We start from the raw sequence: 68,304 nt of genomic DNA on the forward strand, positions 1-68,304 counted from the left end.
TTTTTCCATTTCTGAAGAAGCAAATCCAAAGAAACCCACAACTAGGAACATCTGCTAGCTTTAAAAAAATTGTAATGATTAACAAATTCTAATAAATTGCCAAGCTGATGAAAATCACACATACTGGCCTACTGTAGGAAGTCTTACAGCTTGCGGCTACCCACCTACTAGGGCATGACCCGCCTACTGGGGCATGGCCTCTTATACTATATATGCTGATGCAGAGCCTGCGTCCACCCTCTTTTCCAGCTGCTCTTTCTGGTTGTTGGATTCGGTTTCTGTTCTCCATTCAAGCAGAAGATTCTGATTTGTGAGTTTACCCCTAAATAAACAACCATCTGTTTCTCAAAAAAAAAAAAAAAAAAAAAGCCATCAAGTCACCCATTCCCATGGGACTCAGTAGCGCTCATGGAGTTTTGTTTCTCTACACTACAGCTATACTACATATGAGAAAGAAGATAGTTTGGCTTTGCTCTGTGTCAAGGTCTGATAATATGATCGTTTTTTTCAATTGCTTCAATGTGTCTTGGCTTGGTAGAAGAAATCAAAGTCACCAGTCTGGAACACTGTTAGCTTTCTTGATTTGATGCTGAATGGAAGGAGGGAGGGTTCCTGCTTTAACCTCTATAATCAGGTTTATTTCCCCCATACCAAAAACATGCTGGACTTAAAAAATCAGCATATGTCTATTTGGATGCACACCTTCCTAGGCCTGAATGAGAGGGGAGGGCTTAGACTTCCCACAGGGCAGGCAGGGTACCCTGCCCTCTCTTAGGACTGGAGGGCAAGGGGAGAAGGGTGAGTAGGGGAGCAGGAGGGAAGTGGGTGGAGGGGAGGAAGTGGAAATTTTGATTCCTAGTATTAAGAAAGTAATAATAATAATAATAAGAAGAAGAAATCAGCATATAGAATGTTTGTGTAGATAAGAAACAAGATAAATGTCCAAGGACGATTGCAGTTCTGTTTTTATGAGTGGTCAGTATTCACAGCAAATGCTGCACCTGAGTTAAGCAAAACATCAAATGCACCACTGTGGACACTAAGTGGGCACTGTAAGATTATGATGGTGAAATTGGTAATTGTAAAATACTGTTTTTTGCTAATGTACATTAGGTTTATAGCATAGTGATCCAGAGAGTGTTCTGAAATAAAGTGACCAAAGAGGGCGGTTTACAAACCTGGAAGAAATTTCATGTTTTAAAATCTTCCTTAGATCATGCAATTCTAGGATAAGTAAATTATTTTTTAAACTTAGAATGCATATATTTCTTATCTGTAAGATTTACAAAGATATGTATGATGTGCCAATTTAGTTTGTTGGAAATCTCCAAAGAGTAATAGTGAAGAAATATAATGAGATTTAATTATTTGCATGGTAAAGTAGCAAAAGGAATGGAAGGCAATGGGGCTAGGGAGATGGTTCAGTGGTTTAAGAGCATTTGTTTCTCTTGCAGGGACTAGGATTGTATTCTCAGCGAGCACAGGGCAGTCCACAACCATCTCCAGTTCTAGAGATCTGACACCCTTTTTGTACTCCATAGGCACTGCATGCATGTGGTGTACTCACATAATGCAGCCAAAACATTCCCATATAAAATTAATCTAAAAATAGTTTAGAAAAAAGAAGAAAAAACAAGTGTCAAGATCACTACAGAAACCTCAGCCTGAGTTGCTTTGTAGCTCAATAACCTGGGCAGGACTGAGGGCTGAATGCTGATAAGAGCTATCATTTCACTGACTATAACTTCATCATGAAAAGAATTTCCTTTTCCTGTTTTTGTTGTTTAATTTGCTCTGAGACAGAATTATACTTCCAGGCTCTGGGCCTGGAAGTTGCTATGTAGACCAGGAAGAACTTAAACTCAGAGATCCTCCTGCCTCTGCTTCAGGAGTGCTGGAATTAAAAGATTGAGCACCATGTCTGACCCTGATGTTTTTAAAACAAATGCAAAAGTAATTTGATATGACATGATGATCTATTATTTAACTTATGAACATTCTGGCAGAGTAGACAATAATCTTACATTTAAGTATGGTTATATTTTCATTAAGCAAAGTAACTTTTGTTTTAAGGGCTGATAACCCAACATGAATAATGAATACATTATTACAAAATGAGTAACAAACAGCTTTCTATAAAGATGAGATTTGCTGTGGGAGCTCATTCTGGTCCTTCAGCCAATATCCTTTAAGATACCAGCCCACTTGGGTGTGGGCTCTTTTGCTTTTGCTTTAAAAAGCAGTGGTAGCCCTGCTCTCTCTCTCTCTCTCTCTCTCTCTCTCTCTCTCTCTCTCTCTGTCTCTCTCTCTCTTAATTCTGGCTCCCACTTCTGGCTGCTAGACTCTGTTCCTGTTCACTCAGAGGTCTGTTGTCTAGGACACTGATCTGTAAGTTTTCCCTTTAAATAAATAACCATTTTATTAATCATAATTTCAAACTGGTGTGGGATTGTTTTATGATTTATGCCTTCATCTGGCGCCCAATGAACATTTGGTTTTAGAACCTCCCGGCTCTACTAACCACTGCCAGCTCAGAGGGCTCCTGGGTAGGCCCTCCTTCATCCAACCATGGCCTGTGTGTGGAGCCAGCTGTTCATTTGGATATAGAATTCTCACAAAGCAGTGGCTTTTCTTGATGCAGATTGGCCACAGTTCTTTATATTATCTCATTACTCACCTCAGAGCAGCTTCCAGTCCTTCCATCACAGCACACTGTGTAGAAATTCAGATGTGATATGGGCTTTACTGGGTACCTGCTGTTATCTTGTTATCCCTGTGCTCTTGTGGCTGTTGACTGAACATGGCCTACCGCGATTCACACAGTTTGTAATTTCTATTAATAAATATTTTTTGATCTAAGCATATCTTTTAGCATTTCACACTAAAATCAGATTCATATGAGTCACGTGATTCCAACTGTGTCATCAGGTCCAGCTGGGTTAGTTTTGTAGGTGGCCTGTGACACCTACTGGCAGGTTATGATTATTGCACCTAATCCAGCTAATTAAACCACAGGTAAGATTTAAATAGAGATCATAAATTGCTAATTTAAAAGAGCAGTATGTTAGGCAACCTAACTGGGCAAGTTTTCAATAGCCTCTTATAGCATGTATGAGGTTTTACAAGACTTATATGATGTCCCTTCTACATCATTAATCTTAATTTTGGAGATTAGTTTTGTCCTCAATTATTTTTTTCTGGTTTGACAATAGGGCTAAGAATGAGGTGTTTTTAGAAATAGTGTAGTCTTTGCAGGCTGAAACCACGTTTCTCAAGAAAGAGTTTGGAAATCTGAAGAAGGATATGACTTCATTTAATGGAAGATTAATCACTCTGGAGAAGGAAACAGATGATTTGGCACATAAAACCCAATAAATGACAGTGGGTACTGAAACATTATTTGAGATAATTCACACTATTGAATGTATTAATCAGACATTGTCAAAGGGTTATGACAAATTGACTGATAGAATGTCTCTATAGGAAGGTAATATATATGCTATAAAAATTATGTCCAAGGATGAGACATTATCTCTACTGGACAGACTTCATACTTCGGAATCATCAATCAGGGCATTAGAGCAGAACACTGGACAGAGATCCAGACATTACAAAAGGCAATGGTAAGCAGATATAAAAAAATTGAGGAAATTATTAAATTTGATGACCAGTAACAAAAGATACAATGGCAAAATTTAACCTTGTCAGTACATAAAAATCTCCAGGATAGCTTCCCCAGAGTTCTGCCTGCCTTTCCAGTAATAATAACAGAAAATTATCTGGCCCCAAGTATCCTAAGGTTGTCAAAGAATGTACATTGGGAGCCCATACATCTGACTGAGCTAAGGAAAATTAAAAAAGCAATTGTAGCTTATGGACTACATTTGCCCTTTGTTAGGGAGATGGTCAAAACCTGGGCTTTCAATCACAAAGCAAAGCCTCAAGATTGGGCTCAGTTAATCTCAGAAGTCCTAGAATGTGGACAGCAATTACTTTGGAGATGTCTTTTTAAAGATGAGGTGAGCAGTTTAGAGCAACAAGAAAAAAGCAAATAGACTTGAGATTTCCCTAGATCAAATTCTAGGCGAAAGACCTTATTCTGATCCTAATGATCAAGCTCTTTATGATGACCACACCTTGTCCCGATGTAGCACAGCATCTTTAAAGGCTTTGCATTAAGAGAACATAACCCCCATGACAGCAGGAAGCAATTCTGGAAGACAATGCCCCTTATCCAGAAAAAGTTTGTCCATAGGGTTGGAAACACTATTTAGGGGTTGTTGATTATTACTTGCACTAGATAGAAGGTTGGGGAGAAAACTATGTTTGTTTAAAAAAGAGGTGGGAGATAGTAATAGTGGGATATAGAGTGAAAACTTGTGAGCTATTATTTATGGATAATTTACATTGGTATAGGTTTTTATAGTGGTACAAATTCAAATTACATCCGTTATGTTTGTTTACATTTGTACACCTATGCAGTTATTTTGTCAGATTGTATATATGCTTGTTTCTACCTCAGTTTAGGACATTTTGCATATTGATATAACTTTTAGTATATATTTTAATATTGCCCTATATAATACTCCTACTTCTAATCAAAATACTTATAGATTATTTATATTTTGAGGTCACTGTCCTCATTTGTTGCACATTTATTTACAGATTATTTAATATTCTAACATGAAGTCTAAGTCTTTAAGTTATACAGGTATTATTATCGGTCAATAGTTGTTCATGTTTGTTGTACATACAGTCAGATCAATACCAGTCCATTTGTGTTGGTCTCTTTTGCTCTAAAAAGTAGAGGTAGCACTGCTCTCTTTCTCTCTTACTTCCGGCTCCTGCTTCCAGGTGCTAGACTCTTTTCCTGTTTGCTCAGAAGGCTGTTGTCTAGGACAGTGATCTGTAAGTTTTTCCCTTAAATAAATAACCCTTTTATTAATCATAATTACAAACTGGTATGAGATTGTTTTGTGACTTACACCTTCAGAGATTTTTTTCCATGTATTTTCATGATTTGATGTAGAAAAGAACTCAGTATCTCCTAGGACTTTTCACTGGGGGAAGACTCATAATGCTGCACTGAATTTGTATCTCTTCTCTGTTTCATTCCAAACACCTTTCTCCTGTGTTCATTGTACTTGTGAACCCACTACATTATAACAGGACTATTTCTATATGCTCAGTTCTGTAAGCATTTCCAGAATAATCACTGAATTTGAGGTCCATTTTGAGGTCCTCTGGTGCAAATTATTGACCATTATTGCATGGATATAAAGAAGTTATGGGATGTGAAATTCTCATTATTATCTAGGAACAACCCAGTGAAAGTAAGTTAAAACTTATTACTTCAAAAGTCCAACTATCCTAAGATGTAGGGGAAAGACTCCTGAAATCACCTCTGTGTCTGTGATCTCCACAGTTACTGTTTGTGGATACTGTTAAGTTTTACAGGAGGTGAAATTTTAGTGGCCAGGAAACCAGTCTCTTGTTATGTAGTAAAGTGACAAAAGAATTAAATTCTGCTTTTAGTTCCTCTTTCAGTTTCTAAAAATAAGCCACTGGAGGCTAGAAATTTAGCTATAGAAGCTGGGTTCTGCCCCATCGTTACTGCTTATGTGTGTCAAACAGAAAAGGATGCAGGGAATATGAATAATTGTAGATATAAATTTTATGTTTTGAGAAATTTTCGAAGCTAGATTGCACCTGGCATTGTGACGAAAGAAGACATATTCCTCACTGCAAAGGTATTGTGTATGTAGTGCTCAGCTTTACAGACTAATTGAAGTGTGATATAAGCAAGTAAACACTTATGTGATTGGATGATTCATTAACTGATAAAATGTACATACTGGTACACTTTTATTTACATGTAATTCATAGAGGAGTTCATGAAAAGCAGAAAAAGATTATGATTTTCCATTGCCTTCAAATGTATCACTCTAAAGTCCTTTTCTTTTCTGAGACTCAGTTCTAAGAAGTGTATTTTAACAAAATCTGTGAATTCAGGTAAAACTATGAAGTTATGACTTTCTCTATCACTTTGTTAGCATTGTAAAATCTATTGTATTTCAAATACTAATTTTTACCTTTAAATATTGAAGAGCAGTAAAAGAGAACTTTGATGTTAAAGTACATGTATTAATGCTTGTCACACATTAAAATGTTATCTGTTTCTTCTGTTCAATGATGTAAACAAAGGGATGTTAATTCTTTGTTATTTTAAATATAATTAGATTAATAATTGCTTTTGATCTCTGTGAGATAAAATTCAGACACTGAATATGAATAATTGTAGACATAAATTTTATGTTTTGAGAAATTTTCTTTTATTTTTAAAAAGGGTTGAAAACAAACATAATCATAATCATGTTCATATGTGCAATTCAGATTAGTGGTACAGAACAAAGGGAGTTTTATGTCTCATGATTATAAGCCTCTATATAGTACAAATATGTCAGTATTAGGCAAAATGAAGCCTCCACATTTGAATTATTTACTAATCTAGGATTACTTCCTTTCTTTCATGTAAATAGCTTTGGTGCACTTTCTTTAGACTAAAACTTGCTTGATCTTACTTGGAAAATCATTGAAAAACCTTCAACTAGACTATGTTAATCTCTATATTATTCTTTACCCAGTGCCAATGAAGGTAAACAATTTGAATGAACAGAATTAATCCACTTTGACAAGGGCATAGTTATTTTACTGGATGAGTCAGATAAATTTTTCTAATATTTTCTGCAAACTCAAATTCTGTGTTGTGTAGTCTACTCAGAATAGATTATATAAATGGCTATAAATTTGGAAGCCAAACCAATTGCTAAATTACCGATTCAAAAATAATCTTCAAAAATGTCACTATTTATGTATTTCTTATATTACATTAGTAGGTATTTGGGTTTTATTCCAGCATTTTTTTTTGTTTCATTGAGACAGTTCAAGCTTCCTGGTTATTACCTCCTTATAGCATCACTGAGTTTTCTACCATCAAAATTACCATTGACCATCTTTAATGGACTTGGTTTTCTTTTGCCCAGATATATTCAGGTATAAAAAGAACACTGATTGTTTGGCTTGAGTCAGGATTGAAACTATTATTACTTGAAGTCAAGGTTTTATATCTACTGAATTTCTCAGTGAAAGAGAAATATATCACCAGAAACATGAATAAGAAGTAATGGACATCAGTTAGGAGACTACAGGTAGATCTATGAGAATAATATAATAATATCAACGGTAATAATTAATATGTATTAAAAATGTATATATTTAGTTTATATAAGAGACTAGTTCAAGCATCTAAGAATATTTCTTATAATTCCACACACAAATCACCTTGTAAATGTAAGTACGTAGAATGATGCTCCACCTAATACACATTTAGTGTTCTATTTCTTCTTTATTAAGTTTTAATTGTTTTTATTGAGCTATATATTTTTCTCTGTTTTCTCCCTTCCTCCTCCCTCTCCTCCTCCTCTCTCCTATGGTTCCCATATTCCCAATTTACTCAGGAGATCTTGTCTTTTTCTACTTCCCATGTAGATTAGATCCATGTATGTCTTTCTTAGGGTCCTCATTGTTGTCTAGGTACTTTAGGATTATGAACTGTAAGCAGATTATTCTTTGTTTTATGTCTAAAAGTCACTTATGAATGAACATATATTATATTTGTCTTTCAGGGTCTGGGTTACTTCACTCATATGATGCTTTCTAGATCCATCCATTTGCCCTCAAATTGCAAGATGTCATTATTTTTTTCACTCTGTAGTACTCCATTGTTGGTTGGCATGCAAACTGGTACAGCTGTTTTGGATCTCAGTATGGCAAAATCTCAGAAAATTAGGCGACAACATACCTCAAGATCCAGCAATACTACATTTGAGTATATACTCAAAGGATATTCAATCATATCACAAAGACATGTGCTCAAATATGTTCATAGCAGCATTATTTGTCATAAACAGAACCTGGAAACAACCTAAATGCCTTTCAGCTGAAGAATAGTTAAGAAAAATATGGTGTATTTACATAATGGAGTATTAGAGTTCCATTTCTAGCTATTACTATGATTATACTTGTATTTAGTGAGATCATTGTGAAGACTGTTTATGCTCTAGTCAGGAGAGGATCTGTTTCCAGAAGATGAACATGGGAATACATTATTGGACACAGTGGATATCTGTGCCACGTGGGAGGTGAGTAGTTGGAAGAGGGACAGTGGAGGAGCTGAGAGAGGGAAACAGGGTCAGGCTTTAAAAAATGAGGTATATGCCTTTGGGTGTATAAATTCACTCTGTGTTACCAGAGTGAAGGGGAGGCATGCATTACTACAGTGTAATGAAGGGCAATGAATAGGTCCTCAGGACAACAGGAATGAATGAGACTTGCCAGAATATGTATTGTGAAAATCTCTGGTTCTTAGTAAGAACAAAGAAATTCCTTCATGACTGTCACTTTCTTCCCCTATTATCTTTACTCTTTTGATTTTTTTACATTCAGTTTCAGTGATCATCTGGGCAGTGTCTCCCTAGTGCACTTTCTCAATGTTAGTGTGATAATGATCAAACTCAGGGTCTATCACAACTATCAAGTGCTCTGCCACTGAACTGTATGTCTAGAGCAAAATGGTGTACTCTGAACTGCTCCACCTTGTATTTATTTCAATGTAAATATGACTCTTCACAGCTCCTTTGTTTCTAGGCAGTAGATAAGTGTAAGGTTTCAGGATTGGTCAAATCCAACTTTAATAGCAGACAGCTGGAGAAAATCTTGAAGAAGCCTGGTCTCAAGCACCAGCCTGTCTGCAACCAGGTGAGAAACTTCACACTCCTCTTAGTCTCATATACTTTTTCTTATCTCTGTTCTGATGTCTCCAGTCCATTTGTCACTTCCTCAATTCATCATGAACTTTGCTGTTATTAGCAGCCTTCCCCCCACAGAAAATACAGTTCTGGATCATTATGTTTTTTTCATAATAACATGAAATTGCGACTTTCCAATATAAATATTAAATATATATGTGTATTTCATATTTTTTCAAAAAATTCTATCATAATTTTCAGGAAACATTCTATATAATTTATAGACCAATGAAGAATATTTCTGTTTCCTAACTTATCTCAAAATAGTGTCAGTTTGTCACATGGACAAATATAACCAGACAGTGTATATCTCCATATACTTGTTTTCTTTATATTTCCCAATATTTTCTCCAATATTTTCTTTAATTTTTAGAATTACATTTGTTTGTGTGCATGTGCTGTGTATATGCATTAGTGTGTATACTTGTGTGTGTGTGTGTGTGTGTGTGTGTGTGTGTGTGTGTGTTGCATATGTGGAGGAGGACAGGAGATGACTTGTCAGTTTCACAGAACAAACTCAGGTCTGGCTTGTCAGCAAACCTCTTAACCCACTGAGCTGTCTCACTGGCCCTATTTATGAAACTTTCTTATGAACTTCTTCAAAGTTAGTTTCTCTACGTGTTCACTTTCAGAGAGTTACAAAAATATTTCCCAAGAATGAAGATGTGATCAGACATTGTTAGACTTATATTGAGAGAAATTAGCAATAATTCTTTTACATAATATGAACCTGTTTATATTTACATTTCTGGAAATGTCTTCAAGTTGTAATGCAAAATGGAATTTTAACTTCAATATCTGATTCATAACATATTAGATCTATTTGTAAAATGTCTTGTATCATTATGCTCCCTGCACACACACATATCTATGAAAATCCTTTTGGAATCCAATTTAGAGTCCACAATTGATAACCCCTTGATGTAAAAATTTTGGGGTAGAACATTTTGTAAACCTGTTTTATAATCTAAATAATTAATAGAATGTCCTCTTTGTAATTTTTCAGGAACAATTTACCCAAAAGGGCAAAACGTTCTTTACTTCTTCAAATATTTTCTTTAAGTATCTATGTTTGAATCATGTAGTAAGATATTGTCAAAATAATTCTAAATAACAGACTGAGGAAACTGTAAACAAATCAATTCCAATGGCTGTCACATAATCTATTGGAAAAGGAATGTTAATCTGGGCATTCGATTACTGTAATATGTTATGTCCCTGTAAATTCAATGCTATATTAGTCACATAAGGCTTTAATTTCCTCTTTGTCCATCTGGCCTATATATTTGACCTATCTCTTGTTTTGTTTTACCTGAGATATAATTTGTACATTTGCCTCCTGAAGAGTTCAATTTGAATGCCAAGATTCTGGTGGCATTACTGTTACATCTTCCCCTATGTCTACAAGTCCATTAATATTTATTCTTATTTTAAACTTTGGTCTTTGTTCCTTTATAGAAGCTTGCCAACATATTTTCTTTATGGCATTTTCTAAACTTTTTGTTTTCATCTTTTAAAGCATCCATAGCAGTAGGTTTTTTTCTATACTAGGCATTAGGTTTCTGCATAGGAGTTTCCCCCATAGTGAGATGGAATGACTGAACCAAATTTGACATGGTATCTGCAAAGGGTTACCTTGACTGTCCTTTGTTGATCTTCACTCATTGGTATAATGTTTCACCTTCTGGATACTCCAGAGGTCAAGAGTCTTCATTTGGATAATTCCTCAAAGAAATATTTTCCCAGGAATACCCTGTCTACAAGGTAACCAGGTTTGCACTAATTAAACACCAAACATTTTGATTTTGTTTTAAGTCTCTGGAAATTATCCTAGCCAATTATCATCATGGTTATGAGATTTACAATTGACTGTATGTTATATCCATTCTCCTATGGGTGGTAATCTTGCCTTTCATGAATTAATTATTCCTTTTCATTTTAAATTAACATTTTCAAAAACCAAAGATTCAGTTAGTATTGTCTAGCTTCTAAGTTTGGTATCATTCTATTTACAGATGAAGTCAACTTTTGTAAAAGAAATTAGTGACAGTTTCTTTTGAGTGCTGTATAACTTTAGTAAATATCTGTGGGAGTCTTCTGTTTTGTGTTGATTTGGTTAAATAAAGAAACTGCCTTGGCTTTTTGATAAGACAGAAAATTAGGTAGGCGGAGAAAACAGAACAGAATGCTGGGAGACAGAAGCCGAGTCAGACAGACTCCATGCCTCTCCTCTCTGAGACAGAAGCAGGTTAAGAATCTCCCTGATAAGCCACCAGCTCGTGGTGCTACACAGATTATTAGAAATGGGTTGATCTAGATGTGAGAGCTAGCTGGTGGGAGGCTGGAGCTGATGGGCTAAGCAGTGTTTGAAAGAATACAGTTTCCGTGTAATTATTTCTGGTAAAACTAGCCAGGTGGTGGGACGCAAATATCTCTGTTCTCTTTCCAATTCTTTTATTCTGTCCCAAACTTTCAAAGCTGCTGCATAGCATAGAGTCAAGGTGCTGTCATCATATATAGACTGCCTTTGTTCTTCAGCATAATCCCCTTCTCAAAGAAGTTGATCTTGGGAAATTTCAATACCTCTAAGCCTACTTCACTGTTCAATTGTCCTAGCTCCATCTTTCCACAAGCATGACTGCAATTGAGGACCAGACTCTGATACTGCTGTGACCAATTCTTCCAGTCATATAGGATAATTCTGCTATAAGTTGACCTTGATTTTAACATCTGCCTCACAAAAGGTGAATTTGTACCATATGATATTATCATTTCCTTAAATTTCCTCAAATCTAACATCTCCACAAGAATCCAGTTAGCTCTTTTACAGCATTCTATGTAACTGTCATTTGACACTTGTTTCTGTAGGGTGACTAGATAAATTAATGATGTTGTTTGATAGCCTTGACCATTCCTCTCTAATTTTATAATATAATGGTGGGGTAGCTTATCCTATAAATTCTTCTCCCTATATCTGAATATCTCTTAAGGCTTGTAACTTATTAGTCAAAATGGCATTATTTTCTCTATCTTGACACTCATATCTACCAAATTTTTAGGAATTACCAAATCACTATTTTTGAGAATTTCCAAAGTGAAAATGCTTATTATTAACATCACATAAATCCCAGTTAAGTTACATATCCCCTTATTTAATTGCTCCATTCATAAAATATTCATTATGGAATCATACAGTGACCTAACTCCCTCCATTGTAATGCTGTTTCCCATTCTTAGCATAGGGGAATTCTCTCCTTTTTGTAAAACCAATTTCCTCCAAAAGTCCCATCAAATCTGCTGAGGATGACAGTAAAGTGTGAGACTGACTACTACGGTTTAGCACATCTGAACAGAGAACACAGGTGGTGCACAACCTGACTGATTACAACTGCAACTGTTTGTATGCAGCTATGAGCTGAGAGTGTGTGACAGTTGCAACAACAGTAGAAGCTCAAACAGGTACCAAGCCAGCTATCTAGCTTGGCAGAAAATCGAGAAGAGCCCAGAGGAAGCCAATATACCACGGGTAATAGTGAGCTGGCTATATGAAAAATGCACACAAGTGATCATGTAGAAGAAGCCCTTCTGGTGAGAGCTGCCTGAAGGGACTAACTACAGGGCATTTGGAGTCTAAGAGCCTGTGGAGATTGCTATATAATAGCAGCCACAGAAAAATCCCAGACCCACTCAGAGGAATGGGGCAAGAGTGGAAAGCCAGCTGACTCTGTGGCTCTGGTTGCAGCTGTGTTCATTTGTCATAGCTGAGTTGCTGAAAAGCCAGGGATGAGCAGCTATCCCATGCTTTTGTGCCCCAAGTTGGATGCTAGGTACAGTGTAAGTCTAACTAATATTATCAATAAAATCAAAATCAGATATCAAGGTAAAAATCTGAAAAATCAGAAAAGCAGAGGAGCAGCCACAGTGACTTTTTACCTTTTCCATTCTTCCATCCAAAAGGCTTGAGATCTTGTCCCTGCCCCACCTATTCACTTACTCACTCCTTGTCTCCTTTCTGCACATTCCTCCAGATATCTAATATTAACTAGTCCCTAGCTCCATACTCCAATTCCAAGCAAGTTTCATTTTTCAGAACAAAAACAAAACATCATATAACACCCATCATTTTACTCTAAGGAGTGTCTTAGTGTTTCTATTGCTGTGAAAAGACTCCATGGCCACAGTATCTCCTATAAAGGAAAACATTTAATTGAGGTGATGGCTTACAGTTCAGAAGTTCAGTCCATTATCATCATGGTGAGGAGCATGGTGGCAAGCAGGCAGACATGGTATTGTCTACATCTTGATCAGAAAGCAACAGGAAGTGGACTGTAACACTAGGTGGAATATTGAGCATAGAAGAATTCAAAGCACATGCCCACAATGAAACATTAGCTTTAATGAGGCAATACCTACTCCAAAGTCATATCCCTTAGTGGTGACACTTCCTTTAGGAGCCATTTTCTTTCAAACCACTATATTCCATTCCCTGGTCCCCAAAATTCTAGCCATATCATAATGCAAAAAATGTTATCAGTCCAACTTCAAAATTCCCCATAGTCTATAGCAGTCTCAAACTTGTTTCAAAATCCAAAATATCTTCTGAGACTCATCTCAATCTCTTACCTATAATCTGTAAACCTGTAAAATTATCTTGGATTTTTATGCTACTGTGTTTTGTCCTGAAACTTGTAACGTTAGGAATTCAATTTTTGTGCTTTGTTTTTGTGGGGTTTTTATTTTTTTGGTATTTTTTTAAAAGTCTTCTTTGACAACAGGATCCTATTGCTAAGGACAACATCTATATAGCTCACCGAATGTAGAAAGATTGAGTTTGTACCTTCACGGAGCCTTCACTTCTAAATCTAATCTCTATAATATGAAACAATACTCTACATAATATGAATAAAAACATGGACTTCAGCTTTATCATAAAACCCTCAACCTACACTCTCTCCTGCCTGTAAGAGGTGTTATGGTAATCAATGTTGGCACAGAACTTGTAGGAGTAGCCAACCAATTTCTGTTTTAACAACAGGACCACATACAAGAGGGAGGCCATGCCCTACACTGCCTGGATAGAGACCCAGGGAAAAACCAAACACTATCGTACTCTAATTGGCCTGTACAACTTGATTCACTTCATAGCAAGCTGTGATTTCAGGTCTCTGGCTTTTGGTAGAAGTCTAAGTATGTAGTGAGAGAAAACAAAGGTTTCTGTGAGACACAGAGGATGGACTGCGATTGGGATCACAGTTCTCTGACCTCAGATAGAACTGGTTTGAGTTCATAAAGGCTCAAATTTCAGTGAATTGCTATAGGTGCTGCAAGAGTTTGTTTATTTCCCTTGCTGATTCTTTCATTGCTTTGGACACAGCTTCTTAAAAGAGCCTGAATAATGTTAATTAGCAAATATCAAATACACTCTTGCTGTATCTGAGTTTGAATTTAGAACCTCATAGGCTAAGATTTTATTAATCTCATTCTGTAACTTTAATTTATAGTGGGCACATTGGATTCTACTCCACTATGATGTCATAAATGTTACAAGTATTTTCAAACAGAAATATTCCACTACTCATTTTCAGGATTTAGTGAGTTGATAGAAGGTCTTGTTGGTTACTCTTCTTAGGAATGCCTTTTTGATCTAAAATAAAAAATTTATTCTGTATAGTCTACTTTCTTGTTAACCTATGGGCTAGAAACACTGACTTCTTAGCACCATCTAAAGTCACTTTTCTTGAGTTAAAAGACCCTACTCTCTTCCATCCATCAGTTTTCTAATAGGCTATATTGTCTCTTCCTCTTGCCCACTGACTTTATCCAAATCAATTTTTATACAAGAAAAATGGAACCAGGCAAAATTCTTTAGGGAAAAGAACATTATATTTATTACAACAAGTGGTAAATGTTGGTAAATGTGGCTTCAATAGCCTGTGAGTTGCTAAGTGGTATAGATCAACCAGCCATGGTGTGTCTCATTAGCATCACCTCAATCAGCAGCAGCAGCATGATTATCCACACTTAGTAGCTTGATGTAGAAGTCATGACAAAGGCTATCATGCTAATAGTCATCCGAAAATGGAAAATTGAGATGGCCAGCAGCACTAAAATATGAAAGAAAAATAACCACTGTGGTCTTAATGAATCTTGTTCAAACAAAATGTGTAATGACCGTTATTAAAAATTTTTATTATTTCTTGCTGGCTCTGGAACTAGAATGAATTTTAATTGTTTTATTTTTTGGTTGCAGAATCTTCCCTTCATACTTTCATAAATGTAGTTTCATAAAAATATTTTTAAAAACCATAAATAAATTATTTAGATTACATTCCCTGGTCTAGAACAGAAAACAAAGAAAAAAGTTTTCACATATATACTTCTTAACTACATCTGTCAATCAGCACAGCACAGAAAACTCCAGAATCTTCAGCAGTTTAAATAGCCTAAGGAAAATAGGTGCTGATTGTGCTTGTTTAGTACAAAGACAAGTCCCAATATTTACCAATACAAAAATTAAGAGTTCCTGACTTGCGATTTCTAATTTCAATTCTGCTTAATATGCACTAGTTATTTTTATCATTCTGCATCTCACACAATTTGTTGTATTTAAATCAGAGATATAATGTCTTTAAAATGTATTTCATATCCATGGAATTTGCCATGTATGTTTGTGGATTTATTTATAAAAATACAAACATAATTTATAAAGTTATAATAATTACTAATCATTTGATTGTTTCTCTTTTTGTAGTAATTCCATACTTTATCAATCATTTGCTCTATACTAACATAATTAGTAATAAGTATACTAGTTTTTGAACTCAGATAATTGTGGATTATCCAATGCCATTTCTTATTTTTTATGAATATTATTTTATATAACAAAAGGATAATAGATTTTCTTATCAACAAACAATACCACCAGACAAAGAACTACAGGCAGCTATTGACTACAGAGAGAAGAATTAGTATCTTCTGAAGATGAGTCCTTTGATTGGTTATTCAATAAAAAGGGGTAAGTCTTGGAATCATATACACATAAGCAACACTAAAGAGTCTTTTAAGACTATATTTATATATGTGCACACACGTGTCACAACACTAAAGATAAAGAGCCTATAAAATTGACAAAATATAAGAGGGAGCATGGGGTGATAAGAAAGCAGGGGCATGAGAGAGGCTAGAGAGAGTAAAATAAAGGGAGTAAATAATTTGTTTTAAGTTTATACGTAAAATTTTATATTTTAATTTAAGGTAATTTTAAAACAATGCTTATGGTTTTCTTATTTGCTCACACTTGTAAAATACAGTTAGGATCTTCTTCTAAAGAAGAGAATGAAAGAAGAGAATCTTTTTAAATGTTATAAAAATCTCTTTAGTGACTGTACTTCTGCATAAATATTCTTTCTTCGCTTTTGAATTCCTCAGCAAAGCTTCTCTTAGCTTGTTCATGAAAACCTTTTTATCTCTGAAACTCACCAAAAGTTCCATTGTGGACTCCTGAACAAATTTGCACCAAAGAAAGTGAGAGGTTTAAATAAATTTAGGCAAATTGATACAACATGTTTGTTATATACCCCTATAGCATTTGTGTTACTTACACAGTCGCAGGAAAATATCTGAAATTTCTGTGCAGGCCATCTATGACTTCCATATCCTCTGGAGGCAACTGGAATTCAAGTACCTATTACACAAGAAAAAAATGTTTTCACCAATTTACTCTGTAAAATTGCCAATCTTAAAAACCCAAGTTAATTAGATTGGTTCAGATACAATATATAGAATATCTGATAAATTTGCAAAAAATAATAAAAGAGATCAAAAACTGCACAAGTTATCAGGGATTTTAAGTTAAATGAAAAAAAACTTCTTTCTTGTGTGTACTGTTTAAATTAATACTTTCATAATATTACATAATTTTAAATAATTTACATAATATAGCATATCCATTCTACATATCCTTCCCTTATCATTTTCTCTACTCTCTCATTCTTTCTCATCTAACTGTGAAATTGCTTTTTATTTTCATCTTTTCCATTGAGTCCATTTTATGCTGCCCACTTACTTTTGGTATTGTCATAGCAATAGTCTGTGATTAGCTTTCAGTAGTGACATCATTAAAGAAAAGTGACTCCTCTCAATAGCTGTCAAATATAGCAATAACTTCTCAGCTAAAGGTGTTATTACATGTACACCTTATCCCTTCTTGCTAGAATTTTGTATAGCTAAAGTTTGCAAATATTTTGGGCATACTGTCACAATCACTTTGAGTTCAAATGTACAAATGCTTTGTTTTATCTGGAAAATTCTATTTCCTTCATGTTATCAATAACTCCCAGATGATATTATCTTTCTTCCTCTCGTTCTACAAAGATACCTTAGCTTTGGGGCGAGATATATTGAAACTGTATTACATGAGGAAAATCAAGCATGACTGGAGAAGACACAAAGATGGCATCACTGAATGACTACATTGCCATGTACTTAAAAGGTTCAAAAAAAAAGAAAATAGTTTTAAGTATACAAATTAATCTACCAATTTTCATGGTGATAATTATACTTGAAAAATATACCTACAAATAAAATTTAAGCCAGGAGTTGTCTGAATATTAATGATATCTTAGGATAAAAGAACTGGCTTGAAAAAATGCCTCATTCTCTAAATATGTGACATTTTTAAACCTCAAAGTGACTTTCAAGAAAAGAACAAAAATGTCTCATGTAAATGTATAAAGATGAGCCAGGGAGTGGTGGGACAAACCTTCAATCACAATACTCAGGGAACCAGAGGCTAGTGTATCTTTATGAGTTCAAGAACAGACTGGCCTACAGAGTGAGTTCCAGGACAGCCAGAGATACACAAAGAAACCTTTTCTCTAAAAACCAAAGAAAGAAAGAAAAAGAAAATGAAAAATGAAAAAAAGAATATTTGAAGATCATCAGTCAATTAAAAGACTTTACTGGCATTCTTTCAAAATCAATAAGTACATGAGCACTAAATAATATGAAAATTTGGAGGACCATAAAGGATAACCATAATAATTTATAGAATAAAATTTTCTCAACAAGGATGCCCCATTTCAGAAGATAAAGATGTCATTTGTACAAGTCTGACTTAGTAATGAAAACCAAATTTCTATATTTTCTATCAAATGATGCTTTTTCTATTATTTTGGAGGGGTTGGAGGAGGAAGAAGTATGCCAAAAATTTATTTCATAAAAAATTAATAAAACTAATTTTTAAAAATAAGGACCATTCTATTAAAGTATAGAAAGTTTCAAAATTTACTATGAAGTATAAAGATCAACGCAATTATTGCCTTGCACCTAGATTTATGCCTTCTGAAAGTATTTTCTTATTTTTTGGCATTCCTAGGAATGACCCAGGATATAAGCATTCACTTTTGCATTATGTTAGTTATTCTTGAAAATCATAACATTTGAAATCTCATATGCACAGGAAATTCTACAGACAATGATTTGGCAAGAGATTTCCAAAGAAATTAATGGGTGAAGAAGAATACCCAAAGTTCCAAATACCCATAGCTCCCTACATCACCTGTATGTTCTCTTTCATCTCATTCTCTTCATAACTATGAGCCAGGGCAACGACCCCACGCTGCACCTGGTAGCAAAGAGCAATCTGAGCTGGACTTCGATTGTGTTTTTTGGCCATGGTACAAAGAACTGGATCATTCAAAAGAAATGGGGCATTCTGGTCTACCCTAAAAAGAAAAAGTACAAATACTGAAACTCAGAAGCTGTGTGTTTGGTTTCTTAGGGTATTTACAAACATATTCAAGTATTGCTTTAGACAAGAAATCATTATAATTATTTCCTAGACAAGAATATCAATACTCTGAGGAGCCTTTCTAAGATGCAAATTATCTGTCTTACTGAATCAGTTCAGAGTGAAGTTCTTTAAGTGGAAGATTTTAGAAATAAAAACTTGTGTGCTTATATGCCACCTATAAACTGCATCAATGACCAGGGTGAGACAGTAACCTTAAGAGTGCTGCAGTGGCACACATTCCTTGGTGGTAATACAGAACTCTCTAATTAGACTTAAGATTTATCAAGTGTGAAACCATGCCTGGTACTTGAAACCTAACCCATTATTCTGTAATAATGAAGTCATGGTGTTGGAGAATGGGCCGCTTGTTCATCCTGGCATCCCAGAACCACAATAATCACACAGAAACTGTATTAATTAAAACACTGCTTGGCCCAGTAGCTCTAAGTTCTTATTGCCCAACTCTTACATATTACTATAACCCATTCCTATTAATCTGTTTATCATCATGAGGTCATGGCCTACCAACAAATTTTCAGCACGTCTATATCCGATGGCAGCTCCATGATGTCTCTCTCTCTCCACCTTCCTTCTCCCATAATTCAGTCCAGTTTTCCCCATCTATGTAAGTTCTGCCCTATTAACATGCTAAGGCAGTTTCTTTCTTTATTAACCAATAAAAACAACACATAGGCAGAAGGACCTCCCACACCATCATGGAAGTTGGGGAATAACTTATAACTACTACTTAACTAAAACTGCATAGTCCTTAACAACACTCTAAACATTTGTCCTAATTCCCACAAAATAGTGTAGTCTTCAGTTGGAGACCACTACAAAAAAAAAAACCACAGCCATAATCAAGAATTGTGGAGTGCAGTCTCTGTGGGTACATCTGCAAAACACTTACTAATCTAAAGCATAGGAAGCATTGCAGAAGAGGAGGCAGAATATTGTAAGAGCCAGATCAGGAAATTTGTTGTAAAATTATGTCTCCTAATAACGTCAGAAGTTACATCAATGAAGTCTCATGAACATGACTGCCCCAACATAAACTAAATAAGGATAACACCAATGAATATGTCAAAGTAGTTGAAGAAAAGTCCATGAGGCCTCAACCCTACATAAAGAACTGCTGGAAAGGGTGTGGGATAAAGGGAACACTCTTTTGTTGCTAGTGGGAGGGCAAACTGGTACAGACACTTTGGAACTCAGTACGGTGAGTTCTCAGAAACCTACCTCAAGACCCAGCAATACCATTTTGGGGTATAGACCCAGAGAATGCTCAATCATACCACAAGGACATGTGCTCAACTATGTTCATAGCAGCATGTTGTAGTAGGAGCAGCTGCCCATGTTCCTGGCACCCAGCCGCCTGCACGGCTAGCTTTACCCAAAATAATTACACAGAAACTGTATTCTTTTAAACACTGCCTGGCCCATTAGTTCCAGCCTCTTATTGGCTAGCTCTTACATATTGATCTAACCCATTTCTAATATTCTGTGTAGCACCATGAGCTGGCTTACCAGGAAAGATCTTAACCTGTGTCTGTCTGGAGTGGTAGAATCATGGTGACTGACTGACTCGGCTTCTTTCTCCCAGCATTCTGTTCTGTCTACTCCACCTACCTAATTTTCTGTCCTATCAGGCCAAGCAGTTTTCTTTATTAGTTAACCAATAAAAGCAACAGATAAGATACAAGATCCACCTCCATCATTTCCCCTTTTTCTGTTTAAACAAAAAAGAAAGGCTTTAACTTTAACATAGTAAAATTACACATAACAAAACAGTTATCAAGCAAGAATTACAGTTACAATATTTATATCTACTTTATCTTTTATCATAACTAAGGAAAACTATAATTATAACTATCCATTCTTCAACTCCATCAAAGACTCAAGAAGGATATAATAGCCAAATTAACATTTCGGCTACTTCTAGAGCCTATATTTCTGAGAATAATATTAAAAGATATTACAAATGGAGAAAACTGGCCATTTGGGCTGTACAAGAACACAAAACAATTGATGTCCTTTCAGAGATACCAATAGCCTTGCCTCTAAAATGGTTGACTAAGAAACCAATATGGACAAAGCAATGGCCTTTAGCTGAGGAAAAGTTACAGGCTTTAGAACAGCTGGTACAAGAACAATTAGATGCTGGACATATAGAAGAATCTACCAGCCCTTGGAATTCTTCTGTATTTGTGGTTAAGAAAAAAATCAGGTAAATGGAGAATGGTGATAGATCTCAGGGCTATCAACAAGGTTATTCAACCTATGGGCCCTCTGCAATCTGGAATTCCTTTGCCCTCTTTATTATCAAAAAGATGGCCTCTCATAGCTATTGATTTAAAGGATTGTTTCTTCATTATACCTTTACAAGAACAAGATAGAGAAAAGTTTGCCTTCACAGTACCTACTTATAATAATTCTCAACCTTCGAGGAGATACCAGTGGGCCGTTCTCCCACAGGCATGTAAAATAGCCCCTCCTGTTGCCAATATTTTATAAATCAACCATTGCAAATGATACGCAAGAAATTTCCTAAGTCGATAGTATATCATTACATGGACAACATTTTGTTATCCGATTCAAACATGGATACCTTGGAAAGACTGCTTGAAGAAATAAAGATAGTTTTACCTAAATGGAGATTGCAGATTGCTCCTGAAAAGATTCAGAGGGGAGATTATGTTAATTATTTAGGTTATAAAATAGGTTTGCAAAAATATTACGACACAAAAGGCACAAATTAGGAGAGATCGCCTACGGAATCTTAATGACTTTCAAAGACTATTAGGAGACATTTCCAGTCTACGACCAGCTATTGGGATAACACCTGATCTAATAATTCATTTGAACAAAACCTTGGATGGTGATAAAGATTTGAACAGTCCCAGAGAATTAACGGTTGAAGCAGAAAAGGAACTGACAATGATTGAGGAAAAATTACAACAGGCACATGTGGACAGAGTGAATCCAGAACTCGATTGCATTCTCATCATACTACCATCAAAAATTTCTCCTACAGGAATTTTAATGCAGAGAGATGATATTATCTTGGAATGGATCTTTTTACCACATAAACCAAGTAAGAAACTGAAAACTTATGTGGAAAAAGTCTCTGAGTTAATTATAAAAGGCAAGTTGAGACTTCATCAACTAGCAGGCATAGACCCAGCAGAAATTATAGTGCCTTTCACTGCTGATGAACTAAAGAAATTATGGGAAGATAATGAACCATGGCAAAGAGCTTGTTCTATTTTTTTGGGAGACATTAATAACAACTATCCAAAAAGCAAGAGGCTTAACTTCATAGAGAGAACTTCTTGGATCCTTCCTCGAATTGTCTGTGATGCTCCAATAACCGGAGCCTGTACATTTTATACTGATGCCAATAAATCAGAGAAGGCAGGTTACAAATCAGAAGACTTGGGTAAGGTGAAACAAAGTCCTTATGATTCTGTCCAGAAGGCAGAATTATATGCCATTCTTATGGTGGTAAGGGATTTTAAAGAACCTATTAATATAGTTACTGATTCACAATACACAGAAAGAGTTACTTTACATATTGAAACTGCTGAATTTATACCTGATGATACAGAACTAACCTCATTGTTTATCCAGGTATAAGATATGGTCAGGAACAGGCTTTGCCCTATGTATATAACACACATCCGATCCGATACGGGTCTGCCAGGTCCTCTAGCGCAAGGTAATGCAGAAATTGATCAATTATTGGTTGGTAGTGTGCTACAGGCCTCTGAATTTCATAAAAAACATCATGTCAATAGCAAAGACTTGAAGAAAGAGTTTTCTATTACATGGCAAAAAAAGCTAAGGAGATTGTAAAGAAATGCCCTACTTGCTTTTTCTATAACCAAACTCCACTGCCTGCAGGGGCTAATCCAAAGGGCATTCAAATGAATGAAATTTGGCAGATGGATGTGTTTCACTTTGCAGAATTTGGCAAATTAAAGTATGTTCATCACACCATTGACACTTATTCAGGCTTTCAATGGGCAACTGCTCTAAGTTCAGAAAAAGCTGATTCAGTAATCACTCATTTATTAGAAGTCATGGCTATCATGGGTATACCTACACAAATAAAGATGGATAATGGTCCTGCTTATGTCTCTAGGAAAATGAAATGGTTTTTTGATTATTACAATATCAAGCATGTTACAGGTATACCATACAATCCTACAGGTCAAGCAGTCATAGAAAGATCAAATCGAACTATAAAGGATATGTTGAACAAACAGAAAGGGGTGAAAAACACCCCCAGAAATAGGTTACATAATGCTTTGTTAACCTTGAATTTTCTCAACGCTAATGAGAAGGGAACAATGGCTGCAGAAAGACACTGGATAATGGAAAAGTCTACTGAACTAAATCAACCAATTTATTTCAAGGATGTGCTGACCTCACAATGGAAGCCAGGAGATGTGCTGCGTTGGGGAAGGGGTTTTGCTCTTGTCTCCACAGGTAAGGAAAAATTGTGGATACCATCAAAAATAATAAAGGTTCGGTTTGAAGAAGAGAAGCCACTTGGAAAGGATAAATAACAATTCATTCACAAGGATGGCGATCATACTGATGGTAAGAAATACAGATAGGTTGGGGGCAGGGTTCTTTTCTTATTTCCACAGGAAAACACTCATCTTCAAAGAATTGAAGAGACCCTAAATATTTAATTACTGATGGATGGAAACTAGTTACGACTCACTAAGGATCAGCAATAAAACTAAATTTGTGCTGTATTAATTTTTTATATGTCTTATTATTAAACATTTCTTTATAAATATGTAGAGCTGGTTTTGGAATTGGACTATGGCTCAGTCCCTCTTCAATCTCAAGCCTGTTGATAAGAGATATCTCAGAGTTTCTGTCTCAGGTCTGGAGCCATGAAATGGGACAGAATAAGAATAATTATATACTTGATAAACTTTCTTTGCCTTTCCTCATATCTGTGTATTTCTTTGTATGTCAGTATATGTCTTTGTTGTTAATGTTTAAATTTCCCATAACAAGCAACAAATTTTCCTACAGTAATCTTCGAAGTTTCCAGGATGAAGTTGGGACCCCACAACATTAACTCAATCTGGTTATTATGACATCATGAATTTTTTTTTTTAGCGCTAAAATTAGACCTGTTTTTTGGTACCAACTGAACGAGACAATTTAGAATGGTGCACATTTTTGACAACACTGTGGCCGGACTGTCTCAAAACACTCAGAGACCTGTTAGAATTTTCTTAGGTCAAAAGTTAATTTGGGAATTTTACCAACATTTGCTTTCACAGGACCCCCTAAAAAGAACGTCACCCTCATGTGAGCTGGAAGCAATATTAGAGGATGATGTCCCCTCTCCCAACAGAGTTTGCCCTCGGGGTTAGGGACATCATTTAGTGGTTGGTATAGGGTTGAGGGGATGGGGGAGATATTTTATGGAATTAGGGGTATTTTCAAAAAAGGGGGTATTAACTGGTTTGATCGGATAATTGATATTTGTGAATTACTGTTTTTAGAAAATTGTATTGGTACTGTTTCTTGTATATTGATATATTTATTATTGAATGTGAGTGTTCCTACCTCTATTTTTGTATAAGAGTATGCTTATAACTTTGTCTATACTGTATTGATACATTTACCATATTACAATGTACATTTCTACCTCTGATATTATTTATAAATAACATAACATTGTTTACATTTGATATGTAATGACATTGTTTACAGATGAAGGTCATTGTCTTCATATATTGCACAGTTGTTTATTCTCTTAGTCTTCAAGTTAGATAGGTATTGAGAATTATATGTTTGTCATATTTATTTTTAGGTTAATCAGGTTTTTTTAGATACATAGAGATTATCTTTAGTATAGATAGTATAATATTCAGCCTCTTCAAAGAGCTGTAGAAAATGGCCTTTAACCTAACCTACAATTCTGTGCCAATGAAACACAATCACTCCTGGCAACACCACTCTACTCCCGAGAGAATGTTGAGCACCAAAGCCACTCCACTGGGAGCTTGTCTTCTTGGCAGAAGTGGCCTTTGGGTTAAGAAAAGCCCATATCTCAACTACTGATGAAAATACAGAATATCCATAAGTGGATGAAACAGGATTGTCTTATCTTGCCAAGACAGGGTAGGATAGTTCTAAGAAAGTTCCTTGCCTTTAATAATGGTAAGTCAGTTATGTTAGGCCTTAGCCAAAGTTGGTTGACTCAACATTGCAAATGAGACTTTGGGTGATTGCCCAGGTAGTCATTTGTTGCACATTTTGGATATCACTCGTTTGTTAACTAATATTAATTCCCTTCTTAGATCTTTGACAAAGTTGAAGATTAGATAATTGTAGTTACTCTCTACATTATTTAGACTCCTTGGAATAAAATGTTTAGTGTATTTATTATTTGTTCCTACTGTATATAGTTGTATTTTGTTTGGCTCTATCTTATTTAGACAAAAGGGGGAGATGTAGAAGTAGCCCCAGCCAATCACCTTGCTTGAAGGGCAGGGTTGCCTGAGGATATTTTTTGCTAATAAATATTGCTCGTGTGCTCTCCCCCGCCCCTTCTGCTTTCCTGTTCTCTGCTGGAACCAAGGTTCTGTGAGTCTTTCCCTAATTAAAGCTGAATATATTATTATAATTTCTGTCTGCCTTCATTTACGTCACTACAGCAGCATTGTTTGTCATAGCCAGAACCTGGAAACAACCTAAATGACTCTTCACCAAAGAAAGTATAAGGAAAATGTGGTACATTTATACAATGAAGTACTACAAGCAGAAAAAAATAATGACATCTTGTAATTTGCCAGCAAATGGATGGGTCTAGAAAACATCATATTGCATGAGGTAACCCAGACCCAGAAAGATAAATATCATATGTACTCACTCATAAATAGCTTTAGGACAAAAGCAAAGAAAACCAGCCTACAATTCACAATCCCAGAGATCCTAGAAAACAAAGAGGACCCTAAGAGAGACATACTTGTATCTAATCTTCATGACAAGTAGAAAAAGACAATATCTCCTGAGTAAATTGGGAGCATGGGATTATGGGAGAGGGTGTAAGGGGAGGGGAGAGAAAGGGAAGGGAGTGGAGAAAATATATAGCTCAATAAAAATAATTTTTAAAAAATGAGGAAGACTGGGAATTGGAGAGGTTACCTTACCCAGGAAAGAGCACAGTAATTTGTTTTCCAGGGTCAAACACTCAGTTCTGAAAACATACAGTCAACATTATAGACTAATCAGGTTACAGTTACATATATGTATATAAATGCACACAATAATGATTAGTGAAAAAACTGAAGAAAAGCAGGGTAGGGGATATACAGAAGAATTTGAAGGAAGAAAAAGAAAAATATTGAAGTGTAATTATAATTACAAGTATTAGTTGGGTTTATTACCAGGGTTTTGGACGTTGAGAACCTAGGGCTGCATAAGCAACCAAAACAATATCTTTTGACTTACAGAAATCCAACAGCTTGCTCTGGTTCAGATAAGGATGGCATTCTACCTATAGATGGACAATATAGAAATACGTTGTAGTATAAGAAATTTCACTTCATAAAATAACTTTTAGTGTGTCAGTATGTTTGTATATGTACATGTATTGTATACATGTGTGTTTGTGTGTACATGTGTGTATTGGTATCCTTTCAGAGGAGATGTTAGATACATCAATGTTTTAGAAGAACAACAAGCACTTACAACAATGAGGACCCTAAGAGAGATGTACATGAATCTAATCTACATGGGAAGTAGAAAAAGACAAGATATCTGAGTATATTGGGAGCATGGGGACTATGAGAGAGGGTTGAAGGAGAGGGGAGATAAAGAGGAGAGCAGAAAAAAGTGTATAGCTCAATAAAATCAATAAAAGAGAAGAACAACATGTTCCATCTTTGCAACCTCAGAAGTGTCAGTATTAATATTAACAATATGAAAATTAAATAAAACCTAAAAAGGAATGTATGCATATAAAAAATAAAATGATTTAAAGCTATTGAGAAATAATTAAAACAGAAGACAAAAGTGTTTAAAATGTTGATTTGATTGTAGAAGACACAAAGGAGATGATGACTAATATGTGCTCAGGATCAAGATCAGCTAGTGTTCTGTGAGTGAACTTTATCTACCATTAAAACTACTGTCATGAGGTAACTTGTCTGTCTAGCCTGGATCCTTTTATAACACTCCTCCATTCAGGTACTATGCCTATGGCTCTGAGGTCACATTCATATCCACAGATTTTTGTACTCATTAAGCATTAATATCACCTTGCCATCTTTACTAAGACACCATCCATCAGGAAAAGATACAATTGAGAATTTGTGATGTATTCCAAGACAAGAAATGGCTGTGAGATACTTGTATTCTATAATTCTAAAATGAATGTGAAGTACGAAGGAAAGGTTACCCACTATATGACAGAAAGAAGGCAATGATGAACAGAAAAAGAGTCTTGAGAGCTGTCACCTGGTTGCACACAGGCTTGTACTTCAGCCCTGGCTTATTAAGAATCATCTCCAGCTGCCTGCGGTTAAAGTTGGACACCCCAATGGACTTGACCAGTCCTGCATCCTTACACTTCTCCATGGCCTAGAGAAAGAGAAATTGTATAAGGGCATGTATACATTCATAAAATGTGTTGGAGTCGGGCGGTGGTGGCGCCCGCCTTTAATCCCAGCACTCGGGAGGCAGAGGCAGGCGGATCTCTATGAGTTCGAGGCCAGCCTGGTCTACAAGAGCTAGTTCCAGGACAGGCTCCAAAGCCACAGAGAAACCCTGTCTCGAAAAACAAAAACAAAAAACAAAACAAAACAAAAACATAAAATGTGGTGGCAAGTTTTATATTACATTGACACAAATTAGAGTAGTTTGGGAAGAAGAGCCCTCAATTGAGAAAAGGATTTGCATGTATGTGAATGTGTAGGACATTTTCTTTTTTAGTGATTGATGTGGGAGTACTCAGCCAATGATGAGTGGTGTCATTTTTTGACAGGTATTCCTGGATGGTGCAAGAAGGCAAGCCAGCCAGTAAGCAGCACTCTTCCATGATCTCTGCTTCAGTTCCTGCCACTAGGTTCCTATCCTGTTTGAGTTTTCCTGATTTCACTCAGTGATTGACTGCAATGTGGAAGTGTAAGTTGAAATAAACCTTTCCATCTTCAAGTTGCTTTTTGCTACTGTGTTTTATCACAATAGAAATCCTAACAAAGATATTCATGTTAATATAAATGAAGAATAGAACTTTTAAGAGAATTGACTAGAATTTTGTAGAAACATAAACAAAATAACAACAACAATAACAAACCAACAAAACTATAAATATGAAATACTACAAAGTACTTGATAAAACTAAACTCAAAGAAAACAAACAATCCAATTTAAAAATGTGTTATGGGATAAACCTATGTTCCCTCCTTATCTTGTCACTGAATCCTGGACCACATCTCTGATGGAAGCCTCCCACTCTACCAGAATCCTGGAAAGCATCTTAACTCTGGGTAAGCCACCCCACCCTGACCATGCTTGCCTAACATAACCCCAACCACCCCTCTAGTTCTTGCTGAAACATTCGTATTAACTGAATATATGGAAATATTTGCAAAACCCACATCCAAATATTAGACCTAGCTCATGAAATCCTGCTGAAGAAAGGGTGGAAGGGTTGTAGGAACCAGAATGGTCAAGAACATCACAATAAAATGTACAGAATCAATAGATCACAGAGATGGAATAGTTAACCAGGGAGCCTTTTTGTGACTGACCTAGGTCTTCTGCATATATGTTAAGTTATGTAACTTGATCTTCTTGTGGGACTCTTAACAGTGGTATTAGGGACTGTCTCTGATTTTGCTGATGTTTGGAACTTTATTCCTTATACTGGGTTTCTTTGCTCAGCCTTAATATAATGGTAGGTGCTTAGTCTTACTGCAACTTGATATGCCATGCTTTGTTGATGTCTATGGGAGGCCTGCCATAGTGGATTGAGGAAGGTCAGAGAAGAGTTGGGGGGAGAAATTGGGTAGAAAATAATGATGAGAAACTAGGTCAGAATGTAAATAAATAAATATGAAAAGATAAAAGAAAAATGTGTTATAGAACTGAAAAGGAAGTTGAGGGAGCTCATGTGTGACTCAGTTTCCTTTTGGAGTCAACTCAGACTTAAAAGTCATTTGAGTTCAAGATCTCCTGTTTTGCCTGCATCCTTGAGGGCTGTGAGAAAGTTCTAATTAAGCCCATGGGAAAAAGCATTTTGCCCCTGAGAACACATTATTTAAGTAGTCAGGCTAGAGAATTCCAGTCAAAGGCACATAAAAGTAGAAAAAAAACTGCTTGTTGCTAGCAGAATTGATATGAAAGATACACAAACCTGCTTGCCCTTTCTCTCAAGGACAATGTGTAGTGACATTTAATTTTATAATTGTATTTCAATAAATAAAGTTTGCTTGAAGTTCAGAGAGTAAAACAGCTACACCAGTCAGCCATACAGACCAGGTCATTGTGTATGCCATTAATCCCAGCACTAGAGGGGAATATAAAATAGGAGGAGAAACCTCTCACACAGAGGCTGGCTGGTTTGCTTTTCTGACCTTCAGGTCAAACACCAAGTTCTATCTTTGCGTATTTATTAATTGTGCTACATTTGGTGACCAATATTTGCTGTATGAATTCATGATAAAAGCCATTTGCTTGAGGGTTTTCTTGCCACTGGCACAGGCAAGATCTGGACCCAAACCTAGCCATCCACATTCAGGAGAAAAACTAGTACTCCCAGCTCCCATCTGCCCTTTAAAAAAAAGTGCTTCTAGACCCAGAAAAAGGGGAATCAATTGCAGCTTCCTGGTAGCGGTCTTTTCTTCCAGTAGGCTCTGTTTGCTGGCAGCTAACAGAGGCATGGCACCTTGAAGAGAGGCTTTCTGAGTCAGCATGAGCAGCAAAAACTTCACATCTCTTTTAAGAGGCTCTGCCATCAAGCACTTCGATGGCGCTCATTAACAGTTAACATCAGAAATCTTGGTGGTGGCGTGGACCTTGAAACTCTACAGAGTTGTGGCAATAAATCTGACTCCTGTCAGTAACTCTGCCATAAAGCTAGACCTCGGGAAGCCAAGTAATGGGACAGAACAAGCTGGCAAAGCCTCAAGTTTAATCCTACCTATGTCTTCATAGACTAGTGTGCCCAGAAAAAAAAGATAGAGATATACAGTAAAGACATATTCAGATAAAAAAAAAACACCTCTAAATGTTTACAGTGTGTTTAAAATATGTATAGGCTTGGGAGAGAAAAGAAAAAGGATAGAGAAAGTCCTGAAAAAAGAGATAGGGTAGCCAGGTGTGGTAACACACACCTTTAGTCCCAGCACTTGGGAGATAGAGACAGGTGGACCTCAATGAGTTCAAGGCCAGCCTGGTCTATAGAGTGAGTTCCAGAACAGTCAATGATATACAGAGAAACCATGTCTCAAATAAACCAAAAATTAAAAAAAAAATAAAAATAATAGAAATAGAGTTTTAAAAGGCAATGTAAAGATGGAAAATACACAAGAGATTCTGGATACTGTATGTGATTGTGTTGTCTTTGAATTGTTTGACTGCTGAGAAAGAAATAACAGCTCCTATAAAACACTTTATTATAAATACTGCTGGATTAACCCAATTTATACAGTTTGAAAATGTTTTGACTTCAAAACTTAAGTAGAAAGATATGTTATTTTGGAGATAAGTTTTGCTTTTGTTTCCACAGGAAATGAGAGGATGTGGATTCATTCTTGGTTAAGAAAAATAAAGTTTGATTGAAGAAGACTCCCTGAAAAATTTCCAGCGAGAATGGGTGGTCCATATGAGCCAATGTTTAAGACCATTTCTCTTGCAGTTTCCTGAGTTCTACATCCAGAACAGATTCAAGCCTGCTGGCTGAGATGATCCAACTTCACAGAATACTCCAGTCAGGACCTAACCATAATCCTAAATTTTCTTCGGGTTCCCATAAGATTATTAGCACCTCCAACCAGCAGAAAGTATCCTAGAAAACTGCACCCAAATTCTTAAGAGGTGGGGTGAGTGACTTTTTGTCATTCAATGGATTATGGATATTTGTCATTGTTTAGGGGGGCTAGTTACAAGTTATTATTGGTAATAGGAAAAAACTAAACAAAGAAAATTGAATTCAAGGTTCTTCTTGCTTTGAAAAGAAAAGTGGGATATAGATATGATAGGGTAAAAGTGTAGATTATTTAATCTACTTTTTAAAAGCAACTGCTAGTTTTAAATGCTTTACATGGGATTTCTCTTTTGTATATTTTGTATATTGGTACAATTTTGTATATTAATACGAGTTTGAGAATAATTTGTTAGACTATATGGTATATTTCTATCATTGTTCAAGGCATTTTACTTATATAATTTATTTAGCAATGTAATTAAAATTCCTAGCCCTTGAAAATTATTATTACTGAATCATTAGAATAATAAGGAAATACAGGGTTAATAATTAATTATATATTATAATTGAACTTGTAGTCACATTAGGCATGTTTTTAAGAAAAAGATATAGTTTAGATAGACAGGTCATCTTCAAACACTTCAGAGATCTATATAGTATGGCATTAATGATGTTTTAATAACATGGGCTCTTTTCTATAATGAAGAGACATGTCTGCTCCTAGTAGCACCAATCTACTTCAGATAAGATAATGGGCACTGAAGAAACTCCATATGAAGTTTACGTTCTTTGTGGTAAAAGTAAGTTGGTGTGCAAGAAAATATCTTTGCCTTGACTGTTGAGAGTATGTTGTCCTAATTGGACAAGCAGGACACAAAATAAAGTGACAGCCAAACATTTTCAAGACAAGGAGTAACACCCCTTTGGAATATAATATCCTGCTTCACAGAAAAGTTTATCAGATACTGTAGGCCTATAGGCCAAAGATAGATGCCCCAATGTTGCAGAGGAATTTGGGGTAACTCTCCAGGCACCCAGATATTTCTGTCATTTCTCATAATTTTTAGAAGTCACTTGCTAATACTTCTTGCTTACTCAGTTAATATTATTTCCTTCTCGGGTCTCTGAGGGAGTTGAAGATTGGATAGTAATAGCTTACTAGACAGAGAAAGCAAGTTGTGATTGAAAGTAAATTGTATATAAGACTTTGGACTTACAAAGATAGGACAGATATAGAGTATTTTCTCTAAATTTGCCAATGCAAATGGATTATACATTGTTGATGTACTTATTGCCTGTATATATTTTATATAGCCTTGTACTTCACATATATTTTTTCTTATATTAGTTACAGGCTTGCCCCTTTTTATTTTAGACAAAAGGGGAGATGCAGTGACATTTCATTTGTATTTGAATAAATAAAGCTTTCCTGAAGTTCAGAAAGTAAAACAGCTACACTGAACAGCCTTACAGACCAGGTAATGGTACACGCCTTTAATCCCAGCAGTAGAGAGGAATATAAGAAGGGTAGAGACAGCTCTCAGACACAATCTCATTCTAAGTTTCCTGGAGTCAGGATCATGATGTTGAACTGAATTAGATGTAAAACCCAGTGGTTGGCTGTTTTTGCTTTTCTGACCATCATGTTGAACCCCAATTTCTGTCTCTGGGATTTTATGAGCCATGCTACAGTAATGCAGAGAGGTAGTTAGTTGATTGTACTGCTCTTTGTTCTGCCTTTTGTCTTTCATCTGTATAAAAGCTTATTTCAGCTCATTCTGAAATAAGCTCTTGTTGGATGTTTAGCAGTTTTGACTTGACCAAACAGACCTCCCAAATCTATCTGTGCTTTCTGTCTCAGTTTCTTTCATCTGACATTTTCCTTAACCTTAACGTCCCTCAATCCAGGTTCCCTGGCTGATTTTGTTGGAGTAGGCTCACACAGGGAGTTAACAAAGAAATACAAATGATTAACAAACATGTTTTAGAATGTTCAACATCCACATCTATCAGAAAAATGCAAATTAAACCAATTTTGAAACAATCTTAATTCATCCAAAATGCGAAAACCATGAAAGGAAAACATACTAGACTAGATATGGGAAAATGGAACACTTATTTGCTGTTAGTACAAGTCAAAATTGGTGCAGAGGTGAATGAAATTGATTTGGAGGTTCTTTGTATGAGTCTTCCTGACCCACAGTCCATTGACCACCAGGCCACAGGGCAAAGGGGGCAGAAGTAGCAACTGGATCTTGTCCAGCTTGGGAGTATGACAAAGATAACCCTCTGATAGATAACATCAGTGAATTAGCTCGACTTTATTTCAAAGCATAGGGAATATATAAGACCAACGACAGTAGGTAGGGAGCCACCTAATTTGCATGAAGCACTACTGTCCTATCATTCAGCTCCTAGTACTATTCTTAGTTACCATCTGTAAAAGCATGGTCCTATTGTGTTATTTTAATGCTCCCAACACAATGTCTAGTTACCATAAGAGCAGCAGGGGGAAAGCTTCTGCATGGAAGTGCAACAAGGGTCACACTAGAGATAGTCAGACATTTGGGCCTATAAACATTATCTACATAAGTTCAAGAAGACAGCAACACTCATTCTTCCAGGGGGAAGGAGTCATTTATGTTGCTGAGCTCAAAAACAGCTACTAGGCTGTGATACACTGCAATCTCTTGACTTGTAGGTACTCCCAGAAATTCCTCATAAAGCTCAAATTTAGCTACTATTTGATATTGCTATACCACTAGGAATATATTTTCCTACCAAGACATTTGCTTATCTATATTCACTACTGCTCTATTCACAATATCTAGAATGTGGAAACACCTAGCCTCCATCAGGGAATGAAAGGACATGTAAATGTGGTCTAGATACATAATGCAATTTTATTAAGCTGTAAATACAAATGAAAATTTAAAGTTAGCAGTTAGCATTAAAATTCTATTGCATTGGTAAATGGATTGAGCTGGAAATAATCATTCTTAGTGAGGTAACCCAAAACAAGAAAGATAAATATCACATGTTCTCTTTTATATGTTAATCTTAGTTTTGAATTCTTAGGTATGTATTTAAATTAGAGTGCCTATAGAAGTCATAAAAGGAGAAAATAGCCATGGTGGGGTAGGTTTCTAGGGAGAGTAGAAGAATTCAGGTGGCGTGAAAGCAGAATGGGGCGTCATGGAGGAAGAAGTGTTAAAGTGGTGTAGGGACAGGAAAGCAGAGAAGAGGAAAGAGTAAGGGAGATAACTAACTCTGAAGTCTTATGAAAAAGCCAAATGGAAACGCACTACTGTAAAAGCTTCTGTATACATATATATGGAGATGAGAAAAGCTTAATGGAAAATATCTTTTCTAGATATCATAGACTATCAAATGAAAAGTCAGGTATTTGGGCTGGAGAGATGGCTCAGAGGTTATAGAGCACTGACTGCTCGTCCAGAGGTCCTGAGTTCAATTCCCAACAACTATATGGTGGCTCACAGCCATCTATAATGAGATCTGGTTCCCTCTTCTAGCATGCAAGCATGCATGCAAGGAATACTGTATACGTAATAAATAAATAAATCTTTTTTTAAAGCCAAATATTGTGTTTGTTATCACTTCAAATCAAATTGTTGGTCCTTGGAGGATCATAGACCCTTAAAACAATACAAGTTATTGTCTTTGCTCTTAGGTACTCTCCATAAATTGATGGTAAGATATTTTTGATGCAGATAACAGATTCTTGACTCACAGGATATGAAGAAAGACATCTGCTAGAGACCTGGAAGCTTTATCACTACTGAGTAGATTTTATAATGCTTGAAGTTGCTGTGTACACTAATAAGGGATGAAAATAGTCAACTCTCTTACTTAGCTATAAACTCTATGAGCCACAATAATGAGCAGCCTGGTAAGAAGTATCCATTGGTCCATGAATACCACAACTGCTAATGGAGTTATCATCTACTTTATTATTAGATGTGCAGGTGACCCCACAGGATACAATTCATATTTGGTACTATTAACTGAGCCAAGAATCTGAGCTAAGAATCTGCTCATAGCTGGGTCATAGGTCCTCATGGAGAGCCTACTATTATTCTGATAAATGGATACCACAAACTGCCCCCTAAATATTTACCTTTGTTTTACAGACTCCTGAACCTTACCAGAAAGCTTCTTTTGGCAGTACATGGCAATTTATGCAGGCTTAGAACTGATCAAAGTGTAGTACAATGAGAGACTGTGAATTGCTCAGCTCTAAATCATGAATCCTTACCAAAGTTTATTCCCTAAGGCTTAGGGATCATCACAGTAAGGGGGTAGACAGATCAAAACATCCCCCGGTAGTAGAGGATTGCCATGAGTCATTTTTCACATATGTCAGGGTTTTGTACACATGAACACACAGCCACTACACCTGAATGAACAGTCCGCACAAGTTTAAAGACAACCAAAATTCCAGCATGAATCAGATGGGGCTCAAAGACTCCTGCCCCTAGCTGAGGAACTCTTCTCAACCGGTGGGTGCTAGAGGAAGGAAGAGTTAGTTTTCATCATTTTCACTTTCTGATGGAGTACCTATCTGGGACTACATTACCCCTGCACATACAAGCAGTACTAAGTGAACTCATTGGGTCTAAAGAGGAGTATTTGAGTTGGGAGGAAAATGGCGGTGAGAAGGAGTAGGAGGATAGAGCATGGGGACAGACTTTATTAAAACATACCCATATGTGATATTTCAGAGAGTCCTCTCACAATTGTACTCCAGTGTTCACTTCTATTTCTCTCTATTTAGCCACATATTCTTTTCAATACTTCAGGAAAACAAAAGTAAACACACAATGCTTTCTAGACTTAAGGGTACATACTCCATTCTTATAACTGAAAGCAAGGCCTGACTCTCTTTTGGGTTTCTCTGATGTGTCACCTTCATGTACTCACCTCCCATGTAGCACAGAGATCTACTGTCTCAAATAATATTTCTCCATTTTCATCTTTTGTATATATCTCTTCTGATGGCTGTAATGAAAGCACTGGTTATAGAAATCACAGAAAATATATGCATTCTACCCATTGCAATGGTCTTATAAGTCAATTGGAAATAGAAAAGTAAACATCCATAAAAATAAGTGGAACACAACACCATCTATCGTTTATATAAATGATAAATGATAAATTATAAATCTATATATATAAATTTAATTAGGCTAAATAAAGTAAATGACATACCTTAATTGAAATTGGGTAATGAATAAGATAGAGATCAACGTAATCTAGCTGAAATTTTTTCAGTGACTTTTCTAAGCAAAGTTGGACCAGTTTTGGTCGATGGAACGTAGACCATAGCTGTAGGGTAAAAGAATGGATATTGTCTTAGGATAAAATAATCAGAATTGAAAAATGTTGTAATGATTAGGAAATTATGACCACAAGGAATACAATTTCTCTCATTTGGGCTATTTGATCTGATCTGTCTGTGTAAACTTTAAAATATTATTGGTTACAGTTAGTTAATTCAATTAATTTGGGAAAGGCACTACTAAAGGGGTAAAATTTACCAGTTTATAACTGCTTGCATCTCTGAATAATATATGGATCTTAAAAACCTAAATTTCTATAAGTATTCTACCCTGTCAGATCCTTGGAAATATGTTAGCAATTTTTATTAATATAAATCATGGGAAATGTGCTATGGACATTTGGTAACCACTGAGCACAAATTTTAGGAATTGGATAGATTGTGTTTACCATTCCATAAACTCTTATATTTTGTTATTTTCAGTAGGAAATAAAAAATATTATTATAAATGTCCAGATGCCACCCAAGTTATAAGGAAAACCCAAAATGGATCAAGGTTATTTCTGAGTTCACTGATCAGACTGAATCATGCTGTGTTGAGCCCAGGGTCAGGAAAGAAAAGAATTTGAAAGATATACATTTGTAAAAAAAAAAAAAAAAAAAAAGAAGCCTATGGTTCTCTCTGATTAAAACTAAGTCTTACATGGAATATATATGTGAATAAATATTATACCAACAAACACATTTCACCTGATGATAAGCTATTATTTTAGATTTTTTTCATCACATTTCAATAAATCATAAACTAGCTTACTATACACACAATACCTTTGTAGCGAGGAATATATCTTCTCTCTTCACAACACCATCTGCAATCTTACTTCGAATAGCCTGTCCTATCTCCTCTTCATTTTCGTATGCATAAGCAGCATCAATATGGCGAAACCCAACATCTATTGCTATTTTAGTCGACTTTAATATCTTACTCTTAGAAACCTAGATTGGGAAACAACATTATTATTTGGATCTAAATATCCTGAGAGATATGAAGTTAAACATCATCTTCCATCCTATTAATTAAATGACAAAGTATTAGTTCCTAGAATACTATTTCATGCTTCACTTCACAAAAGGCTTTACAGACCATCCAGTGAGCAACAGTGAATACATGAGCAGAAGCAATTACTGTTCCATTAGTGGACTTTAAACAGTTGTAGTGGTGGTATTCACCAGACAAGACTGCTCAGGCATGGCTTTAAGCCAAGAGAAGTCCTTTATTTGCTTGCCAGTGACTACATGGGGCATTCAAGATCCTAGTCTAGTGCTGATCTTTCTTCAGGGTGAGCTTTCAAACACAAAAATCATTTCCTGAGTTGACTTCAGTTAGCAAGAACAGTTATCCAGAGCAGAACTACAGAAGCCAAAAAGCAAGGTTAGTATATTTACTTTCCTAATGTTTATTTGATGGATTAAGTCTTTGTTTTAACGTTGACAGGTGGTGCTGTCTATGTGTTGAATTACACTTCCATCATGGGTCAGTTGTGCTAAGGCCTGGAGTCCTGTTACATTACTGATGACATTCATTGCTTCTGCATGTGGAGCCATAAACACATACAAATGTTTATGTTGGTCTCTTTTTTTAAATAAGAATTTGTTGTCTTAAGAATCTCTTCATACATGGGCAATGTTGGTTCATAATTGACTACCTAAAACAATAAGATCATTGATTTCCTAGACCTGCCAGGAAACTGCATGTGGTTATGATCACATATTAGACACACATATTCACTGCTAGTAGGAGTCAGTAAAGACACAGTTAATATTCTCAATAGTTCTAATATAGAAAACAAAAACAATGTTACTAAGAGTGAGTTTGATAATAGTATTTGAACTTATTCGGCTGTGATATTTTAAATTATGGAACTCAAAATTTTACTCTGTGTCATCAAACAAATTATAGATGGGAAGTTTATAATCTATGAACTCATGTTTTAAAATGTGAAATTACCCTCACCATGTCATGGTTGTTACTGCTTCTATAATCACTTAAAGCACAAATTCATTTTTTTTACAGAGACCTTTTTAAGGTAGAATTTTAAATTTTTGCTTTTTATTTATATTTGGGTAATATCTTGCAAGTTTACTTCTTAGGGGCAAAGCAAAAACTGCCCATACAGTTTAATGATTTCAGAATTTTTTTTCTCATTAAAATTACAATGCAGAGCTAGTGATTTACATATTCCTCTCCTGAGAGCAACCTGACTTTCTGAGCTTGACGAAGGATTCATTGAGGTGCAACTTAGGAGAACACTTCATACTGTTCTGCCATTTGCACTATGACTTCTTCAAATAACTAAGTTCTGCCATAATATTCATAATTATTCAAGGGATATGACTATGGATACAAAATTCAGTTAATTTGTTCAGCATTTCACAGTTGAGCAGTCTAAGGAATATTTTAGGCTATTGATTTGCTTCTGGGCTACTAAATTCTCTACTTTGTATAATTCAAGTCATAGTATCATTTTTATCACCTGAAGAGCAAGTAGTTCATAGAAGCTTCCATAAGTTTAATGTTTCCCTAGTTTTTACATTTATGTAAATATCCCACAGTTGTCAGTACTACATGGAAAATTCTACTTATGTCAATTTCACCACTTCCTGAGAGTTGTTGAAGGCTTCCCTGAAGATCTGAAGTACTCCTCTACCAATTATTCTATGCCCCACATTTCCAGGAACTTTTGACACATCTATTTTCTAGTGTTTTCCTTTACTGCAAGTAAGGAAGAAAGATGTCCTAAGTTGTGGAAATAAACAGAACAATGGCTCCCGATTTCATTATTATCAAGTCAAGAAGGCCGTGAGGCAGTTTGTAGACTAACAACTTTCATATTTAGAACTAAGCTGGCAAATGAATTAAAATAGGGAAAACACAGAACAGCCAATCATCAATAGCATAATCAGACTCTGTTAAGCTACATTCTAGCTATTTTCAGTCTTAACATGAAATATCCCCATCTAACAGAAACTGAAAACCAGGGATGAACAATGAGAGTTCGACTCCAACACATCATAGGTCAATTTTCTTTTGAGATCTTCCATTCCTAACCCTATATCTTTTGTTACCTGTGGATTTTGAGCAGTTCCATAGCCCAGCAGAGGCATGATGTGGCCATCATTTAGTCCCACACACCAGTGTTTGAAACTCATTATTCTTTACTTTTCTGTTAGGGCAGATGGTCTATAATTTTTTTTTTAGTCATACACTGTTTATAGGAAGGGCAGAGCCTAATTCCTAGCGTTTGTCCAATATTTAACCAATGGCCTGTGGGAGAAATGAGGTTGACCCAATCCAACTCATTGTTAGCATTCAGAATCAGTTTATCTTTTTATATGATTGTGGTTTTGCCACTGGGGGACCCAGTCCTCAGCAGGCTCTCCTAGGTCAGAAAAGCTGGAGAGGACATATGAATAGGTAAACTATTGGACATAGTGCAGTTACACATGGGAAAAAAGCTCCATTCTTCATTTTATATTTCATTTTGCTGGTTGTTATTTCTCTGTTTTCTCTCTGCTCTGTTCTTTTACCCTGTTGCTTTTGTTTGACTTTTTGTACACAGTTGTTCGCCTATGCTTTCTAATGTTATCCTTCTATTTTTCCCTAATGATTTCTTTCTCTTTGTTTCCTGATATTTTTCCTTCTACATCATTTGTTTTTATTTTATCTGTTATATTTTTTTACCCATGTATGCCTCCTAATATAAAACTTTCTACACAAGAAAACATTACCTCACAACCACAATTTACTTATTTTCCAAAACCAAAATCTTTATGTAAGAATAAATCATATTAAGATCATAAATTACATGTATTTCTTAGAAGCCCACAAGTAGTTAAACAATTTTCTTTGTATTAATTTTCCCACCATTACATCATCATCCCAAGGCAATGATTCTTTTATAATTAACTAACAAAGTTTTAAGCAAGCCAAGTGTATTCAACCAGTTTCTTTTGTACTAGCAGGCAGCTGTTTGCGGCTTCAGTGTAGCAGATACCTACAAAATTTCATTTAATTGGTCTAACCATCTATTTTTCTATACACACAATAGAGTCATTTGATTCCTTTTCACAATTTTGTCTTTTCAAGGTGCATGCTGGGATCTATGATTAATTCTCTAAACTATATGACAAAAGGACTCAGGCCTAAATATAGGTGTAGGACATAATTGTTTTCTGCAATCACCTGCCTGTTATTTCACAGGTAGAATTCATGCATTTATAATGCATGGAACTTCCTTGTTTTTATCTTTCATCTTTTGTAAATTTCACATCTAACAAAGGGGAAGGTAACTTTTAGCCTGTTTTTGCATTTTTTGTGTCTTTTATTAGAGTAGTTGGCACAATAACCAAAACCATTTTCCAAAATCATCTTTACTAACTATCCTAACCCACTGTATCTTTTAGGCTAATCCAGAAAGCACAATTAATTCATAGATCATCACTTCTCTTATAAAATCACCTTAACTATGATCTGCAAGTAAATTAGGCAGTGAGGTGTGGGATTTTTCTAAGTACTAATAACATTATACTAGGAAAAGTTGGAGTCCTTCACGTAGTGATCACACCACACACAATATGGTAGGAACACAACAGTAGCAAACAAAGGAAGTACAGCAGAAGCAAGGGGTATTCTGGAGATGATCAGGGTTTAGCTCTTGTTTGTTGAAATGAAGTGCATAAGCTTCATTGCTGACTACAACTCCTCTGTCATGGCTACCAGCATGGATTCTTCCATAAACTAGAATCACTGACACTGAGACTATTAGTTTTGAGTTCATGGTCTCCATATCGCTATAGTTATCATGAAATTGAATAATTACAGTGGTTAGAAACCAGATAGCTCCTAGCATTTCTCTCTCTCTCTCTCTCTCTCTCTCTCTCTCTCTCTCTCTCTCTCTCTCTCTATCTGTGCCAGTGCACATGCTAGGGAGAAGGAGGTATCATATCCCTTGGAACTGCAATATTAGGTATTTGTGAACTGCCTGATATAGAAGACTGACCTGAACTCTAGTCCACTGATAAAAAGAAAGCTCTCTTAACCAGAAACCATCTTGCTGGCACCAGAATTCTTTGTTTTTGGCATTTTTTTGCATTTAGTGAAACTGGTTATTAATTGTATATTCCATGAAAAAGTAAAATACTTTTACAACATACACAGAAACTAATAAAGAATAAGAATTACTTACATTGTGACTTTTCTGGGTTAAAAAAAAAAACAGACAAGTGATCTTTTAAACTGTGTCCTAGAGAAAACGTTTTCAATATTCTCTTCATTTTTTTCTTGCTAAGAAACAAGTAAAAACAAAAACCCTGAAATGTTCAAATACATGACAGAAAAACATTCAATACAGAATGTATTCAGTGAATGATAAATTATTAACTATGGTTGGAAATCATTACTAGTGCAAGCAGATTCCAGGTGTTCTAGAACTGGATTCCAAGAAATGAGTATTCAATTAATTTGTAACAGAACTAGTTTAAAGTACCAGGAATAATGATGTAAAAAAGCAGATGAGTTATTAGTTAATATGCTTGATTTTGTTCAAAATTATTCAGAAAAGTATGAATGAAAGTCTCATATGAATTTTGGAATAGTTGAAATTTGATACATTGATAAAATATAAAGCACCTTAAAAATTAACTCATGGGATTGATATCAGCAAGTCATTTCTTAGAAAACTGGGGACTTCTTTCCCTTTATGTTTGAGATAATAATGAATTACGTTTTTTCCCTTTTTCTATTTCCCTCCAACCCTTCCCATAGCTATTCCTTGCTCTTTTTCAAATTCATGACCTCTTTTTAATTATTTGTTATTATATGCACGTGCATATATAAATATATATTCCTAAATAGAATATGCTCAGTTTATATAATGTTAGTAATATTATGTTTTCTGAACTGACCATTGATATTGGTTAACCAACTGGCATGCTCTTCTAGTAATACTATTTCTGCTACTCTCAGTATTCCTTAGTAACATGTAGTTCTTTATGTGGGGTTATGGCCTCCTGGGCTTTCCTTATACACTTTGTCAGGGCTAATGGTGAGGTCCTTTTTCATCTTATTGTTGGTCAGTCACATTGGTCTGACCTTATAGGTATAGCTTCTGATGTTACTAGGAAAATACAGTTTTGTGTCAACTTCTCTGTTACTCTGAATCTTATAATCGTGCTGCTCCAATTTCCACAATGTTTCTGGAGCCTTAGATGTAGAAGCTGTTTTGTAGATGTATGCATAACTCTATTTTGTTAATTTTTTAAAGTATTTTTGAAACAATCTTATTTCGCATATCAATCCTCGTTCCTCCTATCCTCTCCACCTTCTCCCCTCTCCACCCCTATCCACTCCTTAGGTGAGGCCTCCCATGCAGAGTAAAAGAGTTTGCCCCATCTCTTGAGGCAGGACCAAGGCCCTCTACCATGTATACAGTATGAGCAAAGTATCCATCAATAGGGAATAAGCTCCAAAAAGCCAGTTTAAGCACTACGAATAAATATTGGTTACACTGCTATTGGCCCCACAAACTGCCCATGCCACACAACTGCCACCCACATTCAGAGGGCCTAGTTCAGGTTTATGCAAGTTCCCCAGCTGTCAAAACAGTGTCAATGAGCTCCCACTTGCTCCAGTCAGCTGTTTCTGTGGTGTCCCCATCACAGTTTTGGCCCCTTTGTTCATAATATCACTCCTCCCTCCCTATGATCGGAATCTAAGAATTCAGTCCAGTGCTTAGTTGTGGATCTCTGCATGTTTCCATCAGTTACTGGATGAAGGCTCACAGCTATATTTTAATTGGTTGTGGTTTTCTGCAGTGATCTGTCTGTTGCAATGAGAAGTTTCCTTGACAAAGGTGAAGTCTGTGCTTATCTGTGGATATAAAGACACATGTTAGAACTGTTGGTAGAAATTATGCTGTTTCCCTAAATTAGTGGTTTTAAGTTCTCCTCCAATGACCATCACTTCACTATCATTGAGTAGTGGTTAGGTTTCCAGTACCATCTATGGTTTCCTGTTAGAGCCTGTGTGGGCCCCAACACAGATAACTATTTTCCCTAACTGGACTGGTACAGAGGCGCAAGGAATAATCAGACACAGCTTACAAGGTCATTACAGAAGGGCATCTCAGGGTCCTTTCTCCTGATGATCTCCCTGTGTTTATTATCCAAACAGCTTATATACCAACACATAAATTGAGCGGGGGTGGGGGGAATCATTGTCCCGGGTGTCTGTGTATTGTTCTGTTTATGTCCCGAATTAGACTGATGCCGATGATTTTGGACAGACTGAGAGTACCCCCGCTACCATAACTTTGATTCTGGACCATTTTCAAGAAATTAGAAATAGAGCAAAGAAAGAAAAATTGGAAACTAAAAAGGGTAAGCTTACCATCTTTTGCAAAACCTAATGGCCAGCTTTTGGAACCGCTTGACTGATAGAGGGAACCTTTGACAAAAGACTTGATTTTTGGTGAATCTGGACACCCAGACCAGATTCCTTACCTAATCACTTGGGAGGACCTTGTAGCATACCCTTCTGCTTCATTAAAACCCTTAATTTCCAGGGGCTGAGAAACAAGACTATCTTTGCCATACAGGAGGAAAAAGATGAGAGGATCTTAAGCCCTCATCTGCCCCTGTGCTTCTAGGGGGTACAGAGAATGAACTTCGTTTCTCACCTCCCTCATTACCGACCACCTCCCCGAACTGATCAGGTAGCCAGGGAGAGGGCCCAGGGAGTCTCAGGGAATTTGGGAGGCCCACCCTTCACCAGAGGATGGGCACAATGAGAATTGCCCCAGGTGGCCAACTCTGCTACTCTTCCCTTGAGGGGGTCAGCCCACAGGACAAGGAGGGCAATGAACAGATGCAGCATTGACCCTTCACCTCTAGTGATCTCTATAACTGGAAAAGCCAAAACCCCAGTTTCTCAGACAATCCAAGGGCCCTTATTAACCTTTAAGATTTTGCTATATTCGCCCATCAACCAACCTGGGAAGATTACAATCAGTTGTTTACCATGCCGTTTACCATGGAAGAAAGAGAGAGAATTCTGACAGAGGCCCAGAAGTTGGTCCCAGGACCTGTTGAAAACCCAACTGTCAACCCTGCCCTAACAAAGCAAGCTTTCTCCCTGACCTTTCCTAACAGAAATTTTAACTTGGCAGAAGGTAAGAAGAGGCTCTGGGTCTACCAACAGGTTCTGATGAGAGGTCTATGCATGGCCAGCTGACAGCCCACCAATTTGGCCAAAGTCAGTGATATACTACAAGAAAAGACAAAAATCTCTATCAGCCTTCTTAGACTGGATTATGAAGGCTTTTAGGGCACACTCTCCTATATAGCCTAAGACTAAGGAGAATATGTCAGCCATGGTTATTGTCTTTATTAATCAGGCTGTGTCTGACATTAGGCACAAGTTACAGAAGATAGATGGGCATCTGTAAGATAGATAAGAGCATTTGGGAGCTGTTAGCAGTAGCTCAGAGTGTATAACAACCCAGAAACCAAAGAGGACAAACAGAGGAGGGACATTGCTGAAGGGAATGAGAAGCAGAATCAAAATATGGAAAGAATCCTCCTAGCAGCCAATGCAGGAGATCCAGATGAATAGAAGTGTCAACTGAGATGCCTAGTCAAAGGTCAAGTATATTGATGACCTCCTGATAGCAGCTGACACTGAAGAAGCTTGCAAGGAATCCTGAGCCACGTTCATTGACTGAGAAAAGACCTACAAGACCAGCCCTTGCCAGATGACGAGCTCACCTGGTACACAGACGGGAGTAGCTTTACGTGTGATGGCAAACGTATGTATAGATTCATTTTCTGGATGGTTTGAGACTTTTCCAACTGAAAAACATGAAACTGCACAGATGTTCACCAAAACATGACTTGAGGACATAATTTTAAGGTATGGTACTCCTACCCTCTTAAGTTCAGACAGTAGACCAACTTTTATCTCTCAGGTAATGCAGCTCTTGTTAAGGGCACTGAGAGTGAATTGGAAATTACATTGTGTTTATAGGCCCCAGGGTTCAGGTCAGGTTGAGTGCATGAACAGGACTCCAAAAGGGACCCTTACCAAATTAACATTGGAAACTTGTAGTGACTGGGTGGCTCTTCTCCTTTCCTCCTTTATAGGGTTCCAAATTCACCCTATACCTTGGGATTAACCAAATTTGAAATCGTGTTTAGGAGACACCTCCTATTTTGTCCGACTTAAAATTGGAGCGTTTTGTTGAATTTGATAATGTTAACCCGGCTGTTTCCCTCGAGGCTGTGGCTCCTGTGCATAAGGACATATGGTCTTGCCTGAGAATCATTTATGAGACAACACCACCACCCATGCCTCGCAAGTTTCAGCCAGGAGAATGGGTCTTCATAAAGAGACATCAGAGGAAGACCCTTCAGCTGCACTAGAATCATATACTGTGATCCTGATAACTCCAACAGTCCTGAAGGTAGATGGAATTACAACTTGGATTCATCACATCCATGCCAGGTCAGCAGATCATATAGTCAACATCCTTTATGGGACTTGGTTTCTAAAACCTTCCAGGTGATAAATGACTTGACACCTAATTTGGCTAAAAAATGCTGACTTTGTCTGAATGCACAACCACCTTTTATGTTGGTATTACAATAGCTAGTGATTACACCTCAGTCTTCCCAAATTCCTACCCATTGGGAAAATAAGGAAAAATTTCACTACAGCAGGTGACAGGTATGAGGACCTGTGTAGTGCCCCCTGTAAGACAATCCCCAGTGGGTCTATGTAGCCAGATCATCATCATACAAAATAACACCCTCTATTTGTCATCTGCTGGATGGTGGGCTTGCAATTCAAGATTAACTCCCTGCATCCATGGGGCAGTCCTTAAAAAAAGACAAGGATTTTGTGTGATGGTTCAATTGTTCCCCAACATAAAATACTATACAAAGGTCCAAATGGAACTGACCTAATGCACGAAACAATCCCACGCCAGTTAGGATTTAAAGGGGTATTTATTTTGGGGATAAAACTCACAAAACACCAACCATCAGGAAAGGAGCCTAGTCGCTGGAGCAGGAGCCAGAATCAAGCACTGGAAACAAGAGAGCAAACCGAGGCTTGCCGCTCATTTTTAAAGATAAATAGACCATGCCCCAGTGGGCTGGTATTTCAGCAGCTATTGGCTGAAGGAGCTGAAGGGCTCACGCAGCATAGTGGGCTCGTACTTCAGCGGCTATTGGCTGAAGGAGCGGAAGGTCCTCCCACAGCACTGACCTTATCCCATTTTCCTACCAAAGCAAAATTGGCAATAGGAGCAATAGCTATCTTGCTCTCTTCTCTGTTTGGACTGAAAATAGCTGGAGCAATGAGGGTGAGCACATCAGCCTTAATCCTCCAAGAAAAAAACTACCAGGCCCTACAGTCAGCCACCAATTCAGATCTCAAAAACAGAACAGCCTATACTCAAGTTAGAGGCCTCTTTAGATTCCCTGACTAAGGTTACCTTACAGAATCAAAGAGGTTTGGATCTCCTCTTTATGCAACAAGAAGTCTTATATGCTTCCCTGGGGGTAAGAATGTTGTTTCTACGTCAATCACTCTGGGGTAATAACAGATTCAATGGCTTGTTACAAAAACAGATTAATGATAGGAATAGAATACTCATGGGGAAGGTAGATGGTATGAAAACTTGTTTAACTGGTCTCTTAGGTTAACCACTTTACTTTCAGCCAACAGGCCCCCTAATGATCTTGCTTTTACTACTTACTCTCGGTCCATGCCTTTTGGAAGGAGGGCCTGCTTGTTCTTCCTAGCTGCCAAGCTAGCTTAGCCCTGAAATAACCAGACAGAAATTGTATTAATTCACTGTTTGTCCCATTAGCTCTAGCCTCTTATTGGATAATCACATCTTGATTTAACCCATCTCTATTAATCAGTATATTGCCATGTGGTGGTGGCTTACCAGGTAAAATTCTAAGTGTCTGTCTCCAGAGGATCCATGGCGTCTCTTTCTGTCTGCTTTCTTCTTTCCAGAATTCAGTTCCAACTTCCCCAACTACCTAAGGTCTGCCCTAGCAACAGACCAGGGCAGTTTCTTTATTCATTAACTAATGAAAGCAACACATAGCCAGAAGGACCTTCTACACCATTTCCCTTTTTCTGCTTTCACAAAAAGGAAGGCTTTAACTTTAACATAACAAAACTACATATAACAAAACAGGTATCAACCAAGAACTACAGTTACAATATTTATATCTACTTTATCTTTTATCATAACTGAGAAACATTATAACTATAACTATAAATTATACAACTCCATCAAAGACTCAAGAAGGAATCTTACTAAATAAACAGGAAGTGCATTATAAACAACTTCCAAAACTCTAGAATTGACAGAAACATTTCACTATCTGGAAAGTCACCCAAAGTTCCTCTGTACTGTTGGGGCATCTGTCTTTAGCCTACTGGCCCATGTTATCCAGCAGGCTTTTCCATGGAGCAGGAAATTTCAAAGACACTTCAATCTATATTGGCAGTTTTCAGTCACTTCTGTGTCTTGTAGAATATCTGGCAGACTTTTTCATGAAGCAGGATCCCCAAAGGATCATCTCACCTTTAGGCAATTTCAGCAGTCATTGCTCTGTGGGTCCTAGGCAAGAGCAGTTTCTTGCTCAAATGGCTAACCAACTCCATAGGGAGCCTCTTCAGTGCCCATCTTCCTCTTGAAGTAGATTGGTGCTGCCAGGAACAGATGTGGTTCATTGTCATGAAAAGTCCTAAGTTATTAAAACATTTTAAATGCCATATTCCGAAGGTCTCTGAAAATTTGAAGAATACCTACCTAACTGAAATATATCTCTATACAATTAGAAAATCTAACTAACATGACTACGAGCTTGACTATTAAAGATGACTCTCTATTAACCTATATTTCTTAATTATACATTACATTTTTAAATGAGCTACACAATCACAATATCTTAATCAAGAGAAGATATATACATATAACAGAATTGACTTTAAATTTGTATCAATAAACAAAGATCTATACCAATGCAAATTGTTCATATCTATATTATATTCTTCTTTAAATGTAAAAGAACACTTATAAGCAATATTTGGGAATATGAGCATAGTTTTATTCATACTGCTTCTTGCTATTTGGGGGTACTGTTAATCAGGTTTTTTATGGTGTATACTATGTGCTAGGTTCATCTCAGTCAGCAGTTAGGTGATGTAATTTTTTGAGAGTGGTTATGGCGACCTTTCAGGAGGTCTTGGTCATGAAACCATATTCGCCTAGAAGCAATCCACAGGTTCTCATCTTCTGTTAAAACAAAAGAAGAACCTCTTTTCCCAAGCAACATGTCCTTAAACCCAAATTTTGAAGTCAAGATAACTTTACAGTATACATGCTGGTTTAGCTTAGTAGCCCATACAATTAAATGTTTTATGTGTTTTTAGTTGACCATGTGAGTACCAATTGTTGGAAAAAGGGCCTGCTTGTTCATCCAACCTGCCTGGCTACCTTAACTCTGAAATAACCATACAGAAATTGTATTAACTAAATCTCTGCTTGTCCCATTAGCTCTAGCCACTTATTGGCTAACTCTCACATCTTGATTTAACCCATTTTTTATTAATCAGTATATTGCTACATATGGCAGTGGCTTACCAGATAAAATTCTAAGCGTCTATCTTTGGCAGATCCATGGCCTCTCTCTCTCTCTCTCTCTCTCTCTCTCTCTCTCTCTCTCTCTGCTTTCTTCTTCCCAGAATTCAATTCCATCTTCTCCGCCTACCTAAGTTCTGCCCTATCAACAGGCCAGGGCAGTTTCTTTATTCATTAACCAATGAAAGCAACACATAGTCAGAAGGACCTCCAACACCACCCGCCTCATAAACAGACTCATGGCTTTTGTTCAAGAATTGCTCAATACTATTTAACTGATGGTATTGATGTTCCAGTATCACCCCTTGAGCTCCTGATTGAGTACTGTCATCAATACTTGTGAAGGGGGAAAATGTAGGGCCAAAGGCAGTTTTCCTAGGGCAACTTGGTACACACCTACCAAGATGGGTTCTTTAGATTAGTAGGAAAGTAGGCTCAAGTTTCAGTTTGCCCTAGGGCAATGCTACCCCTTAGATCCCTCCTGTTCTGTTCTCATTTCACTCTGGGAATTTTTCCTGTCTTCCCAGGAGACAGCATTAACAGCTGGATACAAACTTGTTCTGTTTTTACCCTTAGAATGACTAATTCATTTTCTTTATTAGTTTCAATTGAAAATCACTACAGAATGTAAAGTTCTAGTCATAGGAAAGCTGATAACTTATTATAGACTGTTAGAAAATACAAGTTAGTCAGTCATCCTTTAAGTATTGATATAATTAATTACAGGAATAAGCCTTATTTAGTTCCCTATATATGTTTTCAAAGTTAAACTTAAAACAAGTAATTAGAATCAAAATTTGTCTAATCAGATATACCTAGGCATCCCTCATACTTCAAAGATCTGCAGAATATGGCATTTAAAATAAAGATTAAAAAACTTCTAGTAAACAGAGACTCTAAGATCCTAGCAGTGGTCAAAGGTCACCAAAGAAGATTATGGGAGACCGTGATGTCACTACCTAGATTATGGTGATGTTGACCACTGGGAAAGATGCCCCCAGTCTAACACCTGCTGCCAGGACCTGGTCCAGACTGTGGACAAACAGCAGTATATGGGAGAATTGATGGTACCCCTTTTGTCTAGATAAAATAAGGTCTGTCTTTTCTGAGCATGTGTTAGAGAGGAGGCTGCTCACTCAAGGACAGGAATAGTCTTGTGGTTAAATACCAAATGACCATTTGTGCTGTGCTTTGTTCTGTCTTTGCATACAAGTAAGTTATGAAATAAACTCTGGGCTGTTTGGCTGCTTCAGCATGACCAGATAGACCTCCTGATTCTATCCTGACTTTTCTTTGGCCTCAAGCATCCCATATCCAGGAACCCTCACTGACTTTATAGAATCTGGCTTCTACAGGTATAGTTCTGATAAGCTGATAGAGCAATGACTACTTACTGTTTGGATCACACTTCAGATTTTAGATTTATTCTGGTTGCCATCAAAATATAAACTTAAAGGTGTTTTTCATCATGCCAAAGGCATTTTTGTCCAATCCATACATGGTTCTCTGTACATCAGAAAAATATACATGCTTCTAACCAAAATCTGTAGTTTTTGGTAGGACTCAAAGATATGAGTTTATGCCTGCTATATAAAAATACCCATTATCTGTACTTTTTCTGCAATATGGATCAATATGGTCCTAAAACTTTCAAATGTATTATTTTTCAGTACATAACTTTTAACTTCTGTTCTAAGTTTAAACTTATCTCAATAGGTTTTCATTTGGCTGGCAGAAATATCTAAGCATCAGTTGCTGACTACAATCTTCTCTGAATGACTGTGAGCTCTGGACTTCCTTAAAGCTGATGTGGACCAGTCCAACTGATGTGAATGATCCCTGGCTCTTCAACAGTCTGAGAACCAGATGATTCTGATGAGTGGCCCATTGCCTGAGTTTCATCCTTATCTTTGGCTATCCTTTCAATCTACTTGAAACCTGATGACAATACTCTGATATTAGCTTGAAGAAGTTGCAGAAAGGAGCACATCATCTCATGCTCTCTGCCCAGAATAGGCTGAAAGGCTGAGATAAGGGATAACTCCCTGGCATGGGGGACAAAATGACTACCTATAGTGCCAGAAAAATAGCCACAGAGTTGTCAATTAAAGGATTTGTTAACTAAAATGGTCCTACAAGAAAAAGTCATTTGGTTCTTTATGCAGAACCACAGAACCCAAGAGTATATTCAGGATTATAATTACAATTTTGTTGTACTCAAAAGAACAAAACTACAGGGCCTGGTAGGCTGGCCACTGTCCTGGAAAAATCTGTTAACTAAAGGTTCTTAGGCTCCAATATTATCTCCTTAAACCCATGGGCAAGCAGGATTCATGACTGTGTCCTGTAATTGGTACTTGTGAAGGGAGAAGTGTAGGGCCCAGCCATGATAAGCTTAATAGAGACCTGAGTCTCAGTAGTTTACCCTAAAGCAATACCTGGTTCCAATAAGGACTACACATCGAGCCTGCCCAGGCAACACCCAGAAATAGACCATTGAAAGGAAATTCCCAACATTCCAACCTTTGTAGATAGGATCACCTGCTAGCACACATTCATCAGGAGACTTTTAGACAAATGTCAGCCAATCAGGGGTCTTGAACCTTAGAAATTCCTTACCCCCAACATTTACTATTATAAAAACCCAACTCTAACTGAGCTCAGAGCTCTCCTATCACTCCAAGTTTTTAAACTTGTGTATAATAAAGGTTTTTTTTTTTTTGCTTTTACATATGGGACTAGGTCTTGTTGGATTTTGGGGGATTTCATGGACATAAGAATAACAGCTTTATTTTAACAGCTGCTTTTAGGTCATACTGTTCTGAAGTCATCTTTTGCAATAAGCAATGTTCTTTAAGCAAATAAATTAAATTTTGCAATAAGCAGTGCTTTAAGCAAATAAATTAATAAATTATTATCAAATAATCTTTCTTTTCTTTTAATCTTCTATGATAAAGTGTGCAAATTAACTTACCTGATCTTTGATCATTGCCTTCAAATTTTTTTTTCCCATGGAACTGGTCATTTGACTAAATCATGATGAGGAGGGAGACGGAGTCATTGACCAGGATTGTACAAAACAAAGTATTACAACAGGTAATTTTCATAATAAATTTTACAAAAATAATTTGAAAAAAATTAATCCCATCTACCACATTCATCATGGTTTGTTCCTGAAAATGTGTCTGGGGAGACAAGGGAATGAAGGAAGGGTAGACATATATTCAGAAAAGATAGATCAGGTGCACTGTGTATAATCTGCTGGAGTGGCAGCAACTAACCAACAATCTGAAAACTCGGTAAATTTATTATGTATAGTTCAAAAAGGTAAGGTTACCTAGTCTCGTTGGGAGATTTCTATAGGGTACAGGCTTAGACTGGTAAATAGACTGGTAAAGGAAGCTGAGGTCATTGTTATACCCAAATCCATGAAGTCCCAACAAAAGGCAACAAGGAGACTGAGTCCTGAAAACATATATGTAGAACTAAATAAGGATTACTATTGTAACTAATTATATCAGTACTTTAAAGATTGACTAACTTGTATTTTTAACAGTCTATAATAAGTTAGCAGCTTTTACAAGACTAGAACTCCAACACTCTGTAATGACTTTGAATTAAAGCTAATAAAGAAACTGAATTAGTCATTCAGAAGGTAAACACATAACAAGTTTATATCTAGCTGTTAATGCTGTCTTCTGCAAAGGCAAGGAACAGGTCCCAAAATGAAATGAAAACAGGAGGGAGTCTAAGAGCATTGCTCTAGGGCAAACTGAGACTCAGGTCTACCTGCTGATCAATAGAACCCATCTTCGCAGGTATGGACCAAGTTGACCTGAGAAAGCTGCCATGCCCCAACGTTTTCCCCCTTCACAAGTGCTAATGACAGGACTCTATCATGGGTCCTGTTCATCCAGGGGCTCAAATCTGTTGATAAGAAGCAAGATCATTAGGGGACTATCAGAGCTGAAAGTAAGGTTGTTAACCAAGGAGATCAATTGAACAAGTTTTTATCCAGCTTTAGTGTAAGTTCATTAGCAAGGTCATAGAATCTCTAATTACCCCAGAGTGATTGACATAGGAACAACATTCTTTCCCCAAAAGAGGAGGTCTAAACCTCTTAGTATCAATACAAAAATTCATGACTCAGTTTATCCAATAGCTTAAACCCTAACAATATAAAACATAATATAAAACATTTTATAGCACAGATATTTCACAGCCTTATAAATTTGTTTAAAAAATTAAAAATTTTAAATGTTTTTTTGCAATATTAAAAATATTAAAAATAAAGTACTTCTTCTTTGGTCCCACATTTGGCAGCATCTACATAGCCTGTTTTTTTAGGTCTCAGCATGCTCCATTTTATTGTAGCTGGTACTTTTGGTGACTATTACCTGGCACTGGCATTTAAAAAAATTTCTCAATCCAAATTATCTTGGAGATTTGGTAGGCCCACTCAATGTGGTCATCTTTAATTGAGATGTGGCATCCATTTTTTTTAACTCTAGCAAAATGGCAATTTAAAATTTAAAATGAAATTATGCCTTGTGGTTTCATTAAAATTACCCATGCATAGATTTTAAGTAAATAAAACATGGGTCTAACAAAGGAAGATCCATAATACAATTTTTAAAAACAGCATATAGCAGTTTTACCATTATCTATACCAAAAAGTCATCTGAATTTTTGCTAATCCAATTTAGCAATCAGAGCTCCATGATAAATTTCTGAAGTCAGACCCATAACAGCAAAAATAGATCATTTTTGTCTCAGCTCCATGTTTGCAAGAAAAGTTATATAGACCAACTTTTTAACAAAACAAGCATATTCAGTATTTGCATGTATGAGAAACCATAGCCAACATAGTTTACATCCTCTTTTGACCTTATATAATTTCTTATATACCTTTTATTTACATTTACCTTAACCAGAATTAACCCAAAATTTTGACAACACACCAAAATCTCTCTCGCTTTTTAGACAACATATTTTTTTTTTTTTACTGTAGTCTTTTTTTGTGGTTTCTCTCAGAGGTGTATGGCTATAATATTTTAAGCAAGAACAGAAACATGCATATAGTATAACAAAAAATTCAATTTAACATCACATAAAATCCAGTACCGGTGTGAAACATTTGAGACCTACAGTAGTTTTTTTTTTTATATTAACCAATAATAATTTGTAAACAGACCCTCTAAATGATGACAGATATTTATAACACATTGGTTCAGAATGATCAAAGCAGCTCTGGTAAAGCAAGGTCAAATGGTACAGGAGAATTGTCTATATTCTATCAATTATGTTTTAAATAAACCCTGATAGGCCAGTAGCCAGGCAGGAAGTATAGGCGGGAAAACCAGACAGGAAGTTGAGGCAGGGCAATGAGAAGAGAAGTGTTCTAGGAAGCAGGAAGCTCTCTCCCCAGTCCTGTTCAGATACCGAAAAATTAGGATGTGACCTGCCTGCTGAAAAAGGTACCAAGCCATGTGGCTAACATATACTAGAATAATGGGCTAATATAAGTTATGAGTAAATAAGAAGCCTGAGCTAATGGGCCAATCAGTTTATACCTTATTGAGACCTCTGTGTGATTTTCTTTGGGAACTGGTGGGAGGACAGAAACCAGGTAGGTCAGAAACCTCAGTCAACAGAATGGCACCAATATCTGGACAACTGCATCCTCATAAAGCCTGAGACAGCTTGGGAAGTAATTCTAGAACAAAATAACAGCGTTACACATGGTTTCTTGGTAGCATCAATTTCTCAGGACTGCTCTGCTAGCTAGAGGCAAGCAAGAACTCTCATCTATGAGAGGCTTCCTGACTCAGCTTTAGCTGTAAAGCCTTGCAGCTCCTTTAAGAGGTCCTGCCAAGTAACACTTAAATAGTGTTGATAAAAAGATGACCACATGCTTTTCAGTTTTCAGCTGTAGCAGAAAAAATGCTGTGTTGTTTTAAAATGCAGCTTTCTGGGCCATCCTGCCAAAGCAAACTCTGACTCTTTCAGGCAGGCAGTTTAACTATGGAGCATTTGAGTGCGGTTTGTGAGCACACTGCTGCAGCTTGCTTGCTGGAAAGATCTTGAAATGCCATAGAGTTGTGGCAATAAACATGGCTCTAGTTGGTACCTCAGCCATGATGCTGGAATCTCATAAAGCTAAGAAATGGGCTGGATCTAGCCATCAAAGCCACAGCTTTAATCCTCTCTATATTGCATAGCAAATTAAAGACTCCTGAGGTCAGAAAAAGAGAGATACAGTAAATATAGATTCAAAGATGAAAAATCCTCTAAATGGTTTACTGTGGTTAAAAATGTTTATATTTACTTGGGAGAGTGACGAAAGAGGTTAAAGTCTTCAAAATAAAAAAGAAAGAGAGTAGGTGGGTGTGGTAGTACACACCTTTAATCCCAAAGGCTGGGAGGCAGAGGCAGACAGATCTCTGTGAGTTCAAGGTGCGGTAGCATACATCTTTAATCCCAGCACTGGGGAAGCAGGGACAGGTGGATCTCTGTGGAGTTCGAAGACAGCCTGGTCTACAGAGTGAGTTCTAGGACAAAGGTACACAGAAACCCTATATCAAAAAGTAAAAGTAAAAGAAATAGAGGTTAACTATGAAAAATACACAGAGAATCTGGATACTGTATGTTATTATGCTCTCTTTGAATTGTTTAAATGCTGAGGAAAGAGAAACAACTGCTAAAAGATATTTACTTATAACTGCTGCTGAATTAATTTTAGATAAGTATTTTGAAAATACCTTGACTCCAAAATTGAAGTCAAAAGGTATGATACTTTGGAGAAGAGATTTTGCTTCTGTTTCCATGGGAAATAAGAGGCTATGGATTCATTCTGAGTTAAGAAAAATCAGGTTTGATCAATGAATACCACCTGAGCAATCTCTGGTAGGAACCGATGGCCCAGATGTCTGAGATCTACATCCAGAACAGATTCAAGATGCTTCCTGAGATGATCAAGCCTCACAGGATACTCCCGTCAGGACTTGATCATAATTCTAAATTTTCTTTAGGTCCCCATAAGATTATCAGTACCTCCAATCAGCAGGAAGTAGCCTGCAATACTATGCCTGCATTCCCAAAAAACGGACTATGGATATTTTTCTTTGTTTAAATAAAAGGGGAGAAAGTGGTGCAGGAGAATTGCCTATATTCTGTCAATTACATTTTAAATAAACCCTGATTGGTGAGTAGCCAGGCAGGAAATATAGACAGGACAACCAGAAAGGAAGTAGAGGCAGGACAATGAGAACAGGCATATTCTGGGAAGCAGGAAGCTCTCTCCCCAGTACTGTTCGGACACCAAAGAAGCAGGATGTGACCTGCCCTGCTGAAAAGATACTGAGCCATGTGGCTAACATATACTAGAATAATTGGCTGATATAAGTTATAAGAGTTAATAAGAAGTCTGAGCTAATGGACCAGTTAGTTTATACCTTATTGATACCTCTGTGTGATTTTCTTTGGGGCTTACCAGCTGTGGGAACTGGGCAAAACAGAAATGAAAACAAGCAGGCCCTCATGTTCCAGTCAAACCTTGGTCAGTTTTGACCTGAAGTTGAGATACACCACACCCAGGGTAGGTAGAGGGAACTCATCCACCAGCATGGGATGGGGAGGGTAGTATGCAGGATGGGGGGGGAAGATTGCTATCCTCTCCAAGCCACAGAAGTTAACCCCAGATTCTCTGTTCAGTATTTGAAATCCTATTGGGATACATCTGCCCCCTACACCTGTGGCTGGCAGCCTTGCTACATTACAACAAGGCTACATAGCCTAGCCACCTATCTGATATAGGTGGGTCTTCTATCTATCTGTTGTTTCATTTGTTAATTAATAAAGAAACTGTTTGGCCTGATAGGTCAGAACATAGGTGGATGGAGTAGACAGAACACTATGCTGGGAAGAAGGGAAGTGAGGCAGTTGCCATGCTTCTCTGACCTGAGACAGATATAGGCTAGACTCTTTCCCAGTAAGCCACCACCTCATAGTGCTACACACATTATTAAAAATGGGTTAATCCTGTGCTTTTTCCTACCCAGTCCAGCTGGCCTTGGTGAGTTCCCGATAGAACATCCCCATTGTCTCAGTGTGTGGGTGCACCCCTTGTGGTCCTGAGTTCCTTTTTCTTGCTGTCTCTCCTTCTGCTCCTGATTTGGACCTTGAGACTTCTGTCTGGTGCTCCAATGTGGGACTCTGTCTCTGTCTCCTTTCGTCGCCTGACTGCTCTTTGGGCTGACAAGACAGGGGGAGTTGATTGGGGGAGGGGGGATATGGGAAGCGGTGGCAGGGAGGAGACAGAAATCTTTAATAAATAAATGAATAAAAAATGGGTTAATCAAGATGTGAGAGTTAGCCAGTAAGAGGTTAGGGCTAATGGGCCAAGCAGTGAGCCCCCAAATGATATGCCTAAATATGCAAAGTCCCTGCAAAAACCAACAAGGAAACCAAGTCCTGTATGTAAAAGCAAAGAGCCTTTATTTTAATCAAGTATGCAAACTTGGTCTCTCTGCATGTCCAACATATTAGAATAAACGGAGAGCCCTGGGCTCAATTAGAATCGGATTTTATAGTAGTAAAGGTGGGGGCTTCTGAGGTTTTAGGGCTCCTGATTAGCTGACATTTATCTAGGGGTGTCCTGGTGAGTGTGTTCTGGCAGGTAGTCCTGTCTACAGTGGTTGGAATGTTAGACATTTCCTTTGAATGGTCTGTTCTTTGGTGGAGGTTGGGTAATCTCAGCATGTATTTCTTCCTGCAACCCTGCTTCAGCCCATACTTAGCTTGTCATGGCTGGCTCCCACAATCATGCTTTCTGTAATCTTTGTCAACATTTGCATACTGACCAGAGGAAGACTGAAATTTTGAGCCTACACTGTGAAAGTCTTTTCTACTTTTCATAGCTCTGAGACAGCAATCCTTGTCAATAATAGATATTTATATGTTAGGGAACATAAGGAGTCCCAAAAAACTACCTGTGTTAATGCAACCAGCAAGAGCATCTATTATGCCACATACACATGGAATTACACACCTGTATAAAAAGGCAAAACCCCCAAGAGGAATGTGTATGCTCTTTTTAAGAACAGTTATGGGAATTTTAAAAGCAGAGTGACCATTCTGCTTAGGATTGGCTTATTCAGGTGGCAATCATATATAGTGGTATATTATTAATTTCTTGATAAGTAAATATTGACTGAAGACTGGAGGGAAATCTTAAGCCACAGAGGTCAGGCAATAGTGAAACACTCATTTAATCCCAGGATTTAAGAGATAGAGTCAGATGGATCTCTGTGATTTCAATGCCACCTTGGATTACACAAGATCAATACAGAAAAAAAAAATCCAGGTGGTGGTAGTATACACTTTAATCCCAGTGCTTGGGAGTTATATGCTCTTAATCCCAGAACTAGAGAAAATACAAAATGAGAGGAGAGAGAGAGGCTGTCTGCTTAGTTTGCAGTTGCCCAGCCATGGTAAAAGTAAGACTTCTCCAGTAGACTTTTTGGTTTTCAGATTGAACCCTGATTTCTGCCTCTGGGTTTTTATTATTGATACTACAATCATATTAGTACATGTCTAATTAGTTAGGGTTATCAGGGGTGGGATAAGGTTATAGCTTTTTGATTCTTTGGCAAGTCTTGGACAAGTCCCAGGCTTTGTTCTTATAAAGTATCACCTGTGTGGAGTGGGAGTTGGCTTAGGACTTATGCTTAATTAAGTAATTAGGGGCCTGTCATGATTTTTGCATGGCCTTCTCAAAAGCATTTCTTTATTGACTCTTTACACACACTTAGAACTTCCTCAGCTATCCACACAGAAAATTTGTAAAACTGTTCCAGTGAAGGATAGCAAATGAAAGTAATTTCTATTTCACCCTACAGAACCAGGATTAACTTGGTATTGCAACCAGACATAGACTTTGTAAGAAATAGAATTGTAGTGTTATAGGTCTGAGGTCACTCAGAGATTCAACATGACAATGAAGAAAGTTAACTAATAAGAGACTTTATTAAATACTGACACTGAATACATAAGAACACTCTCAATATTGTGTTAATCATGAATTTATAAAGGCAAAACTCACAAGGCTATGTATTTCCTGCCATTTCGTAATCAGGGTCAAGCATATATCCTGTAATCAGGCACATATCTTACCTGTAATGTTCTGTTCTCTCCCTTTAAGAGACAAGCCATGCCCCCTCCCTCCTCTGTCTGCCAAGGCAGGCAGATCTTACTTCCTGCCTGCAGCCTGAGTCTCCCCGTTTTCCATCTCCCTTTCAAGAGGCAGCTTCCATCTGTCCCTTCTCTTTCTGTCTCTACCTTCTCTCTCTCTCTCTCTCTCTCTCTCTCTCTCTCTCTCTCTCTCTCTCCTCTTCTCTCTATCTCTCTCTGCACTTCTCTCTGCTCTTCTTCTTTCCCCCTTTCTTTCCATAACCCATGTAATAAATATCCATTCTCACTTTGCATTGTGTGCCTATCCATCTCTCCTTTGCTCACCACCACCATGTGGCTCTCCACCTGGAACCAGCCACCTTTGGAGAACTGCGATATGGTCTTGTATGCTATCCCTGACTGGGAATGGCTGCTCTGGGGACTGCTGCCTGCCCCCACTCAGAGACTTGCAGCATTTCTGCTATTGCAGCTGCCAGGGATCCTGCAGCATTTTATTTTTACCTTTATACTACCTATAGACAATTAAGAACACATCCTGCTAATGTACAGTCAGGGGCAAACAAGCTTGTTTACTGAAGTGAAAACACAGGCAATTACAAGAACAGTCCTCAACATTCCAGGAAGAACAAGTTAGACATTTTTGTTTTTATAGTTTCCTTAAACAGTAATTTTAAGTTTTTAAATAAAATGTTCACTATTACAATAGAATGATGTATCTCATAAATACTCTTTGGCAATCCTCAGTGGAAAACCAATACTACTAAATACTAAAATACTTTTGTATACAATGAACTGAAATTTTTATTCTAATTCAAATATCCTACAATGTAATGATTTCTACCATTAAAAATACACCACATTGAAAAGAAAAAAAAAACATGAGAATAAAACAAGATCTCAACCACTAGATGAAGTTAATTATTTTCTATTGTCTTCTGTTTCTATCCTGCCCAGTTCCCACAGTTGTTAAGTTCAAAAGAAATTACACAGGGTTCTACAGTAGTTATAAACTGATTGGCCCATTAGCTCAGACTTCTTATTAACTCTTGTAACTTATATTAGCCCATTATTCTTGTCTATGTTAGCCATGTGGCTCGGTACCTTATTCAGCAAGGCAATCGCATCTTGCTTCTTCTGTGGCTGGATCACGACTGTAGAAAAATGGGCATTCCTCTTCCCAGAATGTTCCTGTTCTCATTGCTCCACCTCTACTTCCTGCCTGACTGTTCCGCCTATACTTCCTGCCTTGCTACGGGTGAATCAGCATCTTATTAAAATACAGTTGACAGGACACAAACCATTGTCACATGGCAATTCTCTTATAATAAAATAAAATACTCAGAAAATAGAAGCAATAAGATCTTATCTCTCAGGGGCAAGCCTCGACAAAAATACCTTTCTTCCAGAGTAGAGGCATGGGAATTTTAGAAATATAGTAAAGAATACAAATATGTGAATGAAAATATAAAACACAGAAACTACAGGATAGTATTTGGAGAAAATTTCCATAAATACTGAAAAATCACCCTTTTTAAATTTCCAACAACTTAATATACCCCTGATTTCAGAAGGCAGGAGTAGAAGAAAAAAATTGCATTATCATACAAATTGAAGGTCATGGGGCATGTTCAGTCACTCATGCCCTAGACCAAACACTCTATTGGCAAACCACTCCGTGGGTGGAATCCCAAGTTGTTTCCATAAAGGGAACTGGAACTTAGTTGGATCCTTAAATTTTTGTTTTAGGTGGGAACAACTACTTTCCAATTTCAGTAGCACAGAGGGGGGTCTGGCAACTAGTCATACTTGTTTACAATAGCCTTGAGAGAGCAGAACTCTGATTTACCACTAGTTGGGATGTTTGAGTTAGAAACACAATAATCTCAAACTAAAAACAAGTCCCAAACTCTCTGACCTCTGGCCTCTTTTGGCCTCCACAACTCCTCCCTTTTTATTAATTTTAATAAAGCCTGTGCTTCTACAACAGGACAGATGATCATGCCTGCCTTTTAATGAATACTTCTCCGTTTCCCAGTCTTACCCATCTTCAGAACATGCATTTTATTTTATGCAAGTCCATGTCTTAGGTGCCCAGGGGGAAAGAGGATCAAATCCTGTCCTTGACTGCTGACCTCTGTAAACAAAGCATTAATGGAGAAAGTATGGGGCTCTGCATCTTCGAGCCAGGTTTCTGTCAAGAGAGTTCATTAACAATAAACTAATGATAAACAAGCAGATAATGCTTTATGCTATGCATACTTCAATGGCTAATATATCTCCTTATTAAAGCAATGGAGGATTGCCAGGGTTTGGAATGCCTATTTGTGAATTGGTCTAGAGTATTCAGCTATATCAAACACTAAATTTGTCTCATAAAACATACAAAATGTAAGAATTGATTTCTAGTGTCAAACTTTTCTTAGATAAATTCTAAATATTTTCTAAACATTAACATCTTATAGTGAACATTACTAGTGCCAAGCTTTTCTTAAACAAGTTCTGACCATTTTTGAACCATTAACATCTTATAGTGAACTAAAATATTAACATGTCAATACCACAACATGATTTATCAGGTCAATACCATAGCACTATTTACCGAATCTTATTTTTCTTAAATCCATTGTAATAAAAAAAAAAAACACAAGATTTTTGTAATGGGTAAGAGTCCAAATACACGTCTGCTTTTAAGCAACTGTCCCAGTCTTTGAGGAACAGAAAAAAACCCCTTAGGCTACCCTCCTCTCATCTGAAAGGGCTTTCTGTCCCTTTTTCCCTGAGGGGAAAATTGAGATCTCAGTTCTTAGGCTCTTAACATTTCAACAGCAGATTGAATACCTCATTGGCAATCTGAGTTCTGTATTTCTAGTACAGCTCCAAAGTAAGCAGGATTCAGAGTGTAGAAAGTAGTAATTATCACAGCTGTTGCAGCATGGTCTCGGTAGCTATGTGGATCCTGAGTGTCTGGAGAAAGCCCGGCATCCTGCAGTGTAGAATGGCATCCGCTGTGTAGAATGGTGGCAGAAGATTTCATGGATCAGGCATCCCTTGTTGTGGGGCCAGGAAAGCAGGACCATGAACTTTCATTCTGACTCCTCCATGGGGGCATTAGCAGCTATGATGTCATTGGTCTGGTGTTCTTTTGCTGGACACATCAAATCAGGCATTTTGGAAGGCCATCTCACTTGATCTTCATCCTGTGACAAACACAGACATATCCTCGACCCCAAATTAATACAGGGTCAGATCCTTTCCATCTTCCAGTGCAAGGGTCTCTCTACCTTGCTTTAGCAAAGGTTGCTTTTGTGCCATTATGTTATAATCTGTCTTCTGCTGATTGCTTATTGACATTGATATTCAAGTTTAGCCTAAACAGTACATGATTTAAGGCATTATGTGGAATTTGAGAATGTAATTCTCCTGTTTTTAACTTTTGAAGTTGTGTTTTCAAGGAGCTATGAGCATGCTCCTTAATTCCTTGCCCTTGAAGATTATAAAGAATTCCAGTCTTATGTTTGATAGTCCATTGGGCACAAAATTGCTGAAATGCTTTATTAACATATCTGGATCCATTATCTGTCTTTATTATTTTTGAGTTACCATACATGAGAAGCATTTTAAACAATGAGTTATTACATGCTTGCCAGCTTCCCCCATTTGTGCAGTGGCCATCAAGAATTTTGAATATATATCAACTGTCACATGCACGTACCTCAATTATCCAAACTCTGAGACATGAGTAACATCCATTTGCCATATGTTATTAGGAAGTAGTCCTCAGGGATTTAACCCCATATAAGATAAATATTGTGGGCACATCTCACATTGCTTAATAATTTGGTAAGCAGCTTCCCTTGTTAATTTAAATTGCTTTTGTAAACTTAGACAATTTTGATGATGCAAAGTGTGGGACCGCTGAGCAAGTTCAGCCTGCGATACAGCAACTATTTTTGTAAGTTTATTAGCTAAAGCATTACCTTCAGCTAATGGACTTGGAAGATTTCAATGTGCTCTGATATGTCCCACAAAACATACTAACTTTCTTTGTTGTATGGCCTCTTGCTTTTTATTGGTTCTCTGAAATTAACTGAGGGGATACTGAAAGCAAATCTTTGGCAATCTTGTGGTGCTAAAGGGATGGTATAAAAACAGTCTTTTTAGTCTAAAATGATTTTGTAGCTGTAGGAGAAGGCAGCCCTGGTTGTGATGATCCCTTTGGCTGCATGGTTGCATTAACTTCTCTTAAGCCCTGAATTAATCTCCACTTCTCTGATTTATTTTTAATCCAGACTGCAAATCTGCCTAGCTGACAGGCTTAATTTGCTTATTTATATTTTGACAGATCCCTCTCTGGGTCTGGAGCTGCAATTCCCTGAGACTACTTTTTTGCAGCTTGGCTGTCATATGTAGAAAATATGTATTTGAAGCTGAGCTATGTGACTGGGCACAGGTCATGCTTCCTCCACTGTTTTGCCATCCTGCTTGGGTACTTTGGACCAGGCAGTCAGTCTCTCATTTTTTTCTTTTGCCTTGGCAGGTCACAGGGCATGTTCAGTGATCCTTCCACAGACTGTGACTGACCGGGAAAATTTAGCTCAGGTTCTCAGGTGTCCTCATTGTAACAGCTTTGAGACTGCCATATTCATAAACTTAGTCTGATGTAGCCATAATTGTAAAGGATTAATTAAAAAATGTGGATCCCCAAGTAGCTGCAATGGCAGTAATGCTGCAGGTCCTAAAGTGGTGGCAGGCAGTCCCAATCAGGAACTATGTACAAGACCACACTGCAGGTCTCTGAAGGTGGCTGGTCCTGGGCAACTAATCATGTGGTGGCAGCAGGCGAGAGACAGATGTATAGGCATGTTATGCAGAGTAAGGTTGAATATTTATTTAGTGGTTTATGGAGGAGAAAGCGAGAAGGGAAGAAGTGCTGAGAGGCAGAGAGAGAGAGAAAGAGAGAGAAAAAAAGAAGAGAGATAGGAGAGAGAAAGAGAGAGAAGGGAGACATGGGAGAGGAAGAAGCTGCCTCTTCAAGAGGGAGACAGAAAAGGAAGAAAGTCAGGCTGCAAGCAGGAAGGAAGATCTGTCTGCCTCAGTGGACAGGGTGTGAAATAGGCATGGCTTGTCACTTAAAAGGACAGAACAGATCATGACAATAATAATTTTTACTATCCTTGCTGTTGTTCCTTTGCGGAACTACAGCTCCTAGCATTCCCCTGGACTACGGACACATTCCCAGAAGCCTTTGCATCCCTCGTTAAAAGGCGAGGGTCACCATAACCCCCTTCCCTCTTTTCTCCGGCCTCTCCTGTTGTCTCTGCACACCTGTACCTACCTGTTGTTACCCCTCCCCCATTAAAGTGCACCCACATGGGACCGCCGCGTGTCTGTGTCTCCTTTCCCAGTGTAACGTCTTTACCCTCTAACCCCGCAGACAAGAAAGCCAGCCGAAAATAGGAACAACACTTGCCTCTTTTTTTTTAAAAAAAAAAAATCTTGTAATCATAAAATTAGGAGAATTCCTGAATCTTCTACTCTGTCCTATTGGCCAACTCTGGGTGCTGACTGTAGGAGGTATAAATAGCTCTTTAAACTATTTTGTCTCCCACATTTCCTGGCTCTACTGCTCAGTGTGGGTCAGACTCAACTGACCACAGCATATGCTTGTAGTACCATATGTCACTACTAAGTCAAATGCCGTATTCCCTTCACTCTTATCACTCAGTCAGCATCAAAAGAGGTTGCGACTTGGTGACCATAGCACTTCTGCTTGTAGAGGCGAAAGTGAGACCTTATTTTCACCTCTCCAAGTCATGGAGCAGCCAGAAATTGGTGGTGGATAAGCTGCCAGCATGGGGGCAGAAATATAATCTTTACAAACTCTAGAAATCTCTGTCTTTTTTTCTGCTTTATTTCAACTCCTCTAGCTATCAAAATATATTTGCTGTGCAGACAGTTGAATGCTTATCCCAATTTCTTTCCGTACTGCAGTGTCTAAAGTCCTACACTCAGAAAACATAGGGCATAGCTACTCTATAAATTCTAAAAATTCCTGTATCTGATGTTGCTGTACTCTTGCTCCTCTATCCTTTAATATATCTCCAATCAACTGTATAGACATTTGATTGCTTCTTCCTTGTCCCGTATCTATTATTTACAAGGTTTACTCCCATTTTTTTCTTTCCCACTAATCTCTTCTTTTAAATTCTATTACTTATTTCTGAGCAATCATTACTTACCTATCCACCTGAGGCGCAATATTTCTCACAAGTTCCTCATGTGTTCTCCTCTGAACATCCAGTCACTGTTTCATGTTTATCATGGTTTACAGGTCAGTCCCATGTTGTGGCACCATTTGTCGGGGGTCAGCCTTGACAAAAGGAACTTTCTTCCAGAGTGGAGGCATGGGAATTTTAGAAATATAGTAAAAAGTACAGAGACGTGAACAAAAATAAGAAAACACAGAAACCATAGGATAGTATTTGGAGGGAATTTCAGTGAATACTGAAAATTCCCCTGTGTTTAATTTCCAACAGCTTAATATTCCCCTGATTTCAAAAGGTAGGAGTAGAACAAAAGGACTGCATTATCATACAAATTGAAAGTCATGGGGTATGTTCAGTCACTCATGCCCTTGACCAAATGCTCTGTAGTAAAATCCCAAGTTATTTCTTTAAAGGAAACTAGAACTTAATCGGATCCTTATCCTTTGTTTTAGGTAGAAACCAACTACTTCCCTATTTCCATAGCACAGAGGGGGTCTGGCAACTAGTCACACTTATTTACAATAGCCTTGAGAGAGCAAAACTCTGATTTACAACTAGGTGGGATGTTTGTTTAGTTAGAAACACAATAATCTCAAGCTAAAAACAGTCCCAAACTCTGTGACCTTTGGCCTCTTTGGGCCTCCACACTTATATCAATATGTTGACTTGTACTAATGAAAAACCCCAGGTGGCATTATGCACAATAACATTATTCCTGACATTTTTGCAACTGGTCAACATGATATGGTGAGTTCTATGCAGAGTTCTCTGATAATAAAAAAATAAATTTAAAGTGTCCACTAGAGAAGATCACTCAGACATACAATTGACCCATCTGGCTCTATATTCAAGTATTTTGGACACAAGAATAGCAGAGGGCATTTAGGATTAAGGTTTTTTTTTTTTAAGGCAAAATCCACATCATGGAATCTTACTTTCTTGATTGGCAGTTGAAGGGGAGGTTTTACAAAACAAGAAAACAGTTAAACTAAAGCTATGATAATCATTTAGCTGAAACAGGAGGTTTACATAAGCAGGCAATTTAACAGAAACTTAACTGAGGCATCTTGATTTCAAGTTCTTAGAATAGGATTGCATAATTTTTCACAGGATTTTCCATCAGGGAGATCAAATTCTAGTTAAACTGAGATGACCTTAGCTAGAATATGAAATGGAGGAACCCTCTGCACTTTCTTGTCTTCTCTGGTCAAAAAAACAGTAAATAATAGAGAAGGAAAATTCCGTTTCATCATGAACAGCATGATTGTATATGTAAAAAACTTTACAAATTCCACAAACAAAATTGAACATCAAGAATTATCTTTGAAAATTTAAAGAACAAAAACAAACAATAAAATCTGTACAGAAAAAATCACAACCAGCTATTTATTCCTTAGAGCTGCAGAAACAAGAAAAGGTCAGTGCAATACAATGCAGGTCATCCAGAACTTGGTGCTACTTCACTTGTCAGCATAGAAAGAGGCCAGCATGGGAAGAGGCCAGCAGGGATCCAGTATAAACAGTATAATCCAGTCAGGGTATCCAGACATAAACAGCAATCCACACAGCTGTGGAATCAGGAAATGGACTAGTAATTGCCCAAATTGCATTTGATCCAAATCATAAACTTCATTTCCTATAATAATGTTTTCTTAGTTACTTTCCCAAACATTCTTAAACAGTTAGGTTAGGTGCATAAGATGAGTTCTTTCTTTCTTTCTTTCTTTCTTTCTTTCTTTCTTTCTTTCTCTCTCTCTCTCTCTCTCTCTCTCTCTCTCTCTCTCTCTCTCATAGACCAGGCTGGCCTGAAGGTCACAGAGATTTCCCTGCCTCTTCCTCTTGAATAATGGGTGTAGTCAATGTATTGCTAGTCACATACCTGTGTGATTCTGGAGGCCTTGCTCGGTTAGGCTACAGCCATTCCATATTAAGAAAGAAGATGTTTATACCATCCCTTCCTGAATACTCTGGGCAGTGTACTTCCTTTATTTGATACTGCTAACTAAGAAGGCAAACAAATGGAAGTGGGCAGGATATTCAAGAACATTGTCAATCTTGTGTGAATTATACTTGAACTGGGGATGTCTTCTCTGCTTTTAAAATTCAAGAATTATTTCTTTTTCTTTGTTTATTTTATTATTTTTATTTTCTTCTTCTTTGAGACAGGGTTTCTTTGTTTAGTCCTGGATGTCCCAGACACTCTGTAGGCCAGGTTGGCTTTAAACTTATAGAGATACACCTGCCTCAGTCTCCTAAGTGCTGGGATGAAAAAGATTTGTCAGAATTGCCTGACCCCTTTCTTACCTCTAAAGAGACAAGGTTCACAGACATCATTGTGGCCAAAGTTACTGGAAATTTGTCTTCATGAATGACAAGTGGGGTGTTGCTATTGTGCTCAGAAGTAACCCTCTGTATCTCAAAGCAAATACTCAATGTGGGTCATTTAGAAGTTTTTAGGGTGTGTCACCACTTTCATCTGTTGGGAATTTCATGAATATATATATAATACCATCATGATACAGAAATGGAACTTAACATATATTTATATATGACATTTAAAATGAACAAGAAATATATATATATATATATATTATAAATAAATATATATGTATGTTATATATATATATTGCTAGTTCTCCAAGAGAATTCACTAGCTTGGAAGTAAATTTCTTCCAATATCATCTGCAGCCACTGAGCTAGTCAAGGGTCTAGTTTCTATTTATCACTTCTTTACGACTTAAGGAAATATCCAAAGAACTTTTCCTAAAGATACAGGACAGAATGTCAATATTGGGAAAATGGTGTCAAGTCATGTTAAGATTTAGTTCAGCAATATAGCCTCAACTGTGGTGAACCACCAAAGGACTGTCACCTACAAAGGTGGAATTCATAGTTACAGTCATAATTTCATGTAAAAAAAAGATTCTAACGTTCTAAAATAATTGAATTTTATGTTTTTTCCCTTATCAAATCAACAGACTTTCAAAACAGCATCTAAATTTAGTAGATCTCAGTTGCAGAAATTAGTTCATGTTGTAATAGCCATAACTTAAAAGGAAAATGTATCTCTATGTTGAAGTATTCGAGTCCATTTAAAAAAAATCACATTTTCTGGTGTCCTCTTCAATTTCTTTCTTCAAAGACTTAAAGTTCTTGTCAAATAGATCTTTCACTTCCCTGGTCAGAGTTACCCCAAGA

General features: G+C 37.1%; 1 protein-coding gene and 1 long non-coding RNA gene across 2 annotated transcripts; both read right to left on the reverse strand.

Moving 5' to 3' along the window:
- Nucleotides 1-14,728: 14,728 nt before the first annotated feature.
- LOC102000199 (aldo-keto reductase family 1 member C3 homolog) lies at nucleotides 14,729-39,137 on the reverse strand. Its single transcript, XM_005365389.2, has 9 exons — nucleotides 39,054-39,137; nucleotides 36,756-36,923; nucleotides 35,858-35,974; nucleotides 35,570-35,647; nucleotides 27,157-27,279; nucleotides 26,085-26,194; nucleotides 18,427-18,592; nucleotides 16,469-16,551; nucleotides 14,729-14,971 (listed from the first exon to the last, which is right to left on the reverse strand). Exons 1-9 carry the CDS (start codon nucleotides 39,135-39,137, stop codon nucleotides 14,929-14,931), a joined length of 972 nt encoding a protein of 323 aa, XP_005365446.1. The 3' UTR covers nucleotides 14,729-14,928.
- Nucleotides 39,138-42,777: 3,640 nt separating this feature from the next.
- LOC106144299 lies at nucleotides 42,778-46,785 on the reverse strand. The gene is made up of 3 exons (XR_001229366.1): nucleotides 46,745-46,785; nucleotides 44,751-44,834; nucleotides 42,778-42,855 (listed from the first exon to the last, which is right to left on the reverse strand). It is a non-coding gene; the product is annotated as an uncharacterized LOC106144299 (long non-coding RNA).
- Nucleotides 46,786-68,304: the final 21,519 nt, after the last annotated feature.

This window comes from Microtus ochrogaster, unplaced genomic scaffold (genome assembly GCF_000317375.1).
Source record: "Microtus ochrogaster isolate Prairie Vole_2 unplaced genomic scaffold, MicOch1.0 UNK2, whole genome shotgun sequence".
Classification (NCBI taxonomy): domain Eukaryota; kingdom Metazoa; phylum Chordata; class Mammalia; order Rodentia; family Cricetidae; genus Microtus; species Microtus ochrogaster.

Coding starts and splice junctions, on each gene's coding strand:
- LOC102000199 (XM_005365389.2), bottom strand. CDS start 39,137: ATGAGTTTCAAACACTGGTGTGTGGGACTAAATGATGGCCACATCATG. Junction 16,552..18,426: donor AGATGAAAGAGAACATACAG/GTGATGTAGGGA, acceptor CTTGTGTAATAG/GTACTTGAATTCCAGTTGCC. Junction 14,972..16,468: donor AGATATTTTCCTGCGACTGT/GTAAGTAACACA, acceptor TTCATATTTTAG/TGCTGCTGGCCATCTCAATT.